Source organism: Aegilops tauschii, chromosome 1 (genome assembly GCF_002575655.3).
Source record: "Aegilops tauschii subsp. strangulata cultivar AL8/78 chromosome 1, Aet v6.0, whole genome shotgun sequence".
Taxonomy (NCBI): Eukaryota; Viridiplantae; Streptophyta; class Magnoliopsida; order Poales; family Poaceae; genus Aegilops; species Aegilops tauschii.
This window is the reverse complement of record NC_053035.3, coordinates 102,087,881-102,159,969: the sequence shown is the minus strand read 5'-3', so window position 1 is coordinate 102,159,969 and position 72,089 is coordinate 102,087,881. Positions and strand designations below refer to the sequence as shown.

The following is a 72,089-nucleotide window of genomic DNA, read 5'->3' as shown; positions in this document are numbered from 1 at the left end:
AAAATTACCATATGAATCTATCATGAGAGCCACTTAAGGATTGCCTACCAAAGATAGCAATACCTAGATCTATCCTTGCTATTATGCCTAGCTAGGGGCGTTAAACGATAGCGCTTGTTGGGAGGCAACCCAATTTTATTTTTAGTTTTTGCTTTTTGCTTCTGTTTAGGAATAAATTTTTGTTCTAGCCTCTGGTTAGATGTGTTTTTATGTTTTAGTTAGTGTTTGTGCCAAGTTAAACCTATAGGATCTTCTTGGATGATAGTTATTTGATCTTGCTGTAATTTCCAGAAAATTTCTGTTCACGAAAATAATTGTTAAAAATCACCAGAACGTGATAAAATATTGATTCCAATTGCTGCTGATCAATAAACAAATGTTCTAGTTCTTCCTATTTTGGCTGATTTTTTGGAGTTCCAGAATATTGCGTTAGTTACAGATTACTACAGACTGTTCTGTTTTTGACAGATTCTGTTTTTCGTGTGTTGCTTGCTTATTTTGATGAATCTATGGCTAGTAAAATAGTTTATAAACCATAGAGAAGTTGTAATACAGTAGGTTTAACACCAATATAAATAAAGAATGAGTTCATTACAGTACCTTGAAGTGGTCTTATATTTTCTTTCGCTAACGGAGCTCACGAGATTTTCTGCTGAGTTTTGTGTTGTGAAGTTTTCAAGTTTTGGGTGAAAGATTTGATGGATTATGGAACAAGGAGTGGCAAGAGCCTAAGCTTGGGGATGCCCATGGCACCCCCAAGATAATCTAAGGACACCAAAAAGCCAAAGCTTGGGGATGCCCCGGAAGGCATCCCCTCTTTCGTCTACTTCCATCGGTAACTTTATTTGGAGCTATATTTTTATTCACCACATGATATGTGTTTTGCTTGGAGCGTCTTGTATGATTTGAGTCTTTGCTTTTTAGTTTACCACAATCATCCTTGTTGTACACACATTTTGAGAGAGACACACATGATTCGGAAATTATTAGAATACTCTATGTGCTTCACTTATATCTTTTGAGTTATATACTTTTTGCTCTAGTACTTCACTTATATCTTTTAGAGCACAGTGGTGGATTTGTTTTATAGAAAGTATTGATCCATCATGCTTCACTTAGATTATTTTGAGAGTCTTAAACAGCATGGTAATTTTCTTAAATAATCCTAATATGCTAGGTATTCAAGAATGATAAAAAATCTTTCTTATGAGTGCATTGAATACTATGAGAAGTTTGATACTTGATAATTGTTTTGAGATATGGAGGTAGTAATATTAGAGTCATGCTAGTTGGGTAGTTGTGAATTTGAGAAATACTTGTGTTAAAGTTTGTGATTCCCGTAGCATGCACGTATGGTGAACCGTTATATGATGAAGTCGGAGCATGATTTATTTATTGATTGTCTTCCTTATGAGTGGCGGTCGGGGACGAGCGATGGTCTTTTCCTACCAATCTATCCCCCTACGAGCATGCGCATAATACTTTGCTTTGATAACTTGTAGATTTTTGCAATAAGTATATGAGTTCTTTATGACTAATGTTGAGTCCATGGATTACACACACTTTTCCTCCTTCCACCATTGCTAGCCTCTCTACTACCGCGCACATTTCGCCGGTATCATACACCCACCATATACCTTCCTCAAAACAGCCACCATACCTACCTATCATGGCATTTCCATAGCCATTCCGAGATATATTGCCATGCAACATTCCACCGTTCCGTTTATTATGACACGCTCCATCATTGTCATATTGATTTGCATGATCATGTAGTTGACATTGTATTTGTGGCAAAGCCACCGTTCATAATTCTTTCATACATGTCACTCTTGATTCATTGCATATCCCGGTACACCGCCGGAGGCATTCACATAGAGTCATATTTGGTTCTAAGTATTGAGTTGTAATTGTTGATTTGTAAGAAAATAAAAGTGTGATGATCATCATTTTTAGAGCATTGTCCCAAGTGAGTAAAGGATGATGGAGACTATGATTCCCCCACAAGTCGGGATGAGACTCCGGACTAAATAAAAAAAATGAGGCCATAAAAAAAGAGAGAAAAGGCCCAAATAAAAAAATGAGAGAAAAAGAGAGAAGGGACAATGTTACTATCCTTTTACCACACTTGTGCTTAGCACCATGATCTTCATGATAGAGAGTCTCATATGATATCACTTTCATATACTAGTGGGAATTTTTCATTATAGAACTTGGCTTGTATATTCCAATGATGGGCTTCCTCAAAATGCCCTAGGTCTTCGTGAGCAAGCGAGTGGGATGCACACCCACTTAGTTTCTTTTGAGCTTTCATATACTTATAGCTCTAGTGCATCCGTTGCATGGCAATCCATACTCACTCACATTGATATCTATTGATGGGCATCTCCATAGCCCATTGATACGCCTAGTTGATGTGAGACTATCTTCTCCTTTTTGTCTTCTCCACAACCACCATTCTATTCCACATATAGTGCTATGTCCAGGGCTCACGCTCATGTATTGCGTGAAGATTGAAAAAGTTTGAAAATGTCAAAAGTATGAAACAATTGCTTGGCTTGTCATCGGGGTTGTGCATGATTTAAATATTTTGTGTGGTGAAGATAGAACATAGCCAGACTATATGATTTTGTAGGGATAACTTTCTTTGGCCATGTTATTTTGAGAAGACATAATTGCTTAGTTAGTGTGCTTGAAGTATTATTATTTTTATGTCAATATGAACTTTTATCTTGAATCTTTCGGATCTGAATATTCATATCACAATTAAGAAGAATTACATTGATATTATGCCAAGTAGCACTCCGCATCAAAAATTCTGTTTTTATCATTTACATACTCGAGGACGAGCAGGAATTAAGCTTGAGGATGCTTGATACGTCTCCAACGTATCTATAATTTTTTATTGCTCCATTCTATATTATCTTCTTATTTGGACATTATTGGGCTTTATTATTCACTTTTATATTATTTTTGGGACTAACCTATTAACCGGAGGCCCAGCTCAGAATTGTTGTTTTTTGCCTATTTCGGAGTTTCGCAGAAAAAGAATATCAAACGGAGTCCAAACGGAATGAAACCTTCGGGAACGTGATTTTCGGAACGAACATGATCCAGGAGACTTGGACCCTACGTAAGAGAAGCTTTCAGGAGGCCACGAGGTAGGGGCGCGCCTACCCCCCCCCCCCCCATGCGCGTCCTCCACCCTCGTGGGCCCCCTGTTGCTCCACCGACGTACTCCTTCCTCCTATATATACCTACGTACCCCCAAACGATCAGATACGGAGCCAAAAACCTAATTCCACCGCCGCAACCTTCTGTACCCACGAGATCCCATCTTGGGGCCTGTTCCGGAGCTCCGCCGGAGGGGGCATCCATCACGGAGGGCTTCTACATCAACACCATAGCCTCTCCGATGAAGTGTGAGTAGTTTACCTCAGACCTTCGGGTCCATAGTTATTAGCTAGATGGCTTCTTCTCTCTTTTTGGATCTCAATACAATGTTCTCCCCCTCTCTCGTGGAGATCTATTCGATGTAATCTTCTTTTGCGGTGTGTTTGTTGAGACCGATGAATTGTGGGTTTATGATCAAGTTTATCTATGAACAATATTTGAATCTTCTGAATTCTTTTATGTATGATTGGTTATCTTTGCAAGTCTCTTCGAATTATCAGTTTGGTTTGGCCTACTAGATTGATCTTTCTTGCAATGGGAGAAGTGCTTAGCTTTGGGTTCAATCTTGCGGTGTCCTTTCCCAGTGACAGTAGGGGCAGCAAGGCACGTATAGTATTGTTGCCATCGAGGATAACAAGATGGGGTTTTTATCATATTGCATGAATTTATCCCTCTACATCATGTCATCTTGCTTAAGGCGTTACTCTATTCTTATGAACTTAATACTCTAGATGCATGCTGGATAGCGGTCGATGTGTGGAGTAATAGTAGTAGATGCAGGCAGGAGTCGGTCTACTTGTCTCGGACGTGATGCATATATACATGATCATACCTAGATATTCTCATAACTATGCTCAATTCTGTCAATTGCTCAACAGTAATTTGTTCACCCACCGTAAAATACTTATGCTCATGAGAGAAGCCACTAGTGAAACCTATGGCCCCCAGGTCTATCTTCATCATATTAATCTTCCGACACTTAGTTATTTCCGTTGCCTTTTACTTTGCTTTTATTTTACTTTGCATCTCTATAACAAAAATACCAAAAATATTATCTTATCATATCTATCAGATCTCACTCTCGTAAGTGACCGTGTAGGGATTGACAACCCCTTATCACGTTGATTGCGAGGATTTATTTGTTTTGTGTAGGTGCGAGGGACTCGCGCGTAGCCTCCTACTGGATTGATACCTTGGTTCTCAAAAACTGAGGGAAATACTTACGCTACTTTGCTGTATCACCCTTTCATCTTCAAGGGAAAACCAACGCAGTGCTCAAGAGGTAGCAACAGTCGAAAAATAAAACGGCCGACCGGTCGGATCGACCACCTCGTGGCCGAGATAGGGCGGCTAACGAGGCCGCACATAAGTCAGCACACGATCCAAGCAAGGGCTTGCATCAAAAGGCCGGCGTGACCAGATCCATCTACGGATCTAGGAAGCGCGCTCCAGCGCATAATCAAAACCGAACACCACAACCGTCAGAACGCCATGACACATCCAAATACAGGGGTGCCGCGCACCCCCTATGTTTCACCGATGAAGTGCTGGATCATGAATTTCCTGAGGGATTTAAACCCGTGAACATAGAGGCGTACGACGGAACGATAGACCCTGGGGTCTGGATTGAGGACTTCATCCTCCACATCCATATGGCTCGCGGAGACGATCTCCACGCCATCAAATACTTGCCCCTCAAGTTGAAAGGACCAGCTCGGCACTGGCTGAAGAGCCTCCCCGAAAATTCAATTGGAAGTTGGGAGGAGCTCGAGGATGCTTTTAGGACTAACTTTCAAGGCACCTATGTCCGACCTCCGGATGCAGACGATTTAAGTCATATAATTCAACAGCCCGGAGAGTCAGCCCGAAAGCTTTGGAACTGATTTCTCACTAAGAAGAATCAAATCGTCGACTGCCCGGACGCCGAAGTCTTAGGAGCTTTCAAACACAGCGTCCGAGACGAATGGCTCGCCAGACACCTCGGCCAAGAAAAGCCAAGAACAATGGCAGCCCTAACAAGCCTCATGACCCGCTTTTGCGCGGGCGAAGATAGCTGGCTGGCACGTAGTAGCACCAGCGACCCAGGCATATCTGAAGTCAGGGATGGCAATGGAAAACCACGATGCAGTAAAAGCAAGCGTCGAAATAACGAAGACAGCCCAGACAACACGGCGGTAAACGCCGGATTCAGGGGCTCTCGACCCGGTCAGCGGAAAAAGCCTTTCAAAGGCAACAGAGATGGACCGTCCAGCCTAAACAAGATTCTAGACAAATTATGTCAGATTCATGGCACCCCCGATAAACCTGCAAATCACACCCACAGAGAATGCTGGGTCTTCAAGCAGGCCGACAAGTTAAACGCCGAACACAAGGGGAGGGAAACACCAAGTGAAGACGAGGATGAGCCTCGCCAGCAAAGCACTGGGGGACAGAAAAAATTCCCACCAGAGGTCAAAACAATGAACATGATTCACGTAACAAAAAGCAAACATGCACTCCGAGACATACGCGCCGTAGAGCCCGTCACCCCTAAGTTCAACCCTTGGTAGGCCTGCCCGATCACTTTTGATCGCAGGGATCACCTGACAAGTATCCGGCACAGAGGATTGGCTGCCTTGGTACTAGACCCAATTATCGACAGATATCATCTCACCCAAGTCCTCATGGACGGCGGTAGTAGTCTTAATCTGATATATCAGGACACAGTCCGCAAAATGGGGATAGACCCGACAAGAATCAGCCAAAGCAATACTACCTTTAAAGGAGTAATACCAGGCCCAGAGGCCCGCTGTACGGGCTCTCTAGTACTGGAGGTTGTATTCGGTTCTCCCGACAACTTCCGAAGTGAAAAGTTAACCTTCGACATCGCTCCATTCCGAAGCGGCTATCAAGCACTACTCGAAAGAACAGCTTTCGCTGGTTTTAATGCAGTACCGCATTACGCTTCTCTTAAGCTCAAGATCCCGGTCCACGTGGCATCATCACAGTTTGCGGAAATGTCGAGCGTTCCTTACGCGCGGAAGAACGTGTGGCGGCTTTAGCAGCCGAACACTAAGCGGCCTCCCCAACCAGAATAAATGATCGGTCGTCAAGACCGCGGACACGGCTAGATGAGTCCGGCGTATCACTAGCTGTAACAGCTTAGATAAACCTGAGATTGGTTTGATGGATATACCCCCATAGGCGGTACCAGGGGCTTCCCGCATGTAAAAAGGACTACAATTCGGCTCGACCTTACTTATCTTGAATTTTAATGGTTTATTGAGAATAACCAATTTTTCGCACGACAACTTTCACCTAAGTTCTTCTCTTTTACAGATGATAATCGTGCTACACCCTTCCAGGATACGGCACAACGGAGACACATGCGCGGACATGCAGCAGGGCCCCGCTCAAAGGTTTCTTTTTAGATTAAGACCCTGTGTAAACCTTTTTTACTGTCTCTTGTTGCTTCACATCCTCCGGATACTTAGGATAACCGAGAGGGATGCTGACGTTATTGGCATTTCGCCACGTCAGAATAATGCACGTACCTGGACACTTGGGGTTCATTATCAAGGGCGTTATTCAGCCTGGTATATGTTGTAAAGACCGAATACCTTAGGGAGTGTTCGGCGTCGCGAGTTTGGCCTTATATGCATCAGCTCCGAATCATGTCTTTGGTCAAATGTTGGGTTTGCCCGGCTCCCGTGTTTTGCTACCTTATGTTCCGCTCTATCGGCTAAGGTGGCACCGGGAGAACTACTGCGATTGTGCCCTGGTTCATCCAGAAGAGCACCTCAGTAGAGAAAGCCGAAAACTGACTGTCATGATAAAGCGTGAGACTGGTCAACCACTTGATGACTCATCGGAATCTTCGGGATTCCTCCGCATTAACGAAGGACCGGTTTTCCCGGTCATGTACGTAAGCGCACCGTATTCGGATAGCCGCGGAAATACCAGGGGCTATATAGTAGCCCCACTGTCAAACTCCTATGGTTAAGTGAAAGTGTTAAAGCAATATAGTCTGATTGCCTCGTTCGCCGCGCTACCACCTCCTTAATGGATCAAGACGTTGGATCAAGTGTGAACACGCGCTTTTGCGAACACCCCCGCATTATATGCGTGGGGGCTGAAGCCGACGACTGCAAACTTTCAGGTTATATACATATATACATAAACGGCCGCAAAGGAGGCATCCTAATACTTTCAGGCAAAAGTATAAACATAGCCTTTATAACTCAAATAGCATTGTTATTACAATCGAGATACATGTCACTCGAACATGACACTCTTCGAGCACTGAGCCTCTATTAAACGAGCTCCTTCCAGGACTTCTTCAAAGTAGTGCTCGGCTGAAACCTGGCCTACGGCCGGATTCTGGCTTGGAATCGCGGTGGCCTCCATCTCCGCCCAGTATGTCTTGACACGGGCAAGAGCCATCCGCGCACCCTCTATGCACGCCGACCTCTTTTCAGCGTCGATATGTGGCACAGCACCAAGGAATCGTTGCACAAGACCAAAATAACTATTCGGCCTTGGTCCTTCCGGCCAGAGACGATCCACGACAGACCTCATGGCAAGCCCGGACAACCTATGGAGCTCGGCCCACTCGACCATTTGCTCATTTAACAGCAGCGGACGCGTCGGAGCATTGAACTGCGACCAGAACAACTTTTCCACTTCGTGATCTTTTTGATCTTCGAAAAACTTGGTCGCATCAGCAGCACTTGCTGCCAAATCCAGGTACGCGCCCGCAGAACTCCATGATTGATCTAGAAGGGCATACTTAGGATCTCCGAACTTCGTCCACAACAAAAAGGACTTCCCAGCCGCGATATCTCCGGCTTGACGTAGCTCCTCCTTCGCCGCTCTGATTTTAGAGCGGGCTTCCTTGGCTGCTACCATGGCTTTCTCCAGGTCCGCCGTCTTCGTCTGGCTTTCCTTTTCAAGAAGCTCATAACGGTCGGCGGCATCTTTCAGCTCAACAGCCATCTTGGCTACTTTCTCTTTGCTCTGGCAATGCGCAGCCTGTTCGGCTCTTAGCTCTTCGACCGCCTTTAGGGCGGCCGCATCACTCTTCCTGGCTTGTTCCTTGGCTCGAGCAAGTTCCGCCTGAAGGGTCTCCACGGCGACAGCTCCATCTGCAGTCACAGCATATTACAGATACTAGCATCATGCTCCTCTTAATATGTGTTGATCATAGGAGAATACATACCATGTGCCTCGTCAAGCCGCTTGTTTACAAGCACGATGTCGACATCTACCGCATCAAGTTGCCGCTTCAGTTCGGCAAACTCACCAGTCCGGCTAGCCACCGGCCCCTCAGCCGCCTGCACGTGAAAGCAGCACGGTTATTACCTGGGACTATGATCTTCTATTTGCCGTCTTTTTCGACAGCAACCAGAGTCTCAGGGGCTACTATCTGCATAGGGCACACCTAGCGTGTGCGGTACCGTCAAAAAATATATTACTTTGCGTACCTCAAAGCCTCTCAGCAGGCTCATAAAGGCTTCATGCAACCCGCTTTCGGCGGATGAAATCCTCTCAACCACCGTACCCATTAGCGTACGATGCGCTTCCGAGATAGCCGCTTGCTCCAGAAGATTCATCAGTGCGCCTGGTCGCGCACCGGACAGTCCCGGACTCTTTCTGTTGCTCTCCTTAGGAGCCGAATACTCCGGACTTCGGGTGGCCGAAGGGTTACCCTCTGGCCTTGGCGGATCAGGAGAAATCCTCTGTGACGACACCTCAGGGTCATCCGCTTCACGAGGCGGGGAGGCACGGGGAGGCGTTTCACTCTCCATCATCTCCGGAAGAAGATCCCCCAAAGACGAACTGTGTCGAGAAGGGCTACGACCCGAACTACAAGATCTGCGTCTCGGTTATTGTTCTCAGAAATGAAGCAGGGTATATTTACTATAAAGTACTTTTGTTTACTTACAGCTCGGTGGAGGGTTGGTCCCCTTGCGGGTACTGTGCGGTAAGGATGCCCTCCAGGGTAGGGCCCCCTGACAAAGGTTTCTTCCCTCGTTTGAAAACCATTGTTTCTAAGTCTTCAGAGGCGGCCCTCTTCCTTCCTTGGGGAGAGGGAATTTTAGATTCTTCTCCCCGGTTGTCCTCCTTTGCGGAGGCACTAATTCCTCCGGTTTGGATGAGTAATGAGTGAGGCTCGCTTTCGGCTTCTTTGTTCCTCCCTTTATCTTCCCCTGATGGCGCTTGATAAGGCGCAAGCTCAAGCATCCTGGCTAGTACAGGATCCGGTGAGCCTTCGGGAAGGGGGGCCGAACACCTGATCATCTTCGCCTTTTTTATCCGGTCCTGGTCAAAAGGCAACTTTTCAGAATGATGTTGTGGTAAATTAAAAGATAACGTGTTCGGCCGTGGAATTACTTACTTGGGTATCTGGACGATTGCAGCTTAGACCCGCATCCTCGGTGGTGTCCGGACACTTTATTTGTGATCCGAAGAACAATTTGTACATCTCTTCGAGCGCCATGCCGAAGAAGTTCTGAATGGTTCGCAGTCCTTACGGGTTGAACTCCCACATACGGAGAGGTCGACGTTTGCAAGGCAGGACTCGACGAACTAGCATGACTTGCATTACCTTGACAAGGCTGACATCTCTCTCGAGGAGACCTCGGATGCGACTCTGCAATGTCGGCACATCATTTACTGGCCCCCATTCCAGCCCCTTGTTGATCCATGATGCCAGCTGTGGCGGGGGGTCCGAGCGGAAGGCAAGGGCGGCTACCCACTTAGTACCCCGGGGAGCTGTGATGTAAAACCACTCCCGTTGCCATAGGTTGGACACCTCCGGGAAGGAACCCTTTGGCCATGGAACATCGGCGCCTTTACTTATTACGGCACCTCCGCATTCTGTGTGTCGCCCATTAATCATCTTTGGCTTCACATTAAAGGTCTTGAGCCATAAGCCGAAGTGTGGGGTGACGTGGAGGAAGGCCTCACACACGACGATGAACGACGAGATGTGAAGGATGGATTCCGGGGCCAGATCATGGAAATCAAGACCGTAATAGAACATGAGCCCTCTAACAAAGAAATCTAGATTAAAGCCTAGCCCTCGGAGGAAGTGGGAGACGAATACGACACTCTCGCCGGGTTCGGGAGTGGGAATGACCTGCCCTCGAGCAGGCAGCCTGTGTGAGATTTCGGCGGTCAGATACCTGGCTTCTCGTAACTTCTTGATGTCCTCCTCTGTGACAAGGAGGGCATCCACCGACCTTGAAGGTTGGATCCGGACATGAATGAAGGTCCGAAGCGCCTAGCCTGAGCCTTGGGTGTTGGAACTCGAGGTGGGGGAAGGATTCGATTGAGTGCGAGAAGAAAAGGACAGGCCTTGGCCCCTTTATAAAGAGGGTGAATATCAAGCGTCCTCCGCGTGGCCGTTTGGAACTTGCCTAAACTCGAGGAGTCATACCAACAGGCACGATTGGGTTACCCATACCCGTATTGATGAGAATCCCGTGAGAAGAGGGACACGATCTTTGCTTCGACAGGACGTGCCAATAAAACTGCCTCGCGAGACATGCAGTGGCAGGCTGGGAGAAACGGTTCGAATAATGACCAGGCCGTGGTATGATGTCACGTTATGAAAAGCTGTCAGCAGATTAGATTTGTGGAAATATTATTCTCTCTACGGTGGTATGTGGAATTTGTTTTGCAGAGCCGGACACTATCCTCGTGTTCAAAATTTTCTATGGAGTATTCGGAGAAGGAACCCGCCTTGCAATGCAGAAAACAATCTGCGCGCCGGACTCATCGTCATTGAAGCCTGGTTCAGGGGCTACTGAGGTAGTCCTGGATTAGGGGGTCCTCGGACAGCCGGACTATATACTTTGGCCGGACTGTTGGACTATGAAGATACAAGATTGAAGACTTCATCCCGTGTCCGGATGGGACTCACCTTGGCGTGGAAGGCAAGCTTGGTAGTACGGATATGTAGATCTCCTCCCTTGTAACCGACTCTGTGTAACCCTAGCCCCCTCCGGTGTCTATATAAACCGGAGGGTTTAGTCTGTAGGACAACAACAATCATACCATAGGCTAGCTTCTAGGGTTTAGCCTCCACGATCTCGTGGTAGATCAACTCTTGTAATACTCATATCATCAGGATCAATCAAGCGGGAAGTAGGGTATTACCTCCATCAAGAGGGCCCGAACCTGGGTAAACATCGTGTCCCCCGCCTCCTGTTACCATCCGCCTTAGACGCACAGTTCGGGACCCCCTACCCGAGATCCGCCGGTTTTGACACCGACAGAGACTGCTCAAGATATGAGTGAGTTGCAATCCCATGGATTTAGATTCATCCAAGTACCTACAAGGGTTAGATAGCATGCAAGGGTACAAATGTATCCAAGACATATGATCATCATCATAAGAGAAAAAGTCAAGGATTAGTCATAGGCTCATGCCTTGCATGTATCCAAATGGAGTTCCTACTCAAAGTTTGAAGCATCAATGATGTTCAATTCAGCTCTCAAACGGCAAAAGACTTTCTCATCAAGCGGTTTGGTGAATATATCCGCCAATTGCTTATCGGTACGAACATGCTTAAGATCAATGCCCCCTTTTGCAACATGATCTCGAATGAAATGATGACGAACTTCAATATGCTTAGTTTGAGAATGTTGCACAGGATTGTGAGCAATCTTAATAGCACTCTCATTGTCACAAAGCAATGGAACATGTTTCACATTGATCCCATAATCTTTAAGAGTTTGGGTCATCCAAAGTAATTGAGCACAACATGAACCGGCGGCAATGTATTCCGCTTCGGCGGTGGATAAGGATACCGAGTTTTGTTTCTTGGAGGACCAAGACACAAGAGATCTACCAAGAAATTGACAAGTACCCAAAATGGACTTTCTATCAACCTTGTCTCCGGCATAGTCTGAATCGGAATAGCCAACAAGATCAAAAGAGGACCTCTTAGGATACCAAATGCCAAAATTTGGTGTATGTATTAAGTATCTCACTATCATTTTCACAGCCTTAAGATGACATTCTTTGGGGGCCGCTTGATATCATGCACACATGCACACACTTAGCATAATGTCGGGACGGGAGGCACATAGATATAACAATGATCCAATCATAGATCGGTAAACCTTTTGGTCAACCGATTTGCCATCCTTCGTCAAGTCAAGATGTCCACTAGTAGGCATGGGAGTTTTCATACCTTTTTACTTTCTTGCATGTTGAACTTCTTGAATAAGTCCTTGGTTTACTTTGTTTGGGAAACAAAGGTGCCTTCCTTAGTTTGCTTGATTTGCAAGCCAAGAAAGAACTTGAGTTCACTCATCATAGACATCTCAAACTTCTTAGGCATTAGCTTTCCAAACTTTTCACTAAAATGAGGGTTAGTCGAACCAAATATGATATCATCAACATAAATTTGGCACACAAATAATTCACCATTAACTCTTTTTGTAAAAAGAGTAGAATCAATTTTCCCAATCTCAAAGCCTTTCCCAATAAGGAACTTGGTCAAGCATTTATACCATGCTCTAGGAGCTTGTTTAAGACCATAAAGAGCTTTGTGAAGTTTGTAAACATGATCGGGTTTCTTAGGATTGACAAAGCCGGGAGGTTGTTTAACATAAACTTCCTCCTCAATTTCACCATTTAGAAAAGCACTTTTAATGTCCATTTGGTACAAGGTGATATCATGGTGATTAGCATAGGCAAGTAAGATGCGGATGGACTCAAGTCTAGCAACGGGGGCATATGTCTCACCGTAGTCCATACCTTCGACTTGAGTGTAGCCTTGGGCGACGAGACATGCTTTGTTGTGAACGACTTGACCATCTTCGTCTTGCTTGTTGCGAAACACCCATTTGGTACCAATGATGTTGTGGTTGTTGTCGGGCTTCTCGACCAATGTCCACACTTGATTTCTCTCAAAGTTGTGTAGCTCTTCATGCATAGCATTTATCCAACCCGGATCTTCCAATGCTTCTTCAAACTTCATAGGTTCAATGCTAGAGATGAATGAATAATGTACAAAAAAATTAGCCAAACGAGTTTTAGAGCGAGTGATTCTCTCGGTTTGGATATCATTGAAGATTTGTTCGACGGGGTGGTCTCTTGAGACTCTTGCTCGAACTCGTGAGAGCTTTTGCTTGGGTCGGGGTGGAACATCTTCTTCATCATCTCGTTCTTCTTCTTGGCCTTCTTCATTGTTGATGTTGTCATTCTCTTGTCGTGGTGGAGAAGGAGGTTGATGAGGTTCATCTTGGTGTACTTCCTCATTTTGTTCATCTTGATGTGTCCCACTTGTGGATGCTTCCGTGTCAACTCTTGGTTCACCTTGTCGTGAGGTAGAAGCTTCCACTTGGACGGACGAGGTACTCTCCTTCACCTCCGTTGGACGAATCTTGCCAATAGACATGTCTTGGATTGCTTCTGAAGGGTCTTTGTCTCCTACATCAATTGGCAATTGCTCTACTTGCGAGCCATTAGATTCATCAAACTTCACATCTACCGTCTCTTCAACCTTTCGGGTGAAATTGTTGTAGACACGGTAAGTGTGAGAGTTTGAGCCATAACCAAGTAGGAAACCCTCATGAGATTTAGGAGCAAATTTAGAACGACGATGCTTATCAAGAATGTAACACTTTGAGCCAAATACTCGAAAGTATCCAACTTGGGGTTTGTTACCGATGAGGAGCTCGTATGCCGTCTTGCCGAGTAGCTTGTGAAGATACAAGCGATTTGTTGCGTGACAAGCTATCTCAACCGCTTCCGCCCAAAAGTGTTTTGGAGTCTTGTACTCATCAAGCATCGTTCTTGCCATCTCAATAAGAGTTCGGTTCTTCCTCTCAACAACTCCATTTTGTTGAGGCGTGTACGTAGCCGAGAACTCATGTGAAATCCCCTCTTCGTCAAGAAAGGTATCCACATTTGTGTTCTTGAACTCCGTTCTGTTGTCGCTGCGAACCTTCTTGATCTTCACTTCAAATTGATTTTGGGCCTTCCTAGCGAAGTTCTAGAAGATCTTTTGGACCTGCGATTTATCATCAAGAAAGAACACCCACGTAAATCTTGAAAAATCATCGACTATGACTAGACCGAATGAGTTACCGCTGAGACTTTTGTAGGCATTGGGACCAAAAAGATCCATATGAAGTAGCTCGAGCGGTCTTCTCATGGTCATTATGTTCTTCATGGGGTGACTTCCTCCTACTTGTTTTCCTACTTGACAAGCACTGCACAATCTATCCTTGTCAAATATAACATCTTTCACTCCAAGGATATGATTACCTTTAATAAGCATCTCAAGATTTCACATGCCCACATGACCTAAACTTCTATGCCACAACCAACCTTTCGAAGATTTAGCAATAAAGCAAGTTCTAGGTTGAGCCTTTTTAGTGAAGTCAACTATGTAAAGATCACCTCTACGTATTCCGGTAAAGACCATTTTATGATTATCTCTATGAAACACTTGGCAATCTACTTCAGTAAATAGGACATTGAAACCAAAGTCAGCAAGTCTAGATACGGGAAGTAAATTGTAGCCAAGAGATTCAACGAGTATAACATTTTGTATGGAGCTATCATGTGAGATGGCCACCTTACCAAGGCCAACCACCTTACCCTTTGAGTTATCACCAAAAGTGACATACTTCCGAGGGCCGTCGTTTTCAGCAAGCTCACGAAACATATCCTTATCTCCGGTCATATGATCAGTACATCCACTATCAAGGACCCATTCCTTTCCTCCAGCCATGTAGCCGCGAAGATTAGCCATAAGACCAAAGTGTCTCATAGACTCATCGAGATCAAAGTCACTATCATCATCCTCATCATAGTATCGATGTTCAACATCGTCTTGTGATAGATCAATTCCTAGAGAGAGTGATTCATTAGATAAATGATCATCACAATAATCATCTTTATGAATTCTAATGACTTCAGAGATGATATTGCTAATGATTCCAACATCTCCTTTGGCACGCATGAGATTAGTAAGTTCAAATAGACAATCACCAAACCTAGGATCATTGGAATTCATCTTACTCAAGGAAATAGACTTATGAAGGATCTTATCTAAGTTTTGCAATGAATAGTTTGGAAATCGTTACTCAAGAAATCTCCATATAGTGTAGGCACAATCAAGAGTAGGTAAGCTAGCAATCAAATTTTTGGGCAATGCTCTAATGATAAGATTGATAGTTCTAAGATTGCAAATCATGTCAAGATCCTCATCGGGAGTGGGATGCAAAGGATCATTAGGGGAAATGCAAGGACTAGTAATGTACTTGTTCAAGTGATATTCATTGAAAATCTCAATCATCTCATTTTTTCACTCATGAAAGTACTCTCCATCAAGTATAGGCACTCTATGTCTAAGACTCCCCAATGTAGACACATCCATCTTCCTCCAAAGGTGTTTAAACCAAAGCAATGGAGACCAATGCTCTGATACCAATTGAAAGGATCGAGAAGAGGTGTCTAGAGGGGGGTGAATAGACTCTTAACAATAAAAAGTTACAATTTTTATTTTCTTCAAGTTGAGGTAGAGTTTTGGCACAAGTTTAAGCATTCACAATACATATCAAGCAAGCATGGCAAGAGTATATGAGCATCGGAAAGTAAAGCATGCACTTTGCAAGAATGTAAAGGGATGGGATTGGAGTGTGCAAACGCAATTGAAGACACGGAGATTTTTGGCGTGGTTCCGATAGGTGGTGCTATCGTACATCCACGTTGATGGAGACTTCAACCCACGAAGGGTAATGGTTGCGCGAGTCCACGGAGGGCTCCACCCATGAAGGGTCCATGAAGAAGCAACCTTGTCTATCCCACCATGGCCATCGCTCACGAAGGACTTGCCTCACTAGGGTAGATCTTCACGAAGTAGGCGATCTCCTTGCCCGTACAAACTCCTTGGTTCAACTCCACAATCTTGACGGAGGCTGCCAAGTGACACCTAACCAATCTAGGAGACACCACTCTCCAAAAGGTAATAGATGGTGTGTTGATGATGAACTCCTTGCTCTTGTGCTTCAAATGATAGTCTCCCCAACACTCAACTCTCTCTCACAGATTTGGATTTGGCCGAAAGATGATTTGAGTGGAAAGCAAGTTGGAGAAGGCTAGAGATCAAGATTCATATGGTTGGAATGGGATATCTTGACCTCAACACATGAGTAGGTGGTTCTCTCTCAGAAAATGTATGATGGAAGTGTAGGCATGTTCTGATGGCTCTCCTCACGAATGAAGAGTGGGTGGACGGGTATATATAGCCTCCACACAAAATCTAGCCGTTACACACAAATCACCAAACTCGGTGGGACCGAATCAGAAAACTCGGTCAGACCGATTCAGTTCATAATGTGACCGTTAGGCATTTCGGTGGGACAGATATTATCAACTCAGTGGGACCGATGTGCTAGGGTTAGGGTAAAACCTCATCTCGGTTTGACCGATTACACAAACTCGGTGGGACCGATTTTGGTAAAGAGCTAACCAGAGAGTTGGTCAAGCAAACTCGGTGAGACCGATTGCAAATCTCGGTGGGACCGAAATAAATGCAACAGGCACCAGAGAGTTTCCAAGCCCATCTCGGTGAGACCGGGATCCCATCGGTGAAACCGAATTGATTAGGGCTTGTGGAAGTGGCTATGTCAAATGAACTCGGTGGCGCCGGATAGAAAGTTTCGGTGGGGCCGAGTTTGACTTTTGGTTTGGGACATATGTGGATATGAGAAAGTGGTTGAGGGTTTTGGAGCATATCACTAAGCACTTTGAGCAAGTAAGCCATTATGCAACACCTCACCCCCTTTTAATAGTATTGGCTTTCCTATGGACTCAATGTGATCTTGGATCACTAAAAGTAAAATGTAGAATCTTGAGCTTTTGAGTTTGAGCCAATCCTTTGTCCTTAGCATCTTGAAGGGGTTCCACATCCTCTTGTCCACGCCACTCCATCTGTTGAACTTGTCTGAAATACACTAGATGAAAACATTAGTCCAACAAGAGATATGTTGACATTAATTACCAAAACCACCCAGGGAGCACTTGTGCTTTCAGGGTGGCGCCCCCTTCCCAAGTCCAATTCGGCCTCCTCCCTTGTGGGGGGCGCACCAGCCCCTTGTGGGCTGGTTAGCCTCCCTCCTATGGCCCATAAGGCCCATATCTTTCCCCGGGGGGTTCCGGTAACCCCTCCGGTACTCCGGTATGTACCCGGTACACTCCGGAACCCTTCCGGTGTCCGAATACTACCTTCCAATATATCAATCTTTACCTCTCGGCCATTTCGAGACTCCTCGTCATGTCCGTGATCTCATCCGGGACTCCGAACAAACTTCAGTCATCAAATCACATAACTCATAATACAAATCGTCATCGAACGTTAAGCGTGCGGACCGTACGGGTTCGAGAACTATGTAGACATGACCGGGACACATCTCCGGTCAATAACCAATAGCAGAACCTGGATGCTCATATTGGCTCCTACATATTCTACGAAGATCTTTATCGGTCAAACCGCATAACAACATACGTTATTCCCTTTGTCATCGGTATGTTACTTGCCCGAGATTCGATCGTCGGTATCATCATACCTAGTTCAATCTCGTTACCGACAAGTCTCTTTACTCGTTCCTTAATGCATCATCCCGCAACTAACTCATTAGTCACATTGCTTGCAAGGCTTATAGTGATGAGCATTACCGAGAGGGCCCAGAGATACCTCTCCGATACACGGAGTGACAAATCCTAATCTCGATCTATGCCAACTCAACAAACACCTTCGGAGACACCTGTAGAGCATCTTTATAATCACCCAGTTACGTTGTGACGTTTGATAGCACACAAGGTGTTCCTCCGGTATTCGGGAGTTGCATAATCCCATAGTGAGAGGAATATGTATAAGTCATGAAGAAAGCAATAGCAATAAAACTAAACGATCATTATGCTAAGCTAACGGATGGGTCTTGTCCATCACATCATTCTCTAATGATGTGATCTCGTTCATCAAGTGACAACACATGTCTATGGTTAGGAAACTTAACCATCTTTGATTAACGAGCTAGTCAAATAGAGGCATACTAGGGACACTCTGTTTGTCTATGTATTCACACATGTACTAAGTTTCCGGTTAATACAATTCTAGCATGAATAATAAACATTTATCATGATATAAGGAAATATAAATAACAATTTTATTATTGCCTCTAGGGCATATTTCCTTCAAAAATCTGTCAGAAAATCAAGAAACTCTGGAGTAATAGCGTTGGATTATATCCAGATTGCTAAAAATCTGGCAGACCCTTCTACGAAAGGGCTATCACTGATTGTGATAGAAAATGCATCGAGGGAGATGGGCATGAGACCCACGTAAGTTGCCATGGGGGTAATCCAACCTATGTGATCGGAGATCCCGTGAATTTGGACCTGGGAAAACAATCTAGCGGTCAACTGAGGAGAGTATCCTCAATTAACACACTCCGTTGGAGATGCAACAATACTCTCAAATCTGTAAGGCGGGCTGACTTTTGTCTTAATGTGTTCCAAAGCTTATGTAAGAAAGATGCTAACCTACAGAGCATTCTTTGGAGGAACACACCTATGTGAGCCCGACTGCTGATCACAGTCTATGAGATCGGGTAATCTCTAGGAAGCTCATGAGAAGGTAAGGAGTATGACTAATAAGCTCCACCCATGGGGTTTAACCTCCGGTAGCCACATATTAGCTGACAATAGGCGAAACTTCTGCACACCAAACTGACAATTCAAGGCATAGTCCATTGTTCAGTTGTGAAGAAGTCTAATCTTATTGCTCTAGGTGAAAGTTCAACTTAACAGTCTCCACTGAAAATTCTGGTATATCAAACATTGTTTGGAACAGTTGACAAAGTTATGTGCCTCGAGATCTGGTGGGGGATCGATGGATTATAGATGGGCTTAGGCCCACATAAGACAATAATCCCTGGTTAATCTCTAAGACCCATTTAAGTACATGGCAAGCAGTGAGAAGTTTAGTACCATACTGGTAGTGGAGTGAGAGTGAGACCTTTTCTATAAGGGCTGCTCTACTACATGCCATTAGGAGCTTGAGAAGAGGAGATGTACACGCGCGCTCCTCCTCCTCCGCCGCCCGCCTCGCCACGCCTCGCCTCATCACGACCCGCGCGCCACGGGTTGCGGGGATGAGCCGAGCCGAAGCTTATTTTTGTCGGTCAGGAATAGTTAATTAATCTTGGATCAATTAACGAGTCACTACAGTAGTGCCACTGTTCAAGACGTTGGGCCGTGGGCTGTTCCTGGACTCGGCCGTGGGCCTGAGCCCAGGCCCATCTACCCAACGGCCTATATAAGAAGGCTCCGGCCAGTGGAGTGAATCCTAACTCGGTTCACTCACCCCCTCTCGCACAACCCTAGCCGTCATCTACTGTTCCTCTCTATGTGCTGCCTCCGGCGATTCAATCCCGACGACCGCGTGCATGGTTGGTCGGGAGAGCAGGTGGCTCCGGAACCCTGTCGTTCGAGATCCTACCTGGGAGAACGGCAATAAGGTTTTTGGGGAGTGTCTGGACGCGTCTGCTCCCGACCCGTCCCCGTCTCCGTCCGTCTTTGCTTCTACTACTTCCCCTACATCGACTCCATGGCTGATGACGAAGCCGCCAAGAAGAAGGCCTCGGCCGATGCTGAGGCTGTCGCTGGCCCGCTGCCGGCGCCGCGTTGGTCTGGCCAACCGGAGGGTATGACCCGTTCATCCCCTATTTGCTCGTTCATTTGATGGTCGTATATATGTTGTTCATAGATATTTCGGTTCTATATATTGTACATGCTCACATGCTTACGTATTGATATGAGATGCATATCGTATTTGACATGTTTACTGTATACTCGTGGATTAGAATCAGGGCCGGTCCTGAGATTTCGGGGGCCCGGGGCAACACAGCGAAAAGGGGCCCTAAAGCCACATTTTTCTCTATTTCAATTCAACGCAATACTCGATGTTGGACACAAAAAATAAATACTCGATGCACTATAATTGGTGTTGCCTTGTCATGTCAACTATCCAACAAATAAAGGTCATAGACATTCACAGAAAATTTGGTCGTTTTTTCAATCCGCACTTATATTTTTCTATTAGGTTCGTGCCTACTTAATATTTTCTCACTAGGTTGTTCCTGAACGGTAACAAAAGACATTCCTCGGAATTTCTAGTAGAAGTACTTGTATTAGTTCTAGAAATATGCCAATATCTCCTTTCTTAAACTCAATCAACTCATATGCAAGGTTATTTTCTTTACTCATTACCTGATGGATACTTTGTAGATAACATCTTGCTAATTAGCACACAAACATATGAAACAAGAAATTAAAAACACAGTTTGTTTTGAGGATCATTAAAAACTCAGTTAGTAAAATAAAAATTGGTAACAAAAGCTTGGAACGAGGTAGGTACCTGGTAGAAAATAAAAAATTGCAAGATTTCGCTTCTGCTTACTAGTCACGAACAAAAAACAGAGCTCCTCTTCTCTAATCCCAAACAACACAAGAAATTGGAGGGTGAGAAAGAGATATGTACGGGGATGATCTTCATGAAACCAAAGAACGATCTATAAAGACTTATAGAAAAAGAGGGATTTGCATTGAAGAGGAGGTTGATTGAGATCTGAAAATTTGTACTCGGAGTACCTTCTTCCACTAATCACGCACAGGGCATAGCAGCAGAAAAATCACGAATAGAAGACACGGGCGGGACGCAGTCGATCTTGGGGCTGATTCGTTGCCCATGGGAGAAGCGGAGTAGTGGAAGAAGAAGATTGCGCCGAGAATATTGCAATCTGTTACCTTTTTTCCATCTGATTAGAATAAATCTATCTATTACATTTTTAGGCGAGTCTATCACGTAAGTATGGAAACATATCCGTCGGGGGCCCCTTCGTACTCGTCGTTAGGGGAGTCTATCACGTAAGTATGGAAACCAATCCATTGGGGGCCCCTTCGCCATCGGGGGCCCGGGGCGGCCGCCCCTCCCGCCCCCCCCTCAGGGCCGGCCCTGATTAGAATAGTCGAAAAAGTGCTAATATTTCCAACGTTCATTTCATGATGAATCTATCATACCGACTTGATATCATGGATTTTGATATATTTCTCTATAAATTTGATCAAATTTAAATAGTTTGACTTTTCAAAATAGTTATATACCTTATATTTTAAAAACATAATGCATTTTTTTAAGAAACTCAACAACACCAATAACGCAGTAAAGCGCACCTAACCCTTCTAATAAATATTAATCACAAAAGACAATCTAGCTGGCTTTCTCCTGATTGGTTTTTTGAGCGGATGCATGCGTGGTGAAGCATCCTCATTGTTTCTTTGATGTGTAACATGAGAAAACTAATTTATAGATCAATGATTAAGCAATCTATTGAATAATCTCATTCCTTGCGTGGAACCAGGCAGTTGCCAAACAAGTCGCTAGACACCCCATGGATCGCATTGCATGTCGCCAAGTGCACCATCGAACTCGCATCTCATGCCGGATGGAATTGCTCTCTCCGTAGTCTATCGGCCTGATTGATCTCTCGGTAGAGGCTATATGCTGATAACGTGTTGTAAGCGAAAATAAATGAGACAAATGAAGAGTACAAATAATTCACTAGTTTCGTTGTAATATGAGAGACCGACTTATATACATTTTTTTGACAAATGGTGGATTTTATTGCCTCAAAATAAAGCATCAAGAGAATACAACCTCACACCTGGCTTCTGCATAATCAGAATGCACACAACCAACACCTACACACGCACATAAAAAACACGCCGGCAAATAGCAAAGTCATATAAGACCAAAGATATACTTAGGCGAGGAAAAAGAAAACCAAAGCGATCTGATCCGTGATCGGCACACTACAGTGATGACCATATCCACACCAACCATCTTATGACATCACAAAGACAACGATGTTTTTCAACAACAACGCCTTCAGAAAGGGAGTGACGCTCAAGCGCCATCGTTACCGGATCCAACCACCCACGACCAGAATCTAGATTTTCACCCTTAAGAACCAGTCTAGGCATATCCGAGCAATGCCTTCAACAAGATAACGACGTAGAAACTCGCCATTGCCAGGTATAACCAACTTGGGTCAAGACCTAGGCTTTCACCCCGGAGCTTGAGTCTGGGTGCTTCAGTAATAGCACCATCAAAGCCACAAATGTGTTGTCGCCACCACTTTTTCGCGAAACCAGCAACTACATACGATGTGTGCCCGCTGCAGCTGCACAACCATCCCTTTACATCAAGTCATTGTCCATAGCTTGCATCTCAGCACGAAGTCAACCACCAGATCAGCAAGACCGCCGCCGCAAGCCGGAGTGGTCATCGAGAACCAATATCGATGGCGGAGCGCAACACTGCCAACTACCACCTCGCCGGAAAGAGCTCTACTCATGCTCATCGGCCTTGGGCCGACATTGTCGGAGGTAGAGCGCAAAAGACAGATCAGCATCACCGAGACGCGCCCACCGAACCCAGCCACCGCTAACGCCTCGAGACCGCACCTCATCACAGCCGATGTCGTCCAACAACACGTGCTCCGACGCCAATGCATGTGCTCACCATAATGGAGCGAGCCCGGCAGAGGTAGGCCATCAGACCAGCAGCAGGCTGCCGAGTCCAGGGCGCTCTGGCCATCCCACGCGGATGTATAACACGCTGCCGCCAAGCCCTTCATCTGGCCGTCCTTGTCGGATCTCATATAAGGCGAAGAGCACGCCAAGGCGCATCTCAAGTCACCACCACAACCAGCAGGGACACCCATCGGCCGACGTCCTTGTCGCTGCCCACGCAGCCGAAGTGGAACGCCGCCGCCCACAGCCGCGCTGAACTCGCGACCATCCCCGAGGCCGCCGCCCTGAGTTCCCAACACCGCCGCCAGAACGACGCACTGGCGCCCCCTCCCCCTTTAAGGCAGGAGCCTGCCGCCACCGCGGCCAACGCCAGCGGCAACGGCGGCAGGGTAAGAACGGATTTGGCCCTCCTCTAGCGGCTAGGTTAGACGCCCCGGTGCCGCGAGGAGCGGCACGGGAGCGAGCGAAGGGTTATGCCACCTTTTCCCTTGTGTAGTTGACCCGGCCGACTTATATACGTGATAAGACGATGTGTTGGAGAGATATCTCTTTCTAACGACATCTCTTGAAAAGCATTCCTTTCATATAGTTGATCACATATTTTATTTTCTCAATATTTGCGAAGCCCGCGGAAAGAAAGCCAGTAAAAATCTTCTCTGGGTAGAAAATGGGGAGTATTAATTCCAGTGTCAAAAAAAGAGATCGAATTTCAAGCGCAGAGCCCACGTGCCGCTCCCCTCCGCTTTTCCGTCCTCCAATTTACCACACCGAACGACTCCCCCCTCCCCTCCCACCACCTTCGCTAGTTCGCAGCAATTCCCCTGCTCGCTTCCAGTCTTTTCCCCTTCCGGCCAAGAAAGCTCATCGGCCGGCGCGACGAGGCCACCCACGCGCAAACCCCCGCCGCGCCGCTCTGCTTCGCCCCAGGTGAGAACGGACGGACGGACGGAACCTCTCTCCTTCCTCCCTCGACGCCGCATTACCACCCCCGTCGACCATTGGCGCAAAACCCTCAAACCCTACCTTTTACACTTGAGCCGGGGAGGTTCTTCCTTTCTTTCCTCTTCAAGAACATTTCCCTCGTTTGGGGCGTGATGCCTAGTTTATCCGTCCTCTTTCTTCGTTGGGGTTTTCTGCTCTGCTCCGATCGAACCGGCCGCCGCGAAATCGCTTCCTTTTTTTTTGGTCTGCGTGCGATTTTGAACCCGGCTACGGTGGATTTCATCCGTTCCCTTTCGGTATCTCCTTGTGTACTTTGATTCCTGGCTCTTGTACTTTCCTCGATCCCTTTCGGGGGAGCTCGATTCTTCAACTTCTTTTTTTTTTCATTTTTTTTAACTTTTTTATGTGACATGATTGACGGGACTGGGGAGGGCTTGCAAGAAACGAACAAATGCAGGAGGATCAGAGCAGGTGGCCCCAAATTTCGCGGGAATGTGTTTACTTTCTTCTTCCCGGCCGGCTCCTCTGTTCTTCAGTTTGGGAGGAGCCCTGTTACACAAACCCTCGTGCATGCTGAACTTGTCCTGTAGCTTAATCAATTGCATTACCACACTAGTTAAACCTTGTTGGAACAGAAACCTATGTTAGGACTTACGGCATGGATGATTGGCTGTTTTCATAAGCTATTGCGACCTCATCGCTGGCCGGACACTGGAGTTCACAATACAGATTAAGCTTCCTTTGATTTCTGAAAGAGGCTTGTGGAATACAGGCACTAGGTGTTATTCTAGTATTGACTGTTGCTCATGGTATATGCTGCATATTGCAAGATTGTATAGTATTATCCACACAAATCTTATTAAATCACATGACTTACACAGTATCAAACTTGTTAAACCTTGTTGGAACAGAAGCCAATGTAATGATGGGGTGATTAGCTGTATACGTAAGTGATTACAACCACATTGATGCTCGCTATAGTATGGAATACAGATTATTGAGTTCATCAAGTTCGTGCTATGCTTAGATTTAGTACGGCAAGAGGCTTGTATGGAATGTATGACTGAACATGTACCCAGCTTCTCTTTTTGTATCTTGTTTCCTGTGTTAGGCGTCATTCTAGTATATTGCTCATGTATATGCAACTACATCTTTAGCTTTCTGTAATATTTATTAGAAGCAGTTCTTAATATAACTTGATGAACACACCTTCCCTTTCTTTATTTCTCTCAAGGTTGTTGGGCTTTTCACGTCCCTTCGCAATGGACTATACATCGGATGGAGACTCAGAGCTTGAAGCTTATGGTTCTGACACTTATGCACTTCTGCTATCAGGAGATATAAAAGTGATGCATGATGGGAGTTCATACAAGTGCCCCTTTTGTTCGGTTGGAAATGGTGACTATAACATACATGAATTACTGCAGCATGCCTTGAGTGTGGGGGCTGCCCATGACCAGGAAGCAAAACAGAAGGTAGACCATCGAGCCCTTGCCAAGCATTTGAAGGATGAACCAGCTAAATCACATAGTCCACTGCTGAGGCCAATTATTATGGATCCACAGCCTCCTCAACATAAAAGGGATGAGCTGTTTGTCTGGCCCTGGATGGGTATCATAGTCAATATGCCTTCTGAATATGTTGGAAAAAGTGCAAACCGGCTGAAGGAGCATTTCTCCTGTTTTCATCCAGTTAAAGCACATCATGTGTACAGTAAAGGTTTTCCTACAGGTAATGCTATTGTTGAGTTTGGCAAGGACTTTGGTGGGTTTAGGAATGCACGAATATTTGAGAATCAGTTTGAGAAGAATGGGTATGGGAAAATGGGCTGGCAGGAAAAAGAGCGCAGAGGGTCAGAGCCTTTTGGATGGATCGCTAGGGCAGATGATTACAATGCTCCAGGGGCAATAGGGGACTTTCTAAAGAAAAATGGCGATCTGAAGACGGTTGACGGCGTTGAGAATGAAGAAAAAAATAAAAATGAGAAACTTGTGGCCAGTTTATCTTCTAAGGTTATTGAAAAGAATATGCATTTAGAAGCACTTGAATGTGAGTATCAGGAGAGAACTGTGTCATTGCAAAGGATGATGGAACAGAGGGAACATCAGCTCCAGTCATACAGCCAAGGTGCTTGCTAACCTTCTTGTAATTTATATGTGATATATTATCAATGTCAAGTAACTATATGCATCAGCTGATTTCTACCCTCTTGTTGATCATGCCGGTGTTTAAGCATTACAAAAAGGCTGATGTATGTTTTGAATTTCATCTGTCTTAGAACTCCAAAAGATGCGACAGTGCTCTGTCGAACATACACAAAAGATTGTTGACGAGAACAAGAAGCTGCGCTTTGATCTTCAGTCTATGACGCATGAGCTTGATGCAAGGTCCAAAGAACTTGATGAGTTGGCTGCACAGACTGATTGCGATAGAAGGAAGCTTGAACTGGAGAAGCAAAGGGTGAGGCATCTTGTCTTCGTATGATATTTTTCAATCAACAAGCCCATATAGCGACTTGTAAGTTACTGTAGTGTGTAGCTTCTTCTGTTCATGTACTTCTTACAGCTGTCGGTTACTATCGGATCTTCAACTGGCATTCCATAAAAAAAACTAGTTTAGTATATTCTTTGTTGACTTAAAGAAAAACTGGCATTGGGCGTCACCTTTTGTTCTAGATATCATGGAGCAGAACTTTTGGTGTTCGGATTGTTATACAGAACTAGCATGCTGTCCACACAAATGCACGTGCAACTTCTTTAATGTGTATATTTTTTCTGAAAGAGTAATATCCTTTCGTGGAAAATCAATATACTAGATGGAAATAAAACAACCTTGTAAAAATTATTCGTGAACTTAATTAACCATGCACCGCTTAGATTCTTATGCAAGATCGGACGGCCACCACGTGTGGAGCCCCGTTCCCTTGGTTCTACCAAACTTTTCTTGGATGTTCTGTCCATGGTGAGATATGAAATTGTTATACCCAACTCGGTGGTGTCATTAGTTCCCTGAGAACTCGATGCTCCGTGACTTGTTGAAATTTTTGTTTCAATATTGTGCCATTTTGGTTGCAAGATTGAGCCTGTACAAAATGAAAATTTAAGGAAGTCATAAACTTCAAAAAGACACTTAATTTGTATGAGTGGCTAAGATGACTATATGGCATGGTCAAAATCGGTGCAGAACATGATTAGATGTCAAAGTGAACAAACAAGAGAAACTAGGTGGCAATTGTACAGGGAAGACTATTTCTGTTTGATTGATATTATTACTGGAGGGGTGTCTCCAGGAATTTGGGGCCCGGGGCGAACTTCAAATTGCAGCTCCAATTCTTTTTTAAATAGTATAACTAAATAGTATAACTAATGGACTATCTTGAAAAAGTCTCATACCTACCCAAGAAATACATCATGCTAAAGCAGCCAAATATTTGCTGGAATACACAATATGAGTAGAACTGAAAATCTATGTTGAACGATCAGACAAAATAGATAAAATATGACAAAAAATAATACGGGGATACAAAAGGGTACCTGATCAACAGGTTGCTTCGTCCGTGCATCCTATATGTGTAGACACTCCTGTTGCGGACATCGATGGAAAATATCATCATCTTGTTTTTCTACAACATGAAATCAAATTGAAATAAAAATGGAGGAAAATTGAGTTTAATGGTAAATGATTTGTTTTCACTTCAATTTCAGTTCAACGTTTAAGTGCATCAATTTATAAATCAACACATACAACATCAATTTGGAAATCAACACATACAACATGTCAGTTCAAATGCATCTGGTATTGTTAATTATATGTCTGTCTTGGTCCAAGAAATTACGCAGACGTTTGCTCTTGGCTTCCGAGGTGCATCCAATCATGGGTGAGGGGGAGGCAGGGTAAGGCGCCCATCAGCAGCAGTACAGGGGCTGGGCGGGTCGGCCATACGCTGGGGAGCACTTGCGGGAACGACATGATGGCACCAGCAATGGAGCAGCTAGCAGGCCGAGCTGGATTAGAGGATAGCAGCGGCCGGCAGCAGATTGCATTAGACCGTCAGCAGGATTAGAGGCGGCGCTAGCAAGCGGGAGGACTGGGGTGGGGGTTGGGGACTAGGGGAGAGCTGCGGCCCTAGGGCTTGCGGCAGTCTTGTGCAGAGATTGAGGGGGCGATCGCATCAAACTCAGGCGGCTCGCACACACGCACCTGCGCGGCAGTTTCTCCCCCGATCGGTGGCCCCATGATTTTGGGGGCCCTATGCGGTCGGCCACCTTGGCCGCCCTCATCGACGGGCCTGAGGCAACTGCATGAATGGGATGGGTGTCACTCGGAGCAGCATTGTTATGACTGGCATATTAGGGGCTTAGCCCAGTGGGTTGTGGCCCAAGTTATCTTATCGTTATTAGGGGCTTAGCCCAATTATCTTATCGTTATTAGGATCATTTGCTTAGGAGTCAAGTAAACCTCTCTATATAAGGAGAGGAGATGTATCAATCTAATCAAGCAAGAAGCAATCAGTATTTGCTCGGCTCCGACCTAACCCTTGCCGCCTCTTGCGCCGCCGTCGCCTCTTCTCCACCACGCAAGGACGGCGCCCAGCCGCCGGCCGCCGTGCCCTCGACCTCGTCTTCCTCCATCGTTCCCCTACAATCTCCGCCCTAGAACCGGCAGAACCCTAGCTCCTACCAATTTGGTATCAGGTAGCTCGGTTCCGATCATGTCTGCACCACCACCCAACCCGCCGCTGCCCGTCACCATCGCGCCGCTGCCTCTCTCCACCGCGCCGCTGCCTCTCCCCACCGCGCCGCTGGACTCCACCGCTAGCGCCTCCACCAGCCAGACGCCGCCGCCCTCCACCGCGCCGCCCGTCGCCATCTACTCGCCGGCGAAGATGACCGGGGTCCTCAACGACCTCGTCGCCTCTACCTGGCCGGACCCTACGGGCAGCCCCCGCCCTTGCAACCGGCCGCAGCGACCGGGCCAGCCGCCCTGCCCTGGTACGCGGCCACCACGGCGCCGATCGGGCCTCTACACCACCATTGGCCCGGTCAGTCGCCGTACGCGGCCACCACGGCGCCGATCGGGCCTCTACATCACGATTGGCCCGGTCAGTCGCCGCCCGCTGTCTCCCTCCACTGGCCGCAGTGGCCGGCTCCGGCGATCGCCGCGCCCCCGACGCCTCCCGGGTTCGGGCAGCCGCAGCCCCAGCTGCCGGCCCCACCGCCGTCCGCTGCCGCGCCTCAATGGCCACAGTGGCCGGCCCCGGCCCTTGCTTCGCCCCCCACGCCACCCGGGTCCGTGCCGCCGCAGCCGCAGCTGCCGGGCCCGTCACCGCCCAACACGGGGCCCGGGTCACCCTCGCAGGGAGGCATGCCTATCCAGCAAGTGTGCTTCCCGCCGTCGCCATCCCCAATACCGGCCTGGCTGACCGGATCATCGCCGCCACCCGTCTACACGTCGGCTGGAGACTCGTCGGCACCCACTCTGCAGTTCGGCGATCCCTCCGGCTCGGCGGGGCACTCCACGGGCGGCGGCCGTACTGACCGGGCGCCCCAATCCTCGCTGCTTCACACCTCCGAGCCAGTCGGCCACGGCGCTCCGACTCAGACAGCGCCGCGGTTTGCCAAACTGGACTTCGCCACCTATGACGGCACGGAGGACCCCCTCAACTGGCTCAACCAGTGCGAGCAGTTCTTTCGCGGGCAACGCACCCTCGCCTCGGAGCATACCTGGCTCGCCTCTTACCACCTCCGCGGAGCGGCCCAGACCTGGTACTACGCCCTCGAGCAGGACGAGGGCAGCATGCCCCCTTGGGAGCGCTTCCGCGAGCTCTGCCTCCTTCGTTTTGGGCCACCGATCCGTGGGAGCCGCCTGGCAGAGCTAGGCCGCCTTCCCTTCACCTCCACGGTTCAGGACTTCGCCGACCGTTTCCAGGCCCTGGCATGCCACGCGTCGGGCGTGACGGCGCAGCAGCGGGCCGACCTCTTCGTCGGTGGACTTCTGGATCACATCCGCGTGACGTGAAGCTTCGGGGACCCCAGGATCTCCAGATGGCCATGTACTACGCCTGCGTGTTCGAACGCCGCGCGGCGGCCATCCAGCGGGCATCACCGTCCCGGGCTGCTGGGCTGCTACCCTGGCCGGATGTTCCCGCGCAGGGTCGGCCTGTTTAGGCTTCCGCGGCACCCCTCGCTTCGACCGCGGCCCGCCCGTTCCGCCGGCTCACCTCGGCCGAGCTACTCGAGCATCGCCGCCAAGGGTTGTGCTTCAACTGCGACGAGCCCTACACGCCCGGCCACGTCTGCCCGCGACTCTTCTACCTGGAGGCTGCAGACTACATTGAGGAGGACGCCGTCGCCGCCGACCTGGCCGCCCCAGCTGTCGCGAAGGTGTTTGACGTTGGTTGATCACCTTGAGGAGTTCAGCAAGCGCTTCCCCACCTTACAGCTCGAGGACGAGCTGTTTGTGCAGGCGGGGAGAAGTGTTATGACTGGCATATTAGGGGCTTAGCCCAGTGGGTTGTGGCCCAAGTTATCTTATCGTTATTAGGGGCTTAGCCCAATTATCTTATCGTTATTAGGATCGTTTGCTTAGGAGTCAAGTAAACCTCTCTATATAAGGAGAGGAGATGTATCAATCTAATCAAGCAAGAAGCAATCAGTATTTGCTCGGCTTTCCTTAGGGAGCCGGGAGACCTAACCCTTGCCGCCTCTTGCGCCGCCGCCGCCTCTTCTCCACCACGCAAGGACGGCACCCAGCCGCCGGCCGCCGTGCCCTCGACCTCGTCTTCCTCCATCTTTCCCCTACAATCTCCGCCCTAGAACCGGCAGAACCCTAGCTCCTAACAAGCATAGTGGTTGCCTGGTTGGATCGTTGCTCAGGAGCCCAGGTTAATTTTGCTATGTGCCAATGTTCGGGTCCTATATGGCATGCCTCATCTTGTTTAGTCGTTCATTCTTTGTTAAATTTATAGATTTTGCCTATTACCATACATACACCAGGTGCAATTTTCATTTTTATCGTCTGAGTTTAAGTAACTACATATACTTCATAATGCAATCATTTTATTTTCAGTTAGTAACGAGAATATGTGGTGTGTTAGTCTTGTTTGTAGTGGCATACTTGGCCTTTGTTCAATAAGGTCATGTCTTTTTTTATTAGCGTCATACTTTTATATTCTTTTACTTAAATATCCATGTAACACTCAAATATGACATGATATGTAACTCAAATAAGCAGAAGCAGGTTTAGGCTTAAGTCACTAATTGGTTTAGTTTTCAATACATGTAGTTGTTTTCTTTTCTACTTAGAGGTAGCAGGGCTTGATGGGTCAAGTCAAGTGGAGTCCCATATTATGAGATTCAAGGATTATGATTTAACGATAATGTAGATTATTGAACTGATTTTTGCTTTTGTTGTGTTATTTTCTAGTCGTCCTCTCTTTTTCCTGGTTGACCCATCATGTTCTTTTAGTATATAATTGATGTAACTGAATCTACCATCTGAGGATGGAAGCATAATAATGTAACTAAATCACTTTCATTAAAATGTCATTTAAGTTGTGTTTTGTTCTTGTACAGAATGCGACAAAGTCCAATCATCTTATGCTGGCAGAAATGGAGTATCAGAAAGCTAATGAGAATGTTCGCAAGCTTCTCGAACAACAACAGGTTAGTCCCTGCTGTGCGAATACATTTTCAAGCTGTTTTGTTTTTGATGACACAAGTTTTAAAGATGTCTATCCTGTGTATAAACTGCAGAAAGAGAAAGAAACTGCTTTAAACAATGCTAAGAAGTTGGAGGAACAGTTTCATGTGAAGCACAATCTTCAACTAGAAATAAAGCACCTGACAGGAAAATTGGAAGTGATAAAGCTCACACCAGGCAATGAAACTTCAGAAACAGGGAAAAGAATAGCTGAACTGACAGAGGAGCTGCAAGATAAGATCGATGAGATGGAATATACAGAAAACTACAACCAAGGTCTGATCTTGCAAGAAAAAAAGGCTGCTGTTGAGTTGCAAGAAGCTCGGAAATTTGTGTTAGATGTATGCTGCTTCTAATGCTCTACTGTGTAATTTGAGTGAGTGCACTAGTTGGTTTTTGTATTCATGTTTTGTTCGATTGCAGGCTCTACAGGACTTGGGCGGTCAGACCAGTGACAAAGCACACATAGGCATCAGGATGATGGGTGAGCTTGACTCAAAGGCATTTTTAAATGTGTGCAGGAAATATTTTCCAAACGATGATGCGGAAGTTGGAAGTGTTGAGATTTGTTCAAAGTGGCAGAACGAAATTAAAAATCCAGAATGGCGTCCTTTTAATGGAAAGGAATTGGTAAGAAATCCTTCTCTGTTTGTTACCTTACCACAACCATCCATTGAATCAAAGACGAGGCCTGATGTTGGGCAAAGGCAGGGGCCCAGGGGCTTCGGTTTGTTCTGCCCACATCCTGGGACGTCCATTGATCGGACGCATGACACTTTTTTTTTTTTTTTTTTTTTTGCGGGGAAAAAGGAATTCTCATTACTCAAGGAGGCTTCTCAGCGAGAGCCAGGTTTACAACAAAGTCCATCCCGGCAGTAAGCCAGACTACTGTGCGCGGAGTGCTACGGCCATAGGCGGCCAGCTCATGACTAATCCTGTTCTGCAGACGGCTACAAAGAGTAAAAGAGATCTCCCTAGCATGACACTTTAACGCTCACCTCCTAGGAGGACTGTTCTATCTTTTCAATGAAATGAAACGCAAAGGTCCTTTGCGTTTTCTCGAAAAAAAGGAGGATCCCAATCCGCTTAGCAATCCTTGTAGGGATGCAGGCAGACACGTCTGTGATTGTCCGCATTTATGGTTTTTGTATTAGCTTTGTTTTTAAAGCAGCAGTTATTAGCTTCTTTTCGCTTTCGTGGACAGTCGCGGACAGCATGGATGCGCCCGCTTGCATCCCTAAATCCTTGTCATTGCATATTTAGACTTTGTGCAAATGACAAGTGCAACACCATTTTTTTTTGTTGCACCTTCAATTATATCACCTGGTTGGTACTTCTGAATTTCTAAGCTTTCTCCATCTTCTTGCATATAAATATTTATTAGGATCGCTGATGCTGCACCTGGTGCATATTCTTGTGTAGGAAGTGATCAATGAGGATGACATGAAGCTCAAGGAGCTGAAAGAGGTGTACGGCGAGGAAGCATATGCTGCGGTGGTGACAGCGCTGATGGAGCTGAATGGCAGCGGCAGCAGCAGCGGCAGCAGGGTTCCTTTCCCGGAGCTATGGAACCAGAGGGAGGGGAGGAAAGCAAAATCCAAGGAAGCAGTCCAGCATGCCATCAAGCTGTTCAAGGCGAGCAAGAGACGGCGTTGAGCTGCTCAACGCTACGGTTTTCTCTAGAACCGACCCTAACTAAGCAGGACACCTTTCTATGTTTGCTCATATATTAAGTAGAGGGAAATGGTGGTGGAGCGACCTGTGCTTTTTGCAGTTATTACGTGGCTGGTAGCAGTTGTTCGTTGTCCATGGCTGGGCTGGCTGCTTGACTTGTCGTGTGTGTGTGTGATGAAACCCTCCAGCGTCTGAGACTCTTAGTGTTCTAATATGGGATGACACTTAACTGGTTAAGTGTTAGCTATATTTGGCTATGTGAAGGATTATGTTGTCAACTTCTTCCTAGGGGGAGAACTTTCGATCTATTTATCATTTGTCATGGCAGTAACAAGAACGTCACAAGTAGTCCGTAGGTAATCTAGCGATGACTATAAGCATTGGAGCGGGTTGAAGGCGTGTCGCTGTTATCACACCTCTTTTACTGGATCCAGGCAAACTTTGTTGTTGGATCAGCATACTAAAAGAGAAGTTTAGATCGGAAGGGTTCAACCTGACACCACATGTACGGAGATGAATGACGATGGGATCCCAATAGATCCATTGAAGATCATTACCAGCCAGATTTTTTTACCTCAATTGCATTATAAATGATGAGACGACAAATTATACAATTGATTGATGAAAGTAATTACCACAACTAGTAGCTCCTTCAATTGCATATTCATAAAGACATAGTAGGATCGATTATTGCCGAGACAGAGCGGCATGCAGACAGAGGAGCCACACATGAACACGTAAGGGTACTACGCTTAATATAGTGCGCGCACACACGACACGACGCAACCGAAACAACTTATTCATCGTCTCTCACCAGAGATCGATCTCATCTCACCAGTTCTCTCTCGTACATAGTGCCCAGCCACCCAAGCGCGGAGGGGACAGACACGTTGACTCAAACGCATAAAACGCGTGTCTATTTGGGTCGTCCGGTTGGAGTTGCTCTCTTAGAGTGACTTGGGGGCGATGCGGCCGAGGCGGACGGCGTTGACGTAGTCGCGCGGGCTGTGGGAGGCAAGTCCGGGGACGAGCAGGCCGGAGGCGCGGTAGAGCAGGGAGACGGGGCCCTCGCGGTAGTCCTTGCCGGCCCTCGCCCAGAGGAAGGCCCCCTTCACCAGGTCCCCCAGCGCGTTGCCGTACATGGAGAGCAGGTAGCGCGGGTCGAAGTAGTTGGGGTTGGGCGCGTCGCCGGGGAGCACCTTCCCGTCGTACCACCCGTCGTAGTAGACGCAGGAGCCGCCGTGGGTGAACTCCGCCACGGGCGGCGCGTCGAACGGCACCCGCGGCACCACGTCGTACCGGTACACCACGCGGTAGAAGGCCGTCGCCTTCTCCACCTCGGCGCGGAAGAAGCTGACGAAGGTGGCGTCGCCCACGCGCGGCTGCCCGTAGGTCTGCACGGTGCCGAGCCTGCCCAGGATCTCCGTCTCCCCGTGCAGCGCCAGCAGCGCCGGGAAGACGGCGGCGAGCGCGCCGCCGAGGCTGTGGCCGGTGATCACGAGCCGCGCCTGCGGGTGAGCTTTGAGCTGGTCGCGGATCACCTCGCGGAGCTTGTAGTAGGCGATGGCCTTGCCGACTGGGGCGGCGCCGTTGGGGGCGTCCTTGGGGAAGGCGCGGTTGGCGTCCTTGCCGTCCTCCTCCTGGAGACCCAGCGCCTTGAGGAAGCCGGCGTGGACGTGGCCCATGGCGCCCATGCCCAGCCACGACAGGTTCACGTCCGTCGACCAGTCCTGCATGTTGAATGGCTCCGTGCCACGGAACGCCACCACCACCACGCTCGCATCCTTGGCCCGGTCCGTGAAAACGAACGCCTGCGTCGTGTCCTCCTTCAGAAACTCTGCACATACGTACGTACAGATTAATACTAGCAACTCTATCTCGGCGATCCAAATAGCATCTCTTGATTAATTCGTGCTAGCTTTGCTACTTACTGTTCCAGCCGTTGTAGAACCCCACGAAATTGAACTGCAAATCACCGCGCACATATATAAGCTTATTAGATAAATATAATGCTCCTTGGATATCATTCGAACTTCTTACATGTAAGATTACATGGCTTAGATAAAATATTATTATGCAGTTGTGGAAAAAAATCTACTAGTTTGTCTAAAAAATATATCAGTGGAGGCCTACGGTGAAATTCAGGGCAGTCACAATGAAATTTTCTTGGCGTGGGGTTTGGTTTGGAGGGGTGGTTGGGGGTGGTTAGTAATCCAATGTCCAGTTAGTTTAGCATTTTAGAAAACATATTATACTGTCTCCGTCCGAAAATTAAAGATTGTCCCTCAATGGATCTAGCACTATGTGCTACGTGAAAATCCATCTTGTATTCACCGACGTTGGAGGCCGTGCATAGTTGTGCATGAGTCAATAGATCTAGGATAACTTTGCACAAAAGGAAAGCAGATCTAAAATAACCACATGTCTATATATTTTTGTAGAGACACTTGTCTCCGCGGATCGATTCATGAATGCAGATTTGCATAGAAAAATTAAAGCCCCGCATGTGTATATGTTTGTCCCAAAATGATTGGTGTCCTCGCTACCGTTCAGCAGCGTTAGCTGCCGTCCTGTTCTCATGCATATAGTCCAACTTGTACGCATTAGATCTTTTTTTGTTGTGAAAAACGCATTAGATCATTTGATCCGTCCACTTGTCTCTAAATGTTTTTTCCTTTAATCAGAAAATATGAAGTTACGTTGCTGCACCTGGAGTATATTTTTTATGAAAGGGGTTTTGTTGATCATTTTATGTGTGTAATTTTAATTACCTTCCAGACGTTGTTGACCACGTTCTTGACGAAGGCGGCGTTCTCGTAGGCGATCTTGGCCGCCATGACTGTGATCTCGAGGATGAGGTACTGGCGCAGGACGAGGGGCGTCCCAGCCGTCACGTACCCGCCGCTCTCCAGGTCCGCCACCTCGCCGGAGACCACGACGTCAAGCACCTGCAGCTGCCGCATGTCGCCGACAGATGCTGCTGGGGCCGGCTTCAGCTCCGTCCTCCCGTCGATCATCCCGATCATCGTCCGGTAGTTGGCCGCCTCCCGGCGCGGGATCACCAGCTTAACTGCATGTGGAGTGCGCATGTCACGCCATGCGTTCAATACATCCATTCCGCGCGGATTCAATTCAGATCAGGTGTTGCTATCAAGCATGCATATGCGTGCTCCATTTGATTTTAGTGACTAGTACGAGCTATCAATTCATGTTAGGTGCAGGTACAGCTGCTAAATTCTAGCAAAATTTGCTGTACAGGCGATCGAGCTGCCTCATTAACCAAACTGTACTATACGTACTCATGCATACATATGCTGACTTAAATGATTTTCTATAGTTGAAATATGCATGGCAATTAATATGCATATATTATGTGGCATGCGTTGATTAGGACAGTAACTTGCTCATGAGAAAGAAAGAAAATACAGACATGACACTTGATTCATTTGAGTGATTCCCTATAGATTCCAAATTAATACATTCATATGAGCTGATGGTGTGTCATTTGCTTGCTTTTGCTTATAAACCCCCTATAGATTCCAAATACATGACTTTTACACATGGACACAGTCTTCAAATGCAAGTTTAATCGTTACGTTGAGGATACTGGATGAGTTAATCTTCCAAATTATGAGGATATATACCATCTTTTGTAATATATCAACAGTTAAAGTAAGATAAATCCGACTTCTTCGGTAAAAAGCCAGCTCACATTTATATATGTGTGCTCTATGTGTTATAAGGATTTAAACACATATGTACTTAAACTTGGTTAAATTAACACTTTGGCACATGAATATAACCATAAAGAGAAAAACGACACACACACACACACACACACACACACACACACACACACACACACACACACACACACACAAGACAAAGATATGAAGAAGAAATTAATAGTGGGAATATGCGAACTTTAGTTTGACAACAAAACACAAAATTGTTAGCATGTGTGAAGGAAATAGGAAATATTTGAGACAACTTGCATGGAGAATAGCACATAGTAAGACCGAAAAAATATTTAGGAAAATACCCATGCACTCACACACACACACACACAGAGAGAGAGAGAGAGAGAGAGAGAGGGAGAGAGAGAGAGAGAGAGGATCGTACATGTTGTCGTTCTGGGTCTTCTAGAGAAACTTACCTCATGCAGTCATTATCCTTTCATACATGGTTCCATACCTTTATATATCGACGTCGTCAATTTGTTGGTCCTTTACTTGATTATAGTTAAACACACCACACGTTTGATATAGTAAATTTATTTTGTGACTCAAATTAATCAAGCTCAGATAAACTGAAGTCGATCAGCAGCTTGGCGTCGTGCACATGTACATATATTCGTCTCAATTTGTGGTATGGTCTCATTTCAAGTTGATATTGCATGAGTTAGTTAGGATCAAGATGGTTATATAATACTTATGTGAATACGTACATCTGATGATGTTCCATACGATGCCGAGCAGGCCTCCGTTGAGGGCGAAGAAGTTGAGGAGGAGCTCGACGATGGCCCCGATTATCTTTGCCGGGTAGTAGGCAGCAGCGAGGGCCTTCTGGATGATCTGGGTGAGCACGACGAAGATGTCGCCCGGCGTGACGCCGACGTCGTGGGTCGTCTGGTCGCCGGCGTCGATGAAGGCGTAGCTGGTGATGGGCCGGCGCAGGATCAGCAGGGACAGGATGTCGATGAACCGCACCTTCTCCGGCCGGATGATCAGCTTCTCCTCCCCCAACTTGTGACGACCAGCAGCAGCTGATCCGGCCGCCGCCATGCTCGCCGAGGGGCGAGTGCTTCTTTCTTGCTTAGCTTAGCTACGTGATGTGTGTGTAGCTAGTGAACGATCGATGAGCTCAAGGCACACTGATACACTGGGTAGAAGGGTGCCTTTTATAGGGCTTTGGAGGGAGACAGGCAGGACCGGGCCAAGCCGGGCCGGGCTGGGCTTGCTGTTCAGTGATTGATTGGCTAGGGCCAAGGTAGATGGCTAGCTAGGGTTTTGTGTACGTAGGGCCGATGCATGCATGCGCTTGCTGGCTTGTCACCGTGTTTTGTGGATCACATTCACATGGCATGTGACTCTCTGAGCTGTGGCTCGATCCATCACCGGACACGTTTTTTTACCATTTGTGGGCTGGTCACAGTAGCAAGTAATTTAGACTGCTTGACACAGTCTCATGATCTTGTAACAATCCCTACTAACATTGTTGATCAATGAAGTATTGTGATATGTGTGATAATATAGAGAGCTTCACTTGCTACTTTGTAGAGTTATTTTTCATTCCAAGGTGCTATGTGATAGCAACATATTAAGTTGCTCCATTTGTTTTTCTCCTCTTTAATTATCTACCACATCATCCTTTTGCCTATGTGGTATACACGTTACTAACTATGTTAGGGCATCTCCAACGCCGACCCGCAAATTTGCTCCAGCATCCGTCCGCGGACACAGACGCGGGAGGCGGCCATCCAACGTTGCCCGCATACATTTCAAACATCATTCAACTAAACCAACAGTGTGGATTTTCATATAAACCAGACGAGATTCATTACATTTTGGACATTTTTCGCATAAACCAAATAAAATTCATTACATTTTGACAATTTTTAATTAAACCCTATTCTAAACCTAATCTAAATGATCGTCGGCGCCAGTTCCCCATGTCCGGCCATGAGCCCCGAGAACTGAACTCCGGCTCTTGCCTTCGCCTTCTCCAATTCCGCCTCGGTGCTCTCCAGCTCTGCCTCCACAGCCTCCACCACCACAGCTTGAGTGGCTAATCGGCCGACGATTTTCAGCCCGCCAAGCTTGGCTTCAGGCGGAGGGGAAGAGTGGTGACCTTCTTGGGACTCGAGCCATGGCGACCTACCATGCACTCCTCTTCCTCGCTGCCGGAGGCTCCCGCAGACATGCCGATTTCGTGGTCGTGGCGGCGGGGCGTGGCCTTGGTGGAGCCAGCGATGTTCTCCTCGTCGTCGCTCTTGCCGAACACCTCGTCCGCCTCCTTGTCCATCTTCTTGTAGGCGGCCGCTAGTTCTGCCTGATATTGGTGATACCGCCAGTGGTCGCGGCGGATGTCGCAAGCAGAGCGTAGGACTCGAACAACGCCGCTAGCTACACCACGTCCACATCCGGCGCGATGGCCATGCCGGCAATGAGTTGCTCCTCCGCCTGTTGGTGCTCGTCGAGGAGATGGAGGTTATAGGCCCGATCGGCTTGCGCCTCCCCAAACTTGGCTTCGCGCTCCTACCGCACCATGTCCATATAGTGGGCACGTGCCTCGCCGATGGTGATGCCGGCATGGACCGGCAAGGAGGGTGGCGCCGGCTCGTCCTCTCCATGTTCTCCATTGGGACATTGTCGGCCTTTGTTTGCCTGCGAGCCGGCAGCAATGGCGGCCATGTCCTTCTTCTGCTCCGACGAGAATCCGTCCCAGAGGGCTTTGGAGTGCGAGGAGGCCATGGTGGGCGTGGTGTGGAGAGGAGAAAGGGGCCGAACTAGGATGACTGCGGCTATGGTCAGGAATGGAGTTTGCATAGCGGGCGGAGGGCAATGATGGGCGGCACACGGACAGACAGGGTGGCGCCGGAGTAGGTTCCTCAGCAACCACGTGTCACTAATGTAGGGCGACGGATAGCCGTGGTGTCGTTTGAACGAGGAGCAGTCGCGTGCACCGGAAAGTGGCGCGGGCGGCGCTCTCTCGACGAGTGCGCAGCTTCAATGCTGGCAGCAGTGAGAGGTTGCGTCCGCTCTGATCAGACATAAATGTGGTAGAAGCAGTAGCTTCCCCCGACAATATACAATACAACAGTAGCGACCATGAATAAAAAAGCGACACTGGCAATTTTGGGCGGGAAGCGCGTGTAGGCGAGGGAGAGGGTTTGGGTGGGTAGTCAGAAGCGGACGTGGCAGCGGTCCGGATGCCCGCAAAGCACCCCCCCCCCCCCCCCCCCCACTTTGTCTCAGTTTACGGAAAAAAGTGCGTCCAGACGACTGAGCGGGCCGTTGTAGGCCCGCGTTGAATGGCAAGACACGTCCGGACCGCGTGGTCGGGGCGTATGCGGGTGGTTTGAGGGCCCACGTCGGAGATGCCCTTATTACCACTATGAATAGTGTTACTGACTTTCTTTAGCAGCAATTGGTACTATTTATAATAAATGACCCCTTCTCGAACTTAATCGTTCACAGATCCCTTCCGAAACTTATTTTTGAATATGCTCCTAAAGTCACACCAAATCGTTTGGAACATCTCGTACACTTAATGATGTCACATTATTTGGCTTCACTGTGTATGACACACTGCAAACGGATTGAATTGTGTAAAATTTGCGTTTTTAGTGGTTTTGGGAATTATGCCAAACCGTTTGGAACGGCTCATACATGGAGCATAGGAAAACAGTTTGGCTCCACTGCGTGTATGAGTTGTTCCAGACGATTTGGCGTATCTCTGTGGGCCAGATTCTGAAATAAGTTTTTCAAGAAATCAGTGAACGTATTAAGTTTGCGAAAGGGTCCTTTAGGATAAATAATAATAGAAGTTGCATAGTCTCTTCTCCACGAATCTGCATCTTGCATAGTCACAAGTGTACGCTGCGTGCATGCAAGCCATTAGTAAGAGTCTAACAGAGTGGAGAGAACCAACATATGATTGAATAGTTAGAAGAACAGTGATACCCTAGCACAGCGGAGGCCAAACCTGAGTTTTGATGCTTTGATATCTCATAAATATATAATATTTTTTCAGGGAAAGGTGACGTTTCAGTCAATACTGAGGTGCATGTGGTGACTTCGTCAATTTTAAGGCTCACCAGCCCAACCTCTGAAAAGTGCTCATAGGGTAGGATTTGTATGCATACATTTATAGGGATGAGTGTATGTACGTGTTTGTGAACTTTCGTGTCTATATTGTGTTTCTCAAAAACAAAAAACCAACGGAGTGAATACAAGCAACAGGGGAACATATGGAAGGATTCTGCTAACAAGGAAAAATGGATCATGGAGTATACTGAATGATCTACACTAAATCGAAGTGTTTTGAAAAGTACCCAAAATCGACATGAGATATTGCAATCTTAAGAAACAACTATGCCACGGGCAATTCTTCGGAATAACCTCTGTTTTGGACGGTTATTGTCAAGACCAAAGAGCATTTTAATGAATGGAGACTGGTAGGAAATGATAGCCTTAAGTGAGTAATTTCCAAGGTTGTACTTTTTTTGAAAAGGAGAAAAGATCCCCGGCCTCTGCATCAGAACAATGCATGCGGCCATTTTATTAAAAGTGTAGCAAACCAAGGTCCACTGTGCAGTACAGCTCGCAGAAGGAGTACAAAAAGTAAAATAAATAAACAAAGCCACAACCGGCAATGAAACAGGACAAGACGAATAAACATCTATCCTATCAGTGGACCGCCATCTAACCAAAAGCTCCCTGGAGTCCGTATGAATGAGTACGTACGGATCCAAGCGGACGCTTTCTAGATAACCTGCAAGAAATTTAAAAGATTTTCTCTGTTAAAGATCATATCATTCCTGCAATTTCATATAGCCCAACGAAGTACACATATTCCTATCCAAATACGTCCCGCAGTAACTGGTTCCACTCCGGTAAGTCATGTCCCAAATAACATGTCAATGCTGACTGGAGGGCTTATATTAAAGGCTATATGAATCGTACGTCAAAGAAGCTTAGCAAGAGGGCAATCGATAAAAAGATGTTGTATTGTTTCATCCTTATCACAGAAACAACAACGTGCACTGCCTACCCAATTGCGCTTAAGTAGATTATCTTTGGTCAGAATTACTAGCTTGTGAACGAACCACATGAAAATCTTGATTCTCAACGGAACTTTAATCTTTCAAATATGAATTGATCTCGAAATTGAGCCAGAATTAATCAGATCCAAGTACATAGATTTTACCGTAAAAGATCCGTTTCTAGTTAATTTTCAGTGAAATAAGTCAGACTAATCAAAGAGTTGAACATCCATCAACCTTCGCACAAGATGCAGCCAGGAATTCCACCGCTCCCCCACTAGGGATCTCCTGAATTGGATGTTCAAGGGGATGCCTGTAATACAGTAGCAATGTAAACCTCCTTATGTTGTGCAGTATTATGCAGAGTGGGATTTTGCAAGGCCAAAAACGTCTCCTCTAACTATGTATCTTTCCGAAATCTGGTTGTAGTACCATTTCCAACCAAAAATTTTGCCCTGCGAAAAAAGGCTTCCAAGGTTGTACTGGACGGCTGGTGGATGTTTGGGCAGCCGCAGGTTTCTAATGGCGCCATCAGACAATTTTCTGTAAAGAAAAAACTATGCCCTTTATATCTTAATATATAAGCACGCAGATCTTCTATGTGTTCTCGAAATTTATGCAAGTGCGATGCAGATAAACGTATAATGTGTGCATAAAAGTTCTTCAATTGCTCAAAACTGGGTAGTGTGACATGTATATATACGCACCCGAGACACGTGCACATTATTATGTACTCCCTCCGTTCCAAAATAGATGACCCAACTTTGTACTAATACAAAGTTGGGTCATCTATTTTGAAACGGAGGGAGTATATATTTTCCAAGGAACAATGCATTTTTTCATATAACTTTCAAGATAATCTGCTGTATCTTTTATTTCGACAAATACAAAACCGAGAAGTCTCTTTGTATCTGGTTAAAAGATAATCTTTTACTCTTTGTTTACGACATCCTCACAAAATCAGAGTGAAAGAAAATCTTTAACCGGTCGTTTGGTACCCATCATTTGGGTCGGATTTGGTGGATTTCATTTGCGAATTCCGGAATATACTTGTTTGGCTGCCACAGAATTGAGGGTGGATTTCATTCTAAGATTCCAGAGGATGTAAACTTGGCCTGGGCCCAAATCCCAGCCCCTCGCCCGTCATTCTCCCGGATTGCACTCGCTTGCTTCCCCCACCCTACCCTGACGCCTTCGTCTCTCGCCCCCTTCCCCCACCCTACCCCGATGCCCACCGCCGCCGCCGCCATGAGCCCCTCCTTCTCGGCCGCTGGTGATGCACCCCCCCCCCCCGCCGGTGAATAGCTTCTCCCCGAGTTCTCTTCTCCCGTCCCCTCTACACGCGAAGCTTTCTGTTCGATGGTGTGCTGCCTCTGGTGACCACAGCGCCGTCGTCGAGCTCTCAAATCCTGGTAGGTTCTCCCTCCACCTCTCTTCTCCCCCTCCCTCTCTCCGGTGGATCTTTTCTGCTTGAACCCTAACCCTAACCCTAACCTGAACCCACCTCCATCCAGCCACCCGATCCGGACAGAAGATCGACTTCTTGACGATTCCTCCGCCAGCCCACGGTCGGTTAGCTCCACACCCCGGAAGATCGACCTTTTTGTGGTACGTGGCCAGCGTGTCTGCGTCCCCTCTATGCAAGCAGAATGGATCTCTGAATTTAATGTGTTTTGCACACTGATTATTTTGTCTGAATTCAGTATAGAACAAAGTCAGTGTGGTTGGACAGTGATTTTTTTGTCTGCATTCAGTATAGAAAAATTCAGTATGGGCCGCAAGCAGACATGGACCCCTGATTTCAATATGTTTGCACACTGATTTTTTGTCTGAATTCAGTATAGAACAATTTCAGTGTGCTTGCATAATGATTTTTTGTCTGAATCAGACTGGTTTTTTTCCAGACTGAGCTGATTTTTATATTCTGGCTTGTTATTGAAGCTAGATACTTGAGCATAGTGTTTTGAAATACAAGTTCAGCATAGTTTTGATTCACTCCGTTTTAGGAGAGAGTGTCAATAGCATGTTCAATGTTTGTAAGACAATGTCAATTGTATCGTATGGCGATTGAAGCTTCTTTTTATGTGAAACTCTAATGCTTGATGGTTTTGTTTGTTATGATCTATTTTTGCAAAAAGTATGGGGGCGCAGGTCTGTTCCTCCACCTGACAAAAGTGGAACAGAAAGTAGCATAAACCCTGTTTGGGTTTTGCCCATCTTTTTCCTCCATCTAAGCTTTCTTGACAAGCAACTGCATCCGTTTTTTGTGTATCACTAGTAATAAGCATGAGTTTTTTGTGTATCACTAGTAATAAGCATGAGTTTTTTTGTGTATCACTAGTAATAAGCATGAGTTTTTTGTGTATCACTAGTAATAAGCATGAGTTTTTTTGTGTATCACTAGTAATAAGCATGAGTTTTTTGTGTATCACTAGTAATCGAGCTTGAGTTCTTTCTCAATTGTTATTTTCTTCATCTTAATATAGATGTCGGACTTGTACATTAACACATTGCATGGCGATGAGAGGAGAAAGAAAAGGAAGAGGGCAGCTGCTGGATTTTTTGTGTCGGTTGTCGCGATAGTTCAACACACGTATTGTCAGAGGAAGATTAGAGAGCTTGATGATTTCAGTGAGGATGAGGCGAAGATTAGGATTAGAAAGCAGATGCTTAGATCAATTTATCTGGGTTCTAACAAGCACTGTTTGATAGTTTGCGCCTAACTAAACGGTCCTTTGTGGACCTGTGCGCTATCTTGCGTGAAAGATGTGGTTTGGGGGACACATTTTATGTGTCGGTTGAAGAATCAGTCACAATGTTTCTGCTAGTGCTAAGCCATGGGATGAAATACCGGTTAATTGAAAGCATGTACAGATGGGCACTCGAGACCATCAGTAGGCATTTCAATGAGATCTTAAGAGCTGTCCTTTCCTTGTCTCATGAGTTTATAAAGCTACCAACCCCTTCAGCTGAGCAGCCCGAGGATAGTAGATGGAAATGGTTTCCAGATGGGCTAGGAGCTTTAGATGGCACACATGTTGATGTCCGTGTTTCCGCTCTCAAGCAAGGCAGATACAGGAATAGAAAGCAAGATGTGACCACTAATGTGCTTGGTGTTTGTGACCGGAATATGAAGCTTTTGTATGTCTTAGTTGGATGGGAAGGTTCTGCATCTGATTCACGAGTGTTGCGAGATGCAATGTCACGACAAGACGCTTTTAGAGTTCCACATGGTAATTCTCTGTCTTGGTACGGTAGAACAACTAAGTTATGATATTTCAATGTAAATATAATATCTAATACTTGTTATTTTTGCAAACATTAGGAAAATACTACCTTGTAGATGCTGGGTACACTAATGGTCCGGGCTTCTTTGCTCCATACCGGTCAGTCCGATACCATTTGAAAGAATGGGCGGCTAATGTAAATAACCCACAAACTCCAAGAGAGTTATATAATCTGCGACATGCATCAACTAGGAATGTGATAGAGAGAACTTTTGGTCTACTAAAGATGAGATGGGCTATTTTGAGGACTAGTTCATTTTTTCCGCATACGGAATCAGGTATCACATAGTATTTTGCAAAACCAAGCCTCCGTTTATTTTTAGTTTTTTATTAACACGCCCATAATACCATCTCGCAGATCCGTGTCATTAATGCTTGCTGCATATTGCATAACTTTATAAGAGATAGGCAGAGAGAGATGGATGATATAATGCTAATTGACGTGGATAATCAGTTAAATGCTGCTGCCATCGAACATCCTGAAGAACCAAACATGATTAGACATGTTGAATCAACAACTGAGTGGAACAACAAGCGAGATACCTTAGCTAATCAAATGTGGGCAGATTACCAAAGGAGACGCGGGGGAGCCAATCATTGAATTCATTCATTTGTATGTTCATATATTTCATATGCCTATTTTTGAACCCTCTCTCTCTCTCTCTCTCTCTCTCTCTCTCTCTCTCTTGGGATTCTACGTTTGTCTCATACATGTATTGTTGCTTGCAGGAAGATATGGATCTGGAGAAGAAAGGAGGTAGAAACTACCTTACCTGGACGGATGAAATGGATGAAGCAATGCTGAATGTGTTCGTGGAGCATTACAATAGAGGGGATCGTGCTCAAAATGGGTGGAAGCCACATGTTTACACTGCAGTTGTCAAGAATGTTCGAGCCAAGTGCAATGTGGATATCACAAAGGAGATGTCATATCAAGGTGCAAGACTATTGATAGACACTATGTCAATGTCAGCAAGATGTTGTCAACGAGTGGTTTTGGGTGGGAGTGGATCCATAACAAGCTTATGGTTGATAGTGAGGACGTGTGGAGCAACTATGTCAGGGTAAGCACTACATCTTGAGCATCTATGTATTCATGGCATGGCCACAAGATTCATTTTCATCATTCATGTGGTCAAGTAGTTTATTCGAAAACATGCACTTATACACCTTCTCCACCTTCTCCATCATGATGTGGAATTCAGCCAAGTTTATTTGAAAACATGCACTTATACTTGTTCATGCATAGCCTTCTAATCAGTAGTTTACTCATCATTTCCCCTATGTTTTGCTATTATATTAGTAATCAGCCATCTCTTGAGAAACAATCACAACTTGCAGCAGTGCACTTGTTTTCCCCATTATTTATGTGATTTTGCACCATGACATCAGTTACATCTTAGCTGTAGTCTATGATTTTCTCTTTGGATGTGTGTTTGGTGTTTGGATTGATGTGTGTTCATTTTCCACCATGACATGAGACTATTTGTCTTCATGGGTTGCAGGCAAACAAAGATGCCGCATGCTACAGGCACAAGGTCATAAAGTTTTGGGACTCTATCAGCCTTGTCTTCTCGAAGGATCATGCCACCGGAACCGGAGCCAGAACTGCTGGTGAAAGTGCAGCGGAAATGGCTGCAGAGAATGTCAACAACATCAACACTGATTCTACCGCAACATCTTCAACCCAAACCGGCAAGGAACAGAAGAGGAAAAGATATCGATCGGATGACTCAATTGCATCTATGCTTGGAGAGAAACTGGATAATTTTACCAGTGCCTACAAAGCTGATATCGCTCAAGTTGCTCCTCCTGAGAAACCCTCCTCTCCTGAAGAAATACTTGATGCTCTCAATGCAATTGTGGGACTGGATGATGATGGCTTGCTAGCAGCTTATGATATCCTCATAGCAGATGACCGCAAGTTCAAGGCTCTTATGGCGCTGCCTGAAAGGATGAAGAAGAAATGGATCCTCAAGCAAATCAACCAATGAAGGTATGTTTCTTGTTCTGTGATTAGTTACCAGCTAGCAAGCTCTGCTGCATTTTGTCCTTAGTTGTTTGTTATAGTACAATATTATGGGTGTCCTGTATTTTGTCATGCCAATATGGAGCAGAGGAGGCAGCAGCTTGCTTACTTTTCATCATATTTATGTACTTACCTATTTCCATATTTGAGATTAGCATGATAGAAGGTTTTATGTTATCATCTTAATAAGGTTTTCCTGCCAGGTCTTCCCAAACATGGCTTGATAAAACAACATTTTCCTGCCATGTTTGAGAACAACTTGTTCTGCCATGTCTCCCGAAACAAGGTTTTAAGCACATATTTTGCATGCACATAAATATTCAGTGTGTTTGAAGGTCTCTTATGAACTAGTCTTTTTTTCTTCAGTTGAGAGGTGGCATTATTAGTCTAGAATACATCAACCAGATCTGCTTATTTAGTGGTTGTAGTCTTTTATCGACTTAGTTTCGGTCCTACTTAACCTACTCGGTTGTTGATGATTTTTTGCTATTACCTTTCGATTCATGATAATTGTGCAAATGAAATGCAAGTTAACCTTTGAAAAATTTCTATATCAAGTTGAGTTTTCTTACCCTTCCTAGAGATTGTTGCAAGCTAAAGCTTATCGTGTGACACTTTGATTTGTCTTCTTGGCTATCCTCATCTTTCACTTTGAGCAATTTCTACCAACCATTGTGTTCAAGGATTGTTTATTTCCCTATGAGACCATATGTCACCATTTCTCATCATATTTTGCAGGAAATATTGGGTGAAGTGTGATGTTGAACGAACAAAACGAAGAAATGAAGATCCTTGAGCAATTAAAATCTTTCTTGGATGGTGCTAATAATGCAAAGATTCAGTTTTTATGTAACCTTGACTAGATTATGATCATTTGATGTTGTTGTGAACCTTTGTCGTATTACAAAGATTAACTTCTTACAAAGTCTCATGTTTAAGTTATATGTATTGGCATGGTTCAGTTTAATGCAAAACATTGCCATGTGTGAACAAAAATGTTGGTGTTGGTACAGATTTGTTCATACTATTTATTCCTAGCACAAAGGCTAGTGCGTTGGTGCTGGTATAGTTTCATGCTCATTTTGGTTCTGGTACAGATTTGACTTCAAAATCCTAGTGACAGCCAAACATGAAATTTGGATTTGGAATCTAGATTCAGCCAAATGAAGCCTTGATAGAGATTTCATTTCATTTCATTTCAGCCAAATGAAATGAAATCAGGGGAGCCAAACGAGCTGTAACATTTTTTACGATGGATTTCAGTTTGTCCAGAAGTTGCAAAACCTTTTTATTGACCCAACCCGGATGATCCCCAAGTTTCTTGTAGTTAATGAAGGGGCCACATCATCCCACCCACTTTACCTCCGTGTTTAACCGAAGCAGAGTGGTCCTCAGACACGATAATAAACACACGTGTATGACGTCTTCACATTTGTGTAAAACCCTTTTCATTCCGTGTTAAGAAGGATATTTCTGGTCTCTACTAATGTACTATCTTCCTTCCAGTTTATAGGTTTTATCTCAAAATGTTATCGAAAATAATTCGCTGCCCATGGTGGTAGCTACGCACAGCCCCAATTTTTATCTCTAACTATTTTGATAAATTATTTGGGACTATGAAAAATAACTCTATTACAAAAATATCGTGACTTTGGACCAGTCAGGCAAGCAAACAGACAATTATGCCAAAAAAGGAAGCAAAAAGACTGAGAGAAGTGAAAGATGCCCTTTCTACCCAATGAAAAGGCACTTGTGTCAAAAAGGTTATAAAAAGACAAAAAGAAGTGACAAAATGTCGTTTCTATACAACAAAATTCACTTGTGGTAATGCCATAAGAAACCCAACACCTCATATATGTCAAAAAAGGCACTTGTGCCAAAGGGTGTGTAGCTGCCACTAGGCGTGTGTAGCTACCACCATGCATAGGAAATATCGTCTCAAAAGTTTATTTTTCCGCTTTATAAGTCTCATTTTTATTGCTTCTCATCATATGTTTAGATTTTGAGATGCATTAAATTGCTCATGCAAGGACAAACGAAAACTCATCAAATGCATGTAAAACTTCTTGCTCATTTACTGGCCACACATGCATGCATTTCAATTAATGAATTGGTAAACATTTTTTTAGAAAAAGTGAGTACATTAATTGAGTATTTTTATAAACTACAAAAATTATTTCACAACTTACCATCTACTACCTTGGTTGGTGAGATTGTTGATTTGAGCCTTATAAACCGAAAGGGAGGGTGTATATCCAACCAGTACCTGACCCGAGGTTGCTCGTGACTGGCGGCTCGGGGGATACCAACTCTGCCCCCATCGGACCCCATCAAAGTTTCCTCTTGTCTCGCCACCATGAGAAGCCACTGTCAGTAAACTCACCGTTGGGGCCATGGATGATGGTGGTGGGCGCTATGGGGGCGAGGCTCGACCTCCTTCCATGGCAAGCAGCAGATCCTGTGGTCGCGGTGCGGCTGCCTCCGTGCCAACTGGTGCCCCGGCTCATCCCCAACGTTTTTAGCTCCCCCCTGCTACGATTTGCACATGACGTGGTCCTCATTTTGTCTTAGTCTTATCAGGACGGGTCTCGAGACTCGGATTTGGAAGGCCTCCTGGCATGGAGGCCGTGTGGCAACGATGGTGGGCATGGTGGACCAGCTAGGTCCGTTTTGTAGGGGACAAAGACTGCCGGTAAAAACCATACTTAGACAACGGTTGGGGCCAAGGACAGCGGCGCCTGTGGGCGTCGTTACCTTGCTGAAGGCATTGACATGTAGTTGTTGGCTCCCCTCCAAGAAACTTCGGGATAAACCATAGGCCTGGGTCTGTATTTATTGGATGATGGTGGCACTCAAAGCCGCATTTCCCCCATAGGGGAATAATCTTGGAGTTGGGCCTAGCTGGCGAGATGAGTGCCTGATGGCAGTTTCGCCGGTTGCTTGCGTGACAACGGTTAGCAACGACCCGTCCTTGCGGTGTTGCCTTGCGGACATTGTGCGTGGTGGTAGTGCCAGTGATACTGACCAGCGGTTCAGATGATTGGGTCATGTTCGGCGATACTAGTGTCTTTGTTGCACCATGGCGGTGCAGTGAAGGCTCATCGTGTATTGTTTGGGTGCATGCGGACATGCCAAAATTTACCACGGGGAAACATGATCGCAGGGTGTCTCCAATGTGAGCTTTTGGCGGTACCATGTCTTCTCACCAGTTTGAGTCGCGACTAATGTCAGTTGAGCATCGATGGAGGTTCTGTTTCCACGGACGGTTCTTGGTGGTTGTGTCGCTTGCCTGTGTGCATGTATGTACACGTGGCTATGTCCATGTTCGGATAGTGTGCACTTTCATCATTTTCATTAACTTAAAACCTACTCGGCATGGGTCATCATTGCTTTCTTTCCTCTCTATGTTGTCCGTCTACCTTGGCATAACTTTATTTTTGTGTGCCTTCATGTCTGCTATGTGCATTCTAATCATGCAAAAGCCAGGTGTGTACTCGTTGTATTTGTATCTTTTTGATGCTTAATTATAAGTGAATAAAAACATCCTTTATCGAAGAAAAAATAGGTCTCAAGGTACCCAAAGTTAATTGATTTCGATGGCGAGACGTTCTCTTAACACAGTACAATCACAGATGCTCACATACACGCACACACTCACTTCTATGAACTCACGCGCGCGCACACACACACCTATCCGTATGAGCACCTTCGAGATACTAAGCCGGCACAACATCTTGAGATTGACGATGTCACCATAGATTCCTCGTAGTCGACGGGAATGTCTCCTCCCACTGAACGAACATCGCCAAAAAACCTGAAATAAAATCCGAAAAATGCGAGCATGAGTGACAAGTCTAGAAATTAAACCCTTGGCATGGTTCCGCCACAAGGAATCTAACCATCTGAGCAGCAAAACGTTGGCAATTAAATTTGTGCTGGGAGGACAATTGAAAGATCGTGGATGTCACCTAGAGGGGGGTGAATAGGCGCTTTAAAATAATTACGGTTTAGGCTTGAACAAATGCGGAATAAATCTAGTGGTTAATTTGTCAAGCACAAAACCTACAACAACTAGGGTCACCTATGTGCACCAACAACTTATGCTAAGCAAGATAAACTACTAGGTGATAGCAAGATATATGACAAGAAACAATATGGCTATCACAAAGTAAAGTGCATAAGTAAAGAGCTCGGGTAAGAGATAACCGAGGCACGCGGAGACGACGATGTATCCCGAAGTTCACACCCTTGCGGATGCTAATCTCCGTTTGGAGCGGTGTGGAGGCACAATGCTCCCCAAGAAGCCACTAGGGCCACCGTAATCTCCTCACGCCCTTGCACAATGCAAGATGCCGTGATTCCACTAAGGGACCCTTGAGGGCGGTCACCGAACCCGTACAAATGGCAACCCTTGGGGGCGGTCACCGAACCCGTACACGTTGGCAACCCTTGGGGCGGTCACCGGAACCCGTCAAATTGCTCGGGGCGATCTCCACAACCTAATTGGAGACCCCGACGCTTGCCCGGAGCTTTACACCACAATGATTGAGCTCCGAACACCACCAACCATCTAGGGCGCCAAGGCACCCAAGAGGAACAAGCTCTAGGGTGCCCAAACACCCAAGAGTAATAAGCTTCTCAAACTTCACTTCCACGTATCACCGTGGAGAACTCAAACCGATGACCAAATGCAATGGCAAGGGCACACGGAGTGCCCAAGTCCTTCTCTCCCAAATCCCACCAAAGCAACTAATGCTAGGGAGGAAAATGAGAGGAAGAACGAAAGAAGAACACGAAGAACTCCAAGATCTAGATCCAAGGGGTTCCCCTCACTTAGAGGAGAAAGTGATTGGTGGAAACGTGGATCTAGATCTCCTCTCTCTTTTCCCTCAAGAACTAGCAACAATCATTGGAGGGATTGAGAGTTAGCAAGCTCGAAGAAGGTCAACAATGGGGGAAGAACACGAGCTCAAAGGATAAGGTTCATTGGGGAAGAAGACCCCCTTTTATAGGTGGGAAAAAATCCAACCGTTATGCTCACAGCCCGCACCGAGCGGTACTACCGCTCCAAGGAGCGGTACTACCGCTAGGGCGGTAGTAGCCCTTTGAAACACAATAGCGAGGAGGCAAAAAAGCCAGAAGAACCGTCGGAGCGGTAGTACCGCTTGACCTCACGGTACTACTACTAGGGGTAGCGGTACGACTGCTAAGGGTAGCGGTACTACTGCTTGCGAGCGGTACTAAGAAATTACATCCGTGCCTACCACCGCTGGACTTGTGACGAGTTTTTGGTCCCGAGCGGAAGTAGCCACGGAAGTAGTCGCGGTAGTACCGCTCCAAGCGGTAGTACCGCTCCCAAGAGCGGTACTAAAAAATTACATCCGCAGCAGCCCCTTTTAAGGACACCAAAACTGACACAACTTCTGCAAACGGACTCTGAATTCGACGAAACCAAGTTTGTTGGAAAGCTAGCGACAAGGGCTAACACAATCTTCATAGAAATAGCAATAAGAAGCAAATGAGAAAAGGCCCAAAAGAAAATGGTGAGAACCCTTCCTCGGATAAGACCGGTAAAACCTCCAACACCGAAAACATCATAGAAGACGCATGCAAACTCCGTTTTCGATGAACTCAAGCTTGTCATCAAGATGACCATAAGCTCTAAGACTCACAAAGAGAACCAAACAAGAACCAAGAAACATGATGCAAGGATGCAATGGTTTGAGCTCTCGATGAACGATACGATCAAGCTACTCACTTGAGAGCCCCCCTTGATAGTACGGCTATCGATCCTATAACCCGGTCTCCCAACTACCACCATGAGACCGGTAAAATAGAAAACCTATCAAGGGCAAACCTTTGCCTTGCACATGATCCACTTGAGCTAGATGATGACGATCTTGTCCTCCTCAAGATGGACCACCTTTCTTGATTGTGTTGGGTCGATGGAGACTAGATGATTGCTCCCCCATACTGCACTATGGGTGAGCCACTCTTCGGCACATCTTCACAAGTCCATTGACACCACAATGGATGGCAAGCTTCAAGCACTTGATCTCTTCGTGATGCTCCACTTGAACTTGCACACGGCAATCTTGATGATGATCACCACTTGATGTCATCCTTTCCATGGGTTGTATGATATCTTCCTCTTGACGCAAGCCCATGGACACGTACCTAACCCCACATAGACTCTCACATAGACCACGGGTTAGTACACAAAGTGCAATGGACAATGCTTACCATACCATGGGATCACTTGATCCCTCTCGGTACATCTTCTACGCTTTGTGAGTTGATCAACTTGATTCACTCTTGACTTAGTCTTGATCAACCTTGAATCTTTCCAACTCTCTTCGTTTGGATGATGTCTTGAAGGTAAACATGAATGATCACACAATCTTCTTCTTCAAGACATGCTTGCAATAAGCTCAACACTCACATGACCAATCTTTGGATAATTCCTTAATAGCACCTTGGTCAACCCATAAACTCCTTGAAACCAACACATGGACTTCAAGAAATGCCTATGGAAAAAATCCTTCAAATATAACTCAATGCAACCATTAGTCCATAGAGAATGTCATCAATTACCAAAACCACACATGGGGGCACCGCATGTCCTTTCAACAATGTCGATGACAGAAATGACAACAGACTGCCCGAAGTTATTTCCCTTTTTTCCCTATGTCTATTTATTTCTTGCAGCGCCTTGTGACTATAATTTCACTCTATTTGGTGCGCCAATTGGCGTTTCTATCTGAGGGGCAGAGCAAGTTCTTAATTAATGGTTAAATTAAGTACGTAGGTCCGCATGAATCAAGTGGGGTAGTTAATTGGATTATCTTGCCTAACCAGCTATATATTTTATGAAGTTCATCAGTGATCGTACGCTACATCAGTCTAACCTGCTTTTAGGTAAGCCAGAGGGGACTATTCAAGCGATAATTGTAGGTTGTTTGTCGCGTTTGTCAGTAAGTATAGGTGATGCTGGCAAATGGCTCATGGTAGACGACCCAATCAAGGTGGCTATCTATGGACAATATCGATCATACTTATGGTATGAATTGAACTAAAGCTATAGATAGGGGAGGTTGGAATAATGCTTTTTAAAATGTATTGGGTGTGTGTAAGTAGGAAAGCACGAGCAGTGTGAGATGGACTATTTCATTGTGGTGTCGTGGATGGGGCTATCTCTATCACACGATTTACACGAGCACAGTAGTCATAAGGAAGCTTTTGCCTCTTGGCACGACGGAGAAACTGCTTATAGGTGGGCTCCCACCAATGGCGGGTAGGTGACCACCACCGTCACTGTTAATCTGGATCAGTGGAATGCGCCGCTACTAATAGTTATCTACCACTGACGGGCAGCAAGGTGCACCCGCGACTGTTAGTCTGGTCCCGGTTAGCCATGGACCAAGTATTATCAGTGGCGGGTGACGATAATAAGAATGTAAATGGTGGATCCTTTTTCATGATCGTCACTGGTATTGTGGGTCCGATTTGGCCCAGATTAACCATGGGGCAGGCCTTACTATTGGCGGCCTCTTAGCTCTGGTGCAATATTTCGGTATTTTTATTTTTAGATATTTTCATTTTTTATTTTAGTGTTTTTTTATTTTGGTGGTATTGTATCAAAATGATTTAAACTTTGTAGGTTTAAATTTGAAATCCATGTACATTTAATTTTTAGTTTTTTGGAAGAATAAATAAGGTAGTGAGCACATGTAGTTCTTATGAAATAAATGCTTCGCGCGGGGGGAGGGGGGGGGGGCTATAGCGTCGCTAATAGCATGCTATAACGTTCTGAGCAATGTTTTGCCAAATAAGTCGGTGTACAATGTATCGCTAATAGCATGTTATAGAGTGGTATAGCTCGAGAATACTGTATTCTAAGGACGCAGTTATTTTGCTATAACACGCTATTTTTTCCTCATCGGTAATAACTAGCCAGTATATATACTAGATTGCTGTGCCAATAAGTGTTTGTTAGCTAGCACGAGGATCACACTGCCTGCTGCACAGGTCGAACCGTCTGCATCAGAGGTACGTTCGTGTACATGCATCATTGGCGGGAGAGCGTCAAGATGCTGTAGAGGTCCCTGTCACTCGATCGTCGCCGGTGGACCAGTTCGCACGCCATGCATGCACAGGAGCATCGGTCGCGATCGTCGTCGGCGATCGATCGATCTCCGTGGCGATCCGTAGGGGTAAGAACAATGGGTAATACGTCGGTATCCATAGTTGATTGGCAAGGAATAAAATAGGAGAGGGAGGTAGCTTCTTGAGTTGATGGTTGACAAGTGGAATATATGGATCAAAGATTTGCCATTTAGAATAAAGTAAGCTACACAGAGATTCCGCATGAAGCACGTAAACTTAGTTTATATACTCCTACTAACATAAACAGATCGTGTACGCGCAGATCGTCGATCGGGTGCAGTGCTGCATGATATTGGTCAGCATGCATGTGCTCCAGGCCACTAGACTGCACCGAACAGCACTCGCTGCAGGCACTCATCGAAGAGGACGGAAGAGAGCCATCCACGAGCACTTGCCAGTCGGATATCATCGATGATCTCATGCACGCTATCCTGTCCTGCGCCGATCATGCAGATATCTTTGCTGCTACGTGTACCGTATTGACAACAATATATACTAGTAAGCTCGCATGTGCAACGCACGTCTATACTAAAACACATTGTATCAAATATTTGTAGTTCTAAAAAGCTATCTTCAAAAATCAAACAAGGTTTCCGATCAACCGAAACAAAAATCCAGAAACTAAGATAACATCATCCATTAGCTGCCATAAACATCTCATCACTTATCCTCTTTCTCCACGTCGACAGCCTTCTTCATCCGGGCTCCCAACAGGTGTTGGTTAATAATCTCGACACAGAGCTTGCCGTATGCATGTGCTTCTCGCCGCCGCGAGTGATGGGCATGTAGTCGCCCTGGACCTCTGGGTGGCTGTAGCAAGGCCGTGTTAGGATCAAATCACCATCTTTGAAGCAAAAGAGGTGTAAACACGAAGAAAAATAAACAGATTCAATAGTTGCAAGCACACCTTATAGGAAGATAAAGCTTGCCAGGTTGGCGTTGTATCTCGCGCCTGTCGACATTAGACTGCATAACCTCCAGTTACATGTTCTTCTGTCGGTGGTCCATGAAAATGCCATTGGTCAGAACAAGTTTCTTTGGGATGCCCATGACTTACATTTACAGTACATAAACATCAACAAATAATAAAAGAAATCTGTATAATATAAGCCGGTGTCTCTACATATAATCTCATGTAGCATCCTAACCAAAAGTCTGAAATCTGCCATTCTGCAAACTAAAGTTTTTGCATATTATATAGACATACCAAGTTCAGTGTTGTGAGTTTAGAAAGACGCTGCAGTAAAATTTCAGAACCACTGTCAGTTATTTTCATCAAGGCTATTTTTTTGGCTTTATCATTTACCATGTTCCCACGGGCTGGAAATATTCATAAGGATACAATTTCACAAGAACATCAACGGATAAGCAGATCAATCATTCTCTGAAGTTTGCATGACAGAAATGCAATTTCTAACCCAGGTGTATGGTGCATGATACGCCCACCTAAATATAATAAATCAGAATCGTTATGTCTAATATTTCCTTGCTTTTATATATTAGTTTTTTAAATTGCACTTTTAAGAGGAGAAATATTTCATGGACAGTTAAAATCCCCGGGCATTGGAACTGCATTTGCTCGATCCTTGAGTGGATACCTTCGTTGTTACCTCTTTAGCATCCTAATTACTACAAATTTTAGTGGGGGTAGTTAGAGAAACAGGCAGAAAATAGGAAGTAAATTATACTCCCAAGAAAAGAAAAAACAGAAGATAAGAGTAATCTGGATGTGGCATACCTAGAAAGTAGAGCTGAGACTGACTAACCATTTTGCATTAAGGTTTGCAAATACATCATCTCGATGTTGGAAAAAGGGTCCTTATAATCAGAACAATCTATTTGGCAATAGCAGTTTCACCCAAGTTGGTTTTGCGATGCAAGAACAGAAACAAAATTCAGTTATTTTCTACATCAGGCTAATACAAGAGAAAAGTACACGCATAATCAATGGGGACAGATTGATGATATGACATACGCACGTAGCTGAACCTAGCTAATATGCATAACAATGACAAGTTATTTATTTCATCATATTAAGGCCAAATGCAGGGCTTAGCGCCCCTGATTATGCATACAAAACACGTAGCTAAGTATATGCATTTTAGATTTGGAATAAACATTTGGTAGGCTTGTCATTCTTACCATGCTCTTCAACAGATAACATGCATTTCAACAGATAACAGTAAGAAAGCAAAGCATCATCGAATTATTTGATCTGCTAAAAGTAAGGAATGCTCCTCCGCGTTTGGAAGGATACGATAGGATTTCTTGCCCTCAAGTGATAACCTCAACCTCTTGTTGCTACCTCTCTGTTGGACTGATGGTGATCCTTGTATTTGCAATGCAACTGCTCAATGCTTCCTAAATCATAAGACAATGAAAAAGAATAAAAATCAAAAGGTATGGACAGACAAATAAGAGAATAAATTGGTAGGGCACTGGATAGTATCACAATAAATAGAACACAAAGTAACTTTCAGACAGAACCAACATAGTAGCTACTTGCTCAACACAAATCAGATGATCTTTGAGCATACTGGACATAGAATGGCATTGTAATATACAGGAGAAAGCATAACAGGAAGTTATTCATTATGAACTTTTGGATACAAAAAAGGTAAACCAAAGGTAAGAAGTCATACCTTGAGAAGGAGAACAGGTTCTTGCATCTCTCATAGATACTGAAACTTCAGTCCACTCCAGATCTAGATGAACAGGTAATTAGGAAAATTACGGAAGAGATCAACAAAATGCAGAAGGGATGTGTTTTAGTATCTAAAATCAAACCTCAAACAGGTTCAAGGGCATGCATTGATATCTATACATCAGGGAAGATTGAACCAAAAAATGGTTTCTGACAAGTGCGTGTAAGATAAAAATAGGTGCACAGGAAGAGATAAACATAATGGGTTTATGCTTCTATGGCCAACCTCAGTGTGGCGGCAGGTGTCCAGAAAAGAGCAATCTCCGACATTTGTATCAGTATGTGGAGCAATAATAAGGCGAAAGTGAACCTGCTCCAAATGAAAGTAAAAGTTGGACCTAATTATTCATTATAATAGCTAAAAAATATGTACTGAAAGCAGTACCGTTTCAAGCATATTATGAAGAAAATTTATATAAAGAACTTAAATAGAAAAAACCAAACTGGTATTCTATTGGCATCTCTCAACTGAATAAACATTTAATAACTATATTATTTTTCAGTTCAAAGACATGTGTTGAATAATGTCCATCAGTAGTCAGAACAGGTTAGTGAGTACGGAGATCCTCTTGTCACTAAGTTGCTGGTTTGATTTTGCACCATCAGAAAGAGTACGGAGATCCTCTTGTCTAGGAAGCTCGTCGTCGTGCACCATCACTTCCGCGCTGGATAGAACAAATTAAACCAGCAACTTAGTGATCCTAAACTATTAACACTACATTCTTTGAGGCAATACCACAAGCACCTGGTGCAGCCGAGAGTGGTGTGCGTGTGGGTCACCTACTCGGGGAGGTGTCAACAAGGCCACGGGGACCGTGCCGGTGCTGTGTACGGGCAGCTGGGAGCCGGGGAGGTCCGGCAAGGGGGCAGGGAGGGAGCTGAGGAAGCCCGGCGATGTCGGCATCCGTAAGGCTGTCGGCGACGTTGATTGGGAAGGGGCACGACACGCCAGTAGCAATGGGGTGCCGGATGGCTGTTGGAGGTAGATGGCGAAGCTCCGGCCGACGGCCGTCCTCCGGGGACCCTTTCGATCGGCCAGCATGGATCTGGCGACTTGGCCTCCCGCATCCATGGAGGCCACCAAGCAGAGGAGGACGGCATCGATGGGCCACACCCTTACCTCTCGGCGCGCGGAGTAGGGGCGGCGACCGGAGCAGCCGTCGGCCGATGCGCTACGAAGTTCTTCGTCGTGAGCGCACGAGGGGCCTGGGTCCCGGAGCGGACGGGCTCTGGCCTCTCACGGATGCTAGCGCTAATTACGCGGCCTGGGATCCCTTCCTACTCTCGCGGGACGTGAGAACGACAGAGTTTTCGTCCGCCCACTAAAAATGCTAAACGCAGTTTTGGATGTGGATTAGGGTAATCTGGACGGTTAGATAAAATTATGTGAACGGATCAGGAGGCTGTAATTCTTCCGTGTTGTTTTGTGTAGGCTAGGTTGGGTATACTTAATGATGAATATATTTGCTTGTTTAATAGTAGTAGAGAAGTAGAGAAGAGATGCACATACGTACGTGTATGATCTGACTCGATCAGCTAACACTTGAGAATGTAACATGTAGTAGCGACCCATCGTTATCACAGACATGGACATATGTATCTCTTCTACTTAAAAAATAAAAAGTGTTTATGTTCATGCCAGGCATGCCAGGCAGAACTCTTTATCAACCGGTTTTCTCCTTTTTCATCACGCTTCTTCATCAAAAAATATTATCCAGTCAGTTTTTTTCCCACCACGTCATATTTGACCACATTTCCAATACGCCGCTCAATCACATCAGTTAAGTTACATTTTGCAGCACTACATCAGTTCCATCTTAAGTAACTCACTTTTTGCAATAACGTGAAATTACGCAGCTCAATTTCACATCATATTTGTCCGCACCTTCTCACGCCGCTTAATCAAATTAGTTTACTTACCATGCATGACTCGGGCTACCAAATTACAATGAATCCGAAATCAAATTCTAGTCTTTGGTGCTTCCCGCCTGCCCTATGTCATATAAGGTGGAATTACATCCCCTTCTACCTCAACACGGACTTAGCCTTTATATATTAAAAAAATAATCGGCTGCCGTGGCAACACACGGGCACATGCCTAGTTGTGTTAAAATATACGTGAAGAAAAAAACGTGAACATGAAGGAGATCTGTGTGCCGAAATATTAATGTATAAAGCATTGAATTTACAAGGAGTTTCTCAATGGCGCCAGCACAATGAAGCAGCCTGAGCAAGTTTGCTCGTCTATGTGACTACTCTCCTAAGGCTACAGTTACCCGTCGTCCGCAATTCACGGCAATGATCGTGCACCCTATCAACAACTGCTAGAGGAAGGAGTGAAGTGTGCTTGAATACGTGACGGTTTCTCTCAAGCCATATGTAGTGAAGCGTGCAGATAACGACCGAGTTGGTGCCTTTGGGAGCTTTGCTGGAATCTTCGCTTCCCAGTAGGACCACCAGGGAAGGATCTGGTCAGTTGCGTTTGGTTTGAGGCTGTAGACTGAGCCTCTGCAGCACACCACGCCAAACCTCACGCGCGTAGGCACAATGAAGAAGCGGGTGTTCAATGGTCTCGTCGCTCTGTCCGCGGAGCGGACACGTCTCTTGGTGAGGAATACCTCGCCTGGCCGAGCGATCTGAGGACCAACACCTATCATGGAGAGCTAGGCAGATGAAAATTTTGAATTTCATGGGTGCTCACAACATCCACGTGAGTTGCGTCCATCTGCAGTTGACACGACCGACGAACGCGATGCTATATGCATTGCTGATGGAGTCGATGCCAGATGCCGTCCCTTCTAGGTCCAGAGGTTTGCGGATATCACATACCCACACCGAGTTGCGTAGGCCATCGTGCACGGTGCGCTGTTGGAAGGTTGATGGCCTGACCACAAGAATTAGGTCCAGCACAAGTTGCGAGATGTAGGCACACCCCACTGCTGATTATGCCAGAATAGAGTGGAGTTGTCATCACCGACATAAGCCGCGTGAGGATGCATTCATGCCGTCATTTGATACGTCCATTTTGCATCATGTTTTTTTACTGGTATTTATATTGTTTTTGGTCATCATTCCACTTTACGATGCAACTCTAATGACTTTTCTCTCTTAATTTGCAAGATTTATATGAAGAGGGAGATTACCGACAACTGGGATTCTGAACCTGAAAAAGCTACAACACACATACAAATTCTACAGAGCTACAAATGAGCTGAAACTTCATGGGGATTTTTTTATTGAATATATAAAAAATACTGGAGCAAAAAGTTACCAGAGGGGGGCCACCAGTTGCCCACAAGGCAACAGGGCGTGGCCACCCCCCTGGGCGCTCCCTGATGCCTTGTGGGGCCCACGGCTAGCCTCCAGTGCTCGTCTTCTGCTATATGAGGGGTTTTGACCTAGAAAAAAAATAAGAGGAAGACTTTCGAGACAAAGCGTCGCCGTCTCGAGGCGGAACCTAGGCAGGAGCATTTTTGCTCTCCGGTGGAGCGATTCCGCTCCCTCTGGGAGGGGGAAATCAAAGCCATCGACATCAGCAACGATCCTCTCATCATGGGAGGACCAATCTTCATCAACACCTTCACAGCACCTTCTCATCTCAAACCATGGTTCATCTCTTGTATTCAATCTTTGTCCCAGAACCTCATATTGGTACCTGTGGGTTGCTAGTAGTGTTGATTACACCTTGTAGTTGACGCTAGTTGGTTTATTTGGTGGAAGATTAAATTTTTATATCCTCCAGTATATTCAATACCCCTCTAATCTTGAACATGAATATGATTTTTGAGTAGTTACTTTTGTTCTTGAGGACATGGGAGAAGTCTTGTTATAAGTAATCAAGTGATGTTGGTATTCGTTCGATATTTTGACTACATGACACTTCACCATACTTGGGCCTAAGGGAAGGCATTGTGGAGTAATAGGTAGATGATGGGTTGCTAGAGTAACAGAAACTTAAACCCTAGTTTATACGCTATTCCGTAAGGGGCTGATTTGGATATATATGTTTCATGCTATTGTTAGATTTATCTTAATTCTTCTTTCGTAGTTGCGGATGCTTGGGAGAGGGGGTAATCATAAGTGGGTTGCTTGTTCAAGTAAGATCAGCACCCGAACACCAGTCCACCCACATATCGAATTATCAAAGTAACGAACGCGAATCAATTAAACATGATGAAAGTGACTAGACGATAATTCCCATGTGTCCATAAGAACACTTTGTTTATTATAAGAGAATGTTCTGGCTTGTCCTTTGCTATAAGAAGGATTGAGCCACCTTGTTGCACCTTTGTTACTATTGGTACTTGTTATGAATTATCTTGCTACAAAACTATCTATCACTATTACTTTCAGCACTTGCAGAGAATACCTTGTTGAAAACTGCTTGTCACTCCTTCTGCTCCTCGTTGGGTTCGACACGCTTACTTATCGAAAATACTACGATTGATCCCCTATACTTGTGGGTCATCACCACTCCAGTGCACCGCCCGAGACTCCGAATCCGGCTATTTCAGTTGGACTGCAGCACCCCAACCCTAGTTGTGCTCATTTCCACCCTCTCCCTCCCCTCCGTGCCACCACCATCCAATCCTCTCGCGCTCGTCGTCCGCCCTTAGTCATGGCCTAGAAGCGACCTTAGTCATGGCCTAGAAGCGGATCACCACATACGCCATGCTCACTTCGGAGTGGCGGTTGGATCCTCTAGAGGTGATCCGAGCTAGGCGCGCCACTCAGATTGCAATCGGCCTGCCTCCGGACTCTCCGGAGGAGGAAGAAGATGAGGAGCAGCTGCCCGATGGGGACATGGAGGACGCGTAGCCGGAGGAGGAGAAATAGGAGGAAGGTGAGGTGGATCCGACATCTCCGACTGCCAAATTCAGCATGGGCGAGGCCCTCACGGAGTTTGAGGTGGCCCAAGAGGAGGAGGTGGCGGAGCAGCAGGCCATTTTCGACTCCATCCACTCGGAGGCGGAGATGTAAGCCAATATCGCTTCCTCCATGAGGCAAAGGTGGAGCGTGACTCATTCAACACCAACATGGATACCGATGATGATCCGAAGCTGCGGGCGGCGGCCAACGACCGGGACGCCGGTCTGTCCGACACTACCGTCACGGAGGTCACCTACATCTATGATGATGAGTAGTTTAGGTGAAGGAAATTTGCCCTAGAGGCAATAATAAAGTTATTATTTATATTTCCTTATGTCATGATAAATATCTATTATTCATGCTAGAATTGTATTAACCGGAAACTTGATACATGTGTGAATATATAGACAAAACAAAGTGTCCCTAGTATGCCTCTACTAGACTAGCTCGTTAATCAAAGATGGTTAAGTTTCCTAACCATAGACATGTGTTGTCATTTGATGAACAGGATCACATCATTAGGAGAATGATGTGATGGACAAGACCCATCTGTTAGCTTAGCATAATGATCGTTTAAGTTTATTGCTACTGCTTTCTTCATGACTTATACATATTCCTTTGACTATGAGATTATGCAACTCCCGAATACCAGAGGAATACCTTGTGTGCTAGCAAATGTCACAACATAAATGGGTGATTATAAAGATGCTCTACAGGTATCGCCGAAGGTGTTTGTTGGGTTGGCATAGATCGAGATTAGGATTTGTCACTCCGAGTATCGGAGAGGTATCTCTGGGCCCTCTCGGTAATGCACATCATAATAAGCCTTGCAAGCAATGTGACTAATGAGTTAGTTACGGGATGATGCATTATGGAACGAGTAAAGAGACTTGCCGGTAACGAGATTGAACTAGGTATGAGAATACCGACGATCGAATCTCGGGCAAGTAACATACCGATGACAAAGGGAATAACGTATGTTGTCATAATGGTTCGACCAATAAAGATCTTCATAGAATATGTGGGAGCCAATATGAGCATCCAGGTTCCGCTATTGGTTATTGACCGGAGAGGTGTCTCAGTAATGTCTACATAGTTCTCAAACCCGTAGGGTCCGCACGCTTAACGTTCGATGACGATTTGTATTATGAGTTATGTGTTTTGGTGACCGAATTTTGTTCGGAGTCCCGGATGAGATCACGGACATGACGAGGAGTCTCGAAATGTTCGAGAGGTAAAGATTGATATATTGGACGATGATATTCGGACACCGGAATGGTTTCGGAGTGGTTCGGGTATTTTTTGGAGTACCGAGGGGTTACCAGAACCCCCCGGGGAAAGTAATGGGCCTACATGGGCCATAGGGGAGAGGGGAGGCAGACCACACGGGGTGGCCGCGCCCCCCTCCCATAGGGAGTCTGAATTGGACTAGGGGAGGGGCGCGGCCCCCTTTTCTTCTCCTCTTCTCTCTCCCTTCCCTCTTTCCCCCTCCATGAGAAGGAAAAAAAGAGGGGGGCCGAATCCTACTAGGACTGGAGTCCTAGTAGGACTCCCCTCTCCTTGGCGCGCCCCTGATGGCCGGCCTCCTCCTCTCCCTCCTTTATATACGTGGGCAGGGCACCCCTTGGAGACACCAATTGTTCCAAGCCGTGTGCGGTGTCTCCCTCCACGGTTTACTCCTCCGGTCATATTCACGTAGTGCTTAGGCGAAGCCCTGCGCGGATCGCATCACCATCACCGTCACCACGCCGTCGTGCTGATGAAACTCTCCCTCGACCCTCTGCTGGATTAAGAGTTCGAGGGACGTCATCGAGCTGAACGTGTGCAGAACTCGGAGGTACCGTACATTCGGCGCTTGATCGGTTGGATCGTGAAGACGTTCGACTACATCAACCGCGTTAAACTAACGCTTCCGCTTTCGGTCTATGAGGGTACGTGGACACACTCTCCCCCTCTCGTTGTTATGCATCTCCTAGATATATCTTACGTGATCGTAGGAAATTTTTGTGGAATTGCATGCTACGTTCCCCATCAATGGTATGAGAGCCAGGTCTATGCGTAGATGATATGCACGAGTAGAACACAAAGAGTTGTGGGCGGTGATAGTCATACTGCTTACCACAAACGTCTTATTTTGATTCGGCGGTATTGTTGGATGAAGCGGCCCGGACCAACCTTACATGACCACGTTCATGAGACCGGTTCCACAGACAGACATGCAACTAGTTTTGCATAAAGGTGGCTGGCGGGTGTCTATTTATCCAACTTTAGTTGAATCAAATTTGACTACAACCGGTCCTTGTTGAAGGTTAAAACAACAAACTTGACGAAACACCGTTGTGGTTTTGATGCGTAGGTAAGAACGGTTCTTACTAAAAGCCCGTAGTAGCCACATAAAACTTGCAACAACAAAGTAGAGGACGTCTAACTTGTTTTTGCAGGGCATGTTGTGATGTGATATGGTCAAGACATGATGTGATATACGTTGTTGTATGAGATGATCATGTTTTGTAACAGTTATCGGCAACTGGTAGGAGCCTTATGGTTGTCGCTTTATTGTATGAAATGCAAACGCAATGTAATTTCTTTACTTTATCACTATGCGTTAGCTATAGTTGTAGAAGCAATAGTTGGCGAGACGACCACGACGCAACGATGGAGATCAAGGTGTCGAGCCGGTGACGATGGAGATCATGACGGTGCTTTGGAGATGGAGATCAAAGGCACAAGATGATGATGGCCATATCATGTCACATATTTTGATTGCATGTGATGTTTATCTATTATGCATATTATTTTGCTTAGTACGACGGCAGCATTATGAGATGACCCCTTACTAAAATTTCAAGGTATAAGTGTTCTCCTTGAGTATGCACTGTTGCAAAAGTTCTTTGTGCTGAGACACCACATGATGATCGGGTGTGATAGGCTCTACGTTCACATACAATGGGTGCAAGACAGTTTCTCACATGCGGAATGCTCAGGTTAAACTTGACGAGCCTAGCATGTACAGACATGGCCTCAGTACATTGGAGACCGAAAGGTCGAACGTGAATCATATAGTAGATATGATCAACATAGAGATGTTCACCATTGAAAACTACTCCATCTCACGTGATGATCGGACATGGTTTAGTTGATTTGGATCACGTGATCATTTAGATGACTCAAGAGATGTCTATCTAAGTGGGAGTTCTTAAGTAATTTGATTAATTGAACTTTAATTTATCATGAACTTAGTCCTGATAGTATTTGCAAATTATGTTGTAGATCAATAGCTCGCGATGTAGCTCCCCGTTTATTTTTTTGTATGTTCCTAGAGAAAACTAAGTTGAAAGATGATAGTATCAATGATGCGGACTGGGTCCGTGATCTGAGGATTATCCTCATTGCTGCATAGAAGAATTATGTCCTTAATGCACCGCTAGGTGACAGACCGATTGCAGGAGCAGATGCAGACATTATGAACGTTTGGCAAGCTCGATATGATGACTACTTGATAGTTTAGTGCACCATGCTTTGCGGCTTAGAATCAGGGCTTCAAAGACGTTTTGAACGCCACGGAGCATATGAGATGTTCCAAGAGCTGAAATTGGTATTTCAAGACTCATGACCGTGTCAAGAGGTATGAGACCTTTGACAAGTACTTTGCCTACAAGATGGAGGAGAATAGCTCAACTAGTGAGCATGTGCTCAGAATGTCTGGGTACTACAATCGCTTGAATCAAGTGGGAGTTAATCTTCCAGATAAGATAGTGATTCACAAAGTTCTCTAGTCACTATCACCAAGCTACTAGAACTTCGTGATGAACTATAATATGCAAGGGATGATGAAAATGATTCCCGAGCTCTTCGCGATGCTGAAATCGTCGATGGTAGAAATCAAGAAAAAGCATCAAGTGTTGATGGTTAACAAGATCACTAGTTTCAATAAAAAGGGCAAGGAAAAGAGATGAAATTTCAAGAAGAATGGCAAGCAAGTTGCCACTCCCGTGAAGAAGCCCAAAGCTAGACCTAAGCCTGAAACTGAGTGCCTCTACTACAAAGGGAATGGTCACTGGAAGCGGAACTACCCCAAATACTTGGCAGATAAGAAGGATGGAAAAGTAAACAAAGGTATATTTGATATACATGTTATTGACGTGTACGTTACTAGTGTTCATAGTAACCCCATGGTATTTTATACCGGTTTGCTAAGATTAGTAACTCAAAATAGGAGTTGCAAAATGAACAGAGACTAGTTAAGGGCGAGGTGACAATGTGTGTTGGAAGTGATTCCAAGGTTGATAAGATCACCATCGCATACTCCCTCTACCTTCAGGAATAGTGTTGAACCTAAAATAAATGTTATTTGGTGTTTGCGTTAAGCATGAATATGATTAGATCATGTTTATTGCAATACGGTTATTTATTTAAGTCAGAGAATAATTGTTGTTCTGTTTACATGAATAAAACCTTCTGTGGTCATACACCCAAGGTGAATGGTTTACTGAATCTCGATCATAGTGATACACATATTCATAATATTGATGCCAAAAGATGCAAAGTTAATAATGATAGTGCAACATACTTGTGGCACTGCCGTTTAGGTCATATTGGTGTAAAGCGCATGAAGAAACTCCATGCAGATGGATTTTTGGAATCACTTGATTATGAATCATTGATACTTGTGAACCATGCCGGGAAAGATGACTAAGACTCCGTTCTCCGGAACAATGGGGCGAGCTAATGACTTATTGGAAATAATACATACCGATGTATGCGGTCCGATGAGTGTTCAAGCTCGCGGCGGGCATCATTATTTTCTGACCTTCACAGATGATTTGAGCAGATATGGGTATATCTACTTGATGAAACACAAGTCTGAAACATTTGAAAAGTTCAAAGAATTTCAGAGTGAAGTCGAGAATCATCGTAACAAGAAAATAAAATTTCTACGATCTAATCGTGGAGGCGAATATTTGAGTTACGAGTTTGCCTTCATTTAAAACAATGTGGAATAGTTTTACAACTCACGCCACCTGGAACACCACAGTGTAATTGTGTGCCCGAACGTCGTAACCGTACTTTAATAGATATGGTGCGGTCTACGATGTCTCTTACCGATTTACCGCTATCATTTTGGGGTTTTGCATTAGAGACAGCTGCATTCACTTTAAATAGGGCACCATCTAAATCCATTGAGACGACACCATATGAACTGTGGTTTGGCAAGAAACCTAAGCTGTCGCTTCTTAAAGTTTGGGGTTGCAATGCTTATGTGAAAAAGCTTCAGCCTGATAAGCTCGAACCCAAATTGGAGAAGTGCGTCTTCATAGGATACCCAAAAGAGACTATTGGGTACACCTTCTATCACAGATCCGAAAGCAAGATCTTTGTTGCTAAGAATGGATCCTTTCTAGAGAAGGAGTTTCTCTAGAAAGAAGTGAGTGGGGGGGAGTAGAACTTGATAAGGTAATTGTATCTTCTCTGGAATTGGAAAGTAGTTCATCACAGAAATCAGTTCCAGTGATGCATGCACCAATTAGCGAGTAAGCTAAGGATAATGATAATGAAACTTCAGATCAAGTTACTACCGAACCTCGTAGGTCAACCAGAGCACGTTCCGCACCAGAGCGGTACGACAATCCTGTTATGGAAGTCATGTTACTAGACCATGACGAACCTACGAACTATGAGGAAGCAATGATGAGCCCAGATTCCGATAAATGGCTTGAGGCCATGAAATCTGAGATAGGATCCATGTATTAGAACAAAGTGTGGACTTTGGTGGACTTGACCGATGATTGGCAAGCCATTAAGAATAAATGGATCTTCAAGAGGAAGACAGACGTTGATGGTAGTGTTACTATCTTCAAAGCTCGAATTGTCGCAAAAGGTTTTCGACAAGTTCAAGGTGTTGACTACGATGAGATTTTCTCACTCGTATCGATGCTTAAAGTCTGTCCGAATCATGTTAGCAATTGCCACATTTTATGAAATTTGGCAAATGGATGTCAAAACTGCATTCCTTAATGAATTTATTAAAGCAGAGTTGTATATGATGCAACCAGAAGGTTTTGTCAATCTTAAAGGTGCTAACAAAGTGTGCAAACTCCAGCGATCCATCTATGGACTGGTGCAAGCATCTCGGAGTTGGAATATACACTTTGATGAGTTGATCAAAGCATATAGTTTTATACAGACTTGCGGTGAAGCCTGTATTTACAAGAAAGTGAGTGGGAGCACTAAGCCTTTCTGATAAGTATATGTGAATGACATATTGTTGACCGGGAATGATGTAGAATTTTCTGGAAAGCATAAAGGAGTGTTTGAAAGGGTTTTTCAAAGAAAGACCTCGGTGAAGCTACTTACATATTGGGCATCAAGATCTATAAAGATAGATCAAGACGCTTGATAAGACTTTTGATGAGTACATACCTTGATAAGATTTTGAAGGAGTTCAAAATGGATCAGTCAAAGAAGGAGTTCTTGCCTGAGTTGTAAGGTATGAAGTTAAGTAAGACTCAAAACCCGACCACGACAGAAGATAGAGAGAGAATGAAAGTCATTCCCTATGCCTCAGCCATAGGTTCTATAAAGTATGCCATGCTGTATGCCAGACCTATTGTGTACCTTGCCGTGAGTTTGGCAGAGGGGTACAATAGTGATCCAGGAGTAGATCACTGGACAACGATCAAAATTATCCTTAGAGGACTAAGGAAATATTTCTCGGTTATGGAGGTGATAAAGAGTTCGTCGTAAAGAGTTATGTCGATGCAAGCTTTAACACCGATCTGGATGACTCTGAGTCTCAATCTGGATACATATTGAAAGTGGGAGTAATTAGCTAGAGTAGCTCCATGTAGAGCATTGTAGACATAATTTTTTTGCAAAATACATACGGCTCTGGATGTGACGGACCCGTTGACTAAACTTCTCTCAGAAGCAAAACATGATCACACCTTAGTACTCTTTGGGTGTTAATCACATAGCGATGTGAACTAGATTATTGACTCTAGTAAACCCTTTGGGTGTTAGTCACATGGCGATGTGAACTAATCACATAAAGATGTGAACTATTGGTGTTAAATCACATGACGATGTGAACTAGATTATTTACTCTAGTGCAAGTGGGAGACTGAAGCAAATATGCCCTAGAGGCAATAATAAAGTTATTATTTATATTTCCTTATGTCATGATAAATATCTATTATTCATGCTAGAATTGTAGTAACCGAAACTTGATACATGTGTTAATATATAGGCAAAACAAAGTGTCCCTAGTATGCCTCTACTAGACTAGCTCGTTAATCAAAGATGGTTAAGTTTCCTAACTATAGACGTGTTGTCATTTTATGAACGGGATCACATCATTAGGAGAATGATGTGATGGACAAGACCCATCCGTTAGCTTAGCATAATGATCATTAAGTTTTATTGCTACTGCTTTCTTCATGACTTATACATATTCCTTTGACTATGAGATTATGCAACTCCTGAATACCGGAGGAATACCTTGTGTGCTATCAAACGTCACAACGTAAATGGGTGATTATAAAGATGCTCTACAGGTATCTCTGAATGTGTTTTGTTGGGTTGGCATAGATCAAGATTAGGATTTGTCACTCCGAGTATCGGAGAGGTATCTCTGGGCCCTCTCGGTAATGCACATCATAATAAGCCTTGCAAGCAATGTGACTAATGAGTTAGTTACGGGATGATGCATTACGGAACGCGTAAAGAGACTTGCCAGTAACGAGATTGAACTAGGTATGAGAATACCGACGATCGAATCTCGGGCAAGTAACATACCGATGACAAAGGTAATAACGTATGTTGTCATAACGGTTCGACCGCTAAAGATCTTCGTAGAATATGTGGGAGCCAATATGAGGATCCAGGTTCCGCTATTGGTTATTGGCCGGAGAGGTGTCTCAGTCATGTCTACATAGTTGTCGAACCCGTAGGGTCCGCACGCTTAACGTTCGATGACGATTTGTATTATGAGTCATGTGTTTTGGTGACCGAAGTTTGTTCAGAGTCCCGGATGAGATCACGGACATGATAAGGAGTCTTGAAATGTTCGAGAGGTAAAGATTGACATATTGGACGATGGTATTCGGACACCGGAATGGTTTCGGAGTGGTTTGGGTATTTTTCGGAGTACCGAGGGATTACCGGAACCCCTCGGGGAAAGTAATGGGCCTACATGGGCCATAGGGAAGAGGGGAGGCAGCCGACAAGGGGTGGCCGCGCCCCCCTCCCATAGGGAGTCCGAATTGGACTAGGGGAGGGGGCGCGCCCCCCTTTCCTTCTCCTCTTCTCTCTCCCTTCCCTCTTTCCCCCTCCATGAGAAGGAAAAAAAGAGGGGGGCCGAATCCTACTAGGACCGGAGTCCTAGTAGGACTCCCCTCTCCTTGGCGCGCCCCTGATGGCCGGCCTCCTCCTCTCCCTCCTTTATATACGTGGGCAGGGCACCCCTTGGAGACACCAATTGTTCCAAGCCGTGTGTGGCGTCTCCCTCCACGGTTTACTCCTCCGGTCATATTCACGTAGTGCTTAGGCGAAGCCCTGCGCGGATCACATCACCATCACCGTCACCACGCCGTCGTGCCGACGAAACTCTCCCTCGACCCTCTGCTGGATCAAGAGTTCGAGGGACGTCATCGAGCTGAACGTGTGTAGAACTCGAAGGTGCCGTACGTTCGGCGCTTGATCGGTTGGATCATGAAGACGTTCGACTACATCAACTGCGTTAAACTAACGCTTTCGGTCTACGAGGGTACGTGGACACACTCTCCCCTCTCGTTGCTATGCATCTCCTAGATAGATCTTGCGTGATTGTAGGAATTTTTTTAAAATTGCATGCTACGTTCCCCATCATTAGGCTAGATTTTTCTAAGTAGTAGTACGTAGTTTTTATTTTGCATGGTGTAGTGTGGATTTGAGATTCAAAATCTGAGATATGCGGTTGCACCGAACGTAAAATGAGGGATAACCAGGGCCTCTTTACGGATGGACGCACCCACAGATGCATGAGGGGTGATATTTGCCATATATGGTTGTAGATGACCATACACATGCAGATTGGGTGCAGACGCGCAGTGCTGACATTCGGCAACATGCAATTGGTCCAAGCCACTAGACTACATCGATCACTTGCTTTAGAGTATCTCCAGCAGATCCCACAA

General features: G+C 45.5%; 2 protein-coding genes, 1 long non-coding RNA gene and 1 pseudogene across 5 annotated transcripts; 2 read left to right on the top strand and 2 right to left on the bottom strand.

The window, feature by feature from the left end:
- The first annotated feature begins 23,569 nt into the window (after positions 1–23,569).
- Positions 23,570–33,357, top strand: LOC109761709 (factor of DNA methylation 1). The gene is made up of 7 exons (XM_020320542.3): positions 23,570–23,704; positions 24,954–25,846; positions 25,998–26,179; positions 31,294–31,383; positions 31,474–31,761; positions 31,844–32,050; positions 32,843–33,357. The coding sequence occupies exons 2-7, from the start codon at positions 24,982–24,984 to the stop codon at positions 33,074–33,076; spliced, it is 1,866 nt and encodes a 621-aa protein (XP_020176131.1). The 5' UTR covers positions 23,570–23,704; positions 24,954–24,981; the 3' UTR covers positions 33,077–33,357.
- Positions 33,358–34,013: 656 nt separating this feature from the next.
- LOC109761708 (triacylglycerol lipase OBL1) lies at positions 34,014–37,972 on the bottom strand. Its single transcript, XM_020320541.4, has 4 exons — positions 37,542–37,972; positions 35,866–36,164; positions 35,026–35,059; positions 34,014–34,931 (listed from the first exon to the last, which is right to left on the bottom strand). The coding sequence occupies exons 1-4, from the start codon at positions 37,876–37,878 to the stop codon at positions 34,042–34,044; spliced, it is 1,560 nt and encodes a 519-aa protein (XP_020176130.1). The 5' UTR covers positions 37,879–37,972; the 3' UTR covers positions 34,014–34,041.
- Positions 37,973–45,465: 7,493 nt separating this feature from the next.
- LOC141027735 (uncharacterized) lies at positions 45,466–47,142 on the top strand (annotated as a pseudogene).
- Positions 47,143–55,872: 8,730 nt separating this feature from the next.
- LOC109761711 (uncharacterized) lies at positions 55,873–59,347 on the bottom strand. Of its 3 annotated transcripts, XR_005768946.3 has the most exons (6): positions 58,793–59,347; positions 58,274–58,712; positions 57,986–58,048; positions 57,082–57,704; positions 56,251–56,336; positions 55,873–56,153 (listed from the first exon to the last, which is right to left on the bottom strand). It is a non-coding gene; the product is annotated as an uncharacterized lncRNA (long non-coding RNA). The 3 variants fall into 3 exon arrangements; XR_006670162.2 differs by having other exon boundaries at positions 57,986–58,712; XR_006670163.2 differs by having other exon boundaries at positions 57,986–58,712; positions 58,828–59,347.
- Between the last annotated feature and the right edge of the window lie 12,742 nt (positions 59,348–72,089).

Excerpts from the sequence above, each read along its gene's own strand:
- LOC109761708 (XM_020320541.4), bottom strand. The coding sequence starts at position 37,878 with ATGGCGGCGGCCGGATCAGCTGCTGCTGGTCGTCACAAGTTGGGGGAG. Across the intron at positions 36,165-37,541 it reads CGTATGGAACATCATCAGAT|TTAAGCTGGTGATCCCGCGC; the intron begins GTACGTATTCAC and ends CTCCACATGCAG. Across the intron at positions 34,932-35,025 it reads GTTCTACAACGGCTGGAACA|AGTTTCTGAAGGAGGACACG; the intron begins GTAAGTAGCAAA and ends ACGTATGTGCAG.
- LOC109761709 (XM_020320542.3), top strand. The coding sequence starts at position 24,982 with ATGGACTATACATCGGATGGAGACTCAGAGCTTGAAGCTTATGGTTCT. Across the intron at positions 25,847-25,997 it reads GCTCCAGTCATACAGCCAAG|AACTCCAAAAGATGCGACAG; the intron begins GTGCTTGCTAAC and ends CATCTGTCTTAG. Across the intron at positions 31,384-31,473 it reads AGCTTCTCGAACAACAACAG|AAAGAGAAAGAAACTGCTTT; the intron begins GTTAGTCCCTGC and ends TATAAACTGCAG.